The 69,676-nt window shown below is 40.1% G+C and overlaps 2 protein-coding genes across 3 annotated transcripts; both read right to left on the bottom strand.

Moving 5' to 3' along the window:
- Nucleotides 1-14,619: 14,619 nt before the first annotated feature.
- On the bottom strand, nt 14,620-26,623 carry lpcat2 (lysophosphatidylcholine acyltransferase 2). Of its 2 annotated transcripts, XM_079810460.1 has the most exons (14): nt 25,696-26,623; nt 24,680-24,822; nt 23,170-23,387; nt 22,782-22,894; nt 22,319-22,379; nt 19,713-19,771; nt 19,345-19,379; nt 18,867-18,921; nt 18,594-18,676; nt 18,360-18,485; nt 17,775-17,928; nt 17,469-17,567; nt 17,032-17,173; nt 14,620-15,663 (listed from the first exon to the last, which is right to left on the bottom strand). In XM_079810460.1, exons 1-14 carry the CDS (start codon nt 25,804-25,806, stop codon nt 15,476-15,478), a joined length of 1,587 nt encoding a protein of 528 aa, XP_079666586.1. In that variant the 5' UTR covers nt 25,807-26,623; the 3' UTR covers nt 14,620-15,475. The 2 variants fall into 2 exon arrangements, with proteins under 2 accessions (XP_079666586.1, XP_079666587.1); XM_079810461.1 differs by lacking the exon at nt 24,680-24,822 and having other exon boundaries at nt 25,696-25,864.
- A 4,729-nt stretch (nt 26,624-31,352) lies between these two features.
- mmp2 (matrix metallopeptidase 2) lies at nt 31,353-66,227 on the bottom strand. Its single transcript, XM_079810671.1, has 13 exons — nt 65,573-66,227; nt 64,859-65,085; nt 62,501-62,649; nt 61,674-61,802; nt 61,410-61,583; nt 61,061-61,234; nt 56,557-56,730; nt 56,150-56,305; nt 55,827-55,953; nt 52,243-52,379; nt 40,332-40,491; nt 34,943-35,052; nt 31,353-32,360 (listed from the first exon to the last, which is right to left on the bottom strand). The coding sequence occupies exons 1-13, from the start codon at nt 65,723-65,725 to the stop codon at nt 32,257-32,259; spliced, it is 1,974 nt and encodes a 657-aa protein (XP_079666797.1). The 5' UTR covers nt 65,726-66,227; the 3' UTR covers nt 31,353-32,256.
- Between the last annotated feature and the right edge of the window lie 3,449 nt (nt 66,228-69,676).

The following is a 69,676-nucleotide window of genomic DNA, read 5'->3' as shown; positions in this document are numbered from 1 at the left end:
GTTTCCCAACTCAGAGTAAGTCAACTCAGAGTTCAAGTTTAAACTCAGAGTTGGTTAAACCTCCTTATTGAAACAGGGCCCAGAAATTCGTTTTTTTTTATTTGATTTTTTTATTCATCAAGTTTTTCGCCAGGTGGCTTTTTTAATTATATGATGTCATTACGTTGCTGTCTTGCGCCAGCCAATCGCTGCATTGCTGATTGTGGTTTCAAGTATCAATGCATCTGTCCTCTTTAGGGAACACAGGAACACACAGTAATCTCAGTTAACTTAATCCAGATATTTTAATCCAATCCGCACATTTTTAAAGCACCAGTGGTGTTGAAATACTTCATTCATTTATTCATGCTGCACAAATGCTTTTCATACTGACTATTTTGTCTCACCCTATTGGCAGATAATTTGCAAAATAAGAATTAACTTAAATTAGGTTTTTTTTTTTTTTTGTCCCCCGGGAAAGAAGACTAAATACTTGTAGAAAATGCACATTGATTTAAGTAACTTTTGATATTTTGACTGGAAATTACAAGACAAAAGAAAATCTTTTTTTTTTGCAGTGCAAGTACATTCATTTACTGCAAATATTTTCATCAAGAGGACACTGTCAATGCGGTCGTACCCTGTCCCCTGCTGACGGTCACAATCGCTGTCTCACGTGTTCGGGCACACAGCCGTGAGGCGGCGTTTGTGGATAGTTCATGTTCCCACTGCGGGAACATGACTATCTCGGAGCTAAGATCGAGACTCTCCTACCTCCGGGCTGGGGGAGTCCCCTTACCCATCCCACGAACTAGGTCTGCCCCTAACCCGGGTGGACCTGCTTCTTTGGATGGCCAGGGTGATCTGAGGATCACGTTTAGGGCAAACCCGCCGAGTGAATCTCCGCAGGCCCCTATTCCCTCTGCTCCGCAGCCGGTAGAGCCTCCAAGGGAACCCGCTGGACCCTCCCACGGGAGACCAGTGGTGACTTTTGGAGCTCCAGCGGACGAACAGATGTTGATCGCTGCATCGGAGGGGGAGTTTCAGTCCTCGTGGGATGAAGGGTCAGTTGTACTGCCTCCCTCTGGGAGAGTGGCAACGGCTGCCCCGGACCCTGAGATGGCTGCTATGCTTGCCCGGGCCGCCGAAAGGGTTGGGCTCGAGTGGAACCCTCCACCGTGTCCCGAACCCTCTAGGTTGGACGATTGGTTCCTCGGGGTGGGTCGCGCTGGTTCTCAGCGTCCCGCCCCGACACCTTTCTTCCGGGAGGTGCATGAGGAGCTCACAAGGTCGTGGACGGCACCTTTTTCTGCCAGAAACCGGCCGAGTGACTCCTCCCCCCTCACTACCCTCGACGGCGGGCCAGCCAAGGGTTACGTGGGGATCCCGCCAGTGGAGCGCGCCATCGCGATGCAACTGTGTCCGGCGACCGCCTCTAACTGGCGCGGTGACCCACGTCTCCCGTCCCGGGCCTGTAAGTTCTCTTCCAGTCTGACCGGGAAGGCTTACAAGGCCTGCGGACAGGCTGCGTCCGCCTTGCATGGCATGGCGTTGCTTCAGGTCCACCAGGCCCAGGCACTCCTTGACATGCAAGAGGGTAGGCCTGACCCAGAGCTCCTCCGGGAGCTCCGGACGGCGACGGACCTCGTCCGGGTCCGGGTTCTACAGCCCGTACTTCATTGTACCCAAGAAAGGCGGCGGGTTACGACCGATCTTGGACCTGCGATTCCTGAACCGGTCCCTTCACAGGCTGCCGTTCACAATGTTAACGCAGAAGCGCATCTTCAAGTGCATCCGTCCCCGAGATTGGTTTGCAGCGATCGACCTGAAGGACGCGTACTTTCATGTCTCGATTCTCCCTCGACACCGGCCCTTTCTGCGCTTCGCGTTCGAGGGACGGGCATATCAGTACCGCGTCTTACCCTTCGGCCTGTCCCTGTCGCCCCACGTCTTTACGAAGGTTGCGGAGGCGGCCATTGCTCCCATGAGAGAGCATGGCGTTCGCATCCTCAACTACCTCGACGACTGGCTGATCCTTGCCCAGTCGCGGGAGCAGTTGTGCGAACACAGGGACAAGGTGCTCAGTCACCTCAGCCAGTTGGGACTTCGGGTCAACTGGGAGAAGAGCAAACTCTGTCCCACACAGAGGATCTCTTTTCTCGGTATGGAGATAGACTCGGTCGCCATGACAGCGCGCCTCACCGAGGAGCGCGTCCAGTCAGTGTTGAACTGCTTGAATTCGTTCAAAGGCAGGACAGCGGTACCACTGAAACATTTTCAGAGGCTCCTGGGGCATATGGCATCCGCAGCCGCAGTAATGCCGCTCGGATTGCTTCATATGAGACCGCTTCAACGCTGGCTACACGATCGAGTCCCGAGATGGGCGTGGCACAGCGGTTCCCTCCGTGTCCAAGTGACTCCGAGGTGCCGCCAAACCTTCGGCCCGTGGTCGGACCCTCTGTTTCTCCGGGCGGGAGTTCCCCTAGAACAAGTGTCCAGGCACTCCGTTGTCTCCACGGATGCCTCATCTACGGGTTGGGGTGCCACGTACAACGGGCTTGCAGCTTCGGGTCTGTGGACGGGGCCTCAGCTGCAATGGCATATAAATTGCCTCGAGTTGTAAGCAGTTCGTCTTGCACTCAGCCACTTCAAAGTGCCGCTCAGAGGCAAGCACGTTCTGGTCCGGATGGACAACACTGCGGCCGTAGCGTACATCAACAAACAGGGTGGTCTACGCTCCCGTCGCATGTCGCAACTCGCCCGCCATCTCCTCTTATGGAGTCAGAAGCATCTGAGGTCGCTTCGTGCTGTTCACATTCCGGGCCTGCTCAATCGTGCGGCCGACGAGCTGTCACGTCAGCAGGTACTTCCGGGAGAATGGCGACTCCATCCCCAGGCGGTCCAGCTAATCTGGAGTCGTTTCGGGGCCGCACCGGTACACCTGTTTGCCTCCCCAGAGACGACCCACTGTCAGTGGTTTTATTCCTTGACCGAGGGGACCCTCGGGTCGGATGCCCTGGCCCACAGCTGGTCCCGGGAAGAACGCAAGTATGCGTTTCCCCCAGTGAGCCTTCTTGCGCAGACACTCTGCAAAGTCAGGGAGGACGAGGAGCAGGTCCTGTTGGTCGCTCCGTATTGGCCCAACCGGACTTGGTTCCCGGAACTAGTGCTCCTTGCGACAGCAACTCCCTGGCCCATTCCTCTGAGGCAGGACCTCCTGACTCAGAGACGGGGCACCCTATGGCACCTGCGTCCAGACCTCTGGAAACTCCATGTCTGGTCCCTGGACGGGACGCGGAGGTTCTAGGTGTCCTACCGCAAGCGGTAGTTGACACCATCACTTACGCTAGAGCCCCCTCTACGAGGCGCCTCTATGCGTTGAAGTGGAACCTGTTCGTCGATTGGTGCTCTTCTCGCCGAGAAGACCCCCGAAGATGTTCGATCGCATCTGTGCTTACCTTTCTACAGGATGGGTTGGAGCGAAGGCTGTCTCCCTCCACCCTCAAGGTCTATGTCGCCGCTATCGCCGCTAATCATGAGCTCGTAGATGGAAAATCTCTAGGTAAGCACGATCTGATCGTCAGGTTCCTTAGGGGAGCGAGGAGATTAAATCCGCCTCGTCCTCCCTCCATACCCTCTTGGGACTTAACTCTGGTGCTAACTGCACTACAGAGAGAACCTTTTGAGCCTCTGCAGTCAGCTGAGTTGAAAGTTCTGTCGTTAAAGACAATACTCCTGACTGCGTTGGCCTCCATCAAGAGGGTAGGGGACCTGCAGGCATTTTCGGTCGACGAATCGTGCCTGGAATTCGGGCCCGGTAACTCTCATGTAATCATGAGACCCCGGCCTGGATATGTGCCCAAGGTTCCCACTACTCCCTTCCGGGACCAAGTGGTGAGCCTGCAAGCGCTGCCTTCGGAGGAGGCAGACCCAGCCCTAGCTTTTCTCTCTCCCGTCCGTGCTCTCCGGACTTACGTGGACAGAACGCAAAGCTTCAGGACCTCAGAGCAGCTCTTCGTCTGTTACGGAGGACAGCAGAAGGGAAAGGCTGTCTCCAAGCAGAGGATGGCCCACTGGATAGTGGATGCCATCGTCTTGGCTTATCAGTCCCAAGACGTTCCCTGCCCGCTCGGGTTAAGAGCCCACTCCACTAGGGGTGTTGCCTCTTCCTGGGCGCTGGCTCGTGGCGCCTCGCTGTCAGATATTTGTAGAGCTGCGGGCTGGGCGACACCTAACACGTTCGCTAGATTCTATAGCCTCCGTGTAGAGCCGGTTTCTTCCTGTGTGCTCACTTCCCATAGTCAGTAACACCGAAGTCCCCGTTCTAGTGTCGGCTTGCTGCGCCATTCCCTCCCCTATGGTAGACGGTGGCGTGCACTTATTTTGCTCCAGTCGAGTTCCCCGGATCGGCGAACCCTGTTGAGTCCTCCGCAACCCACGGCAGTCGGACGTGGCGGAGCGTTCGACGCCAGGTCTAACACTCGTATGCATTGGTGGAACTTATGTTAGGCTGGGTTCCATATGTAGTGACCCCCACGGCGGTCCCATGTGTGTATTCTTCCACGGTACGGCTCCCTAGGGTGAGCCCGTGTCTTTCCCTCGGCAGAGTGTCCTCTGCCGTCCCAGGTACGTGTTGTCCCCCTCCTCTAATTGGCCGGGGCCACCCCTGGGACTTCTGTATGTTGTGCTGCCCACGGCCAGCCCATACGTGTACTCTCCACATGTTAACTCCCTCTGGGCATGATGTGGCTTCCGCAGCTGCCAGCGTTATCCAATACAGTCAGCTGAATGGGTCTTGCGGAACAGCAGCTTGGACTCTCCCTGCGTGAACTTTCCCGCCCGCATCAGATCGGGGTCTGAGGGGCTCATCGCTGGGCGCTGGAAGTGGTAGTAACTATGCCGTTTTCCATAGGGGATTTTAATTCGTCGGTACGTCCGACGTACGTCGAACGTGACCGACTGAATGGGAACGTTTCGGTTACGTATGGTAACCCTCGTTCCCTGAAGGAGGGAACGGAGACGTACGTCCCGTCGCCACAGTTGCTGTACCATCACTGCAGGTTGAGCCATTACGTGTGGCTCCTCAGTGAAAAACAGTGTGCATTCGCTCTCGCTTCCTGTTTATACCCGCGGCGCGGGGCGGGGCGCGAGATGCAAATCTCGCACGCCAATTGTCCATTGGCCGGTTCTAGATAGCTCGAAGCTGATAGGGGCTCCCAGAAGTGATCCCAATTCGTCGGTACGTCCGACGTACGTCTCCGTTCCCTCCTTCAGGGAACGAGGGTTACCATACGTAACCGAGACGTTTTCTATATAATATCAGGGATGCAGAGCATATTAGTAAGGCTGTTGTATGTAGAGAGGTAAGGAAAGTTTGCCTCACTCTCATGTGAGCTCTTTCTGAATATGTTTGTGTTGTTTCCTGGGCACAAACCCATGAGAGCATCAAAGAGGAGTTTCATGGGATTGCAGATCAGTGGTGTAGAAATCAGGTTAAAACAGTCACTTGATATCTTGTTGCAACCTCTGGAAGTAACCTAATAATTTGAATTTCCTTTAGGATTTCCAATGTGGTTGGATTGTATATTCCCATCGGACCTTCTGAAAATGAAACAGATTACTATATGGAATGAAAGAATACCAGATGGAAGGGAAGTCTGAAATATATGCCAAACACCACAGGTGTTAAATAAACACATATTATTCACAATCTATTTGGTCATCTTTATAAATACAAAATCATTTTTTTCTTGTTGGATTTTAATATTCTTCCTCCATCTCTTTCTCAGTGGTGCAGGTCCTCCCATCATTTTGTGAGCCTCTGCCTTCTTGCTGTTGGCTGAGTGGGTCAAATGTTAATTTCATTATCCTAATTCAGAAATGTAACAGGTTGGATTAGAGAACATTATGTAAAAAGAGCATTAGACTATGAGGAAAAAGCTGCTGCACATTGAAAAAGACACTGAATTATATTTATTTAATATGTCAAATGTTTGTAAAGTCATGAAACCTACACCCATGAACCTTTTATGCTTAAAGATTGTCTTCATGTCTTTTTGTTGGGTTCTGTTGGCATGGTGAACCATAGGCCCTGTCCCAAAAGGCACACTTCATGTGCACTTCCGGTCTTGTGGACTTACAATGGCCGCTGCGTGTCCGTTAAGTCCACGAGACCGCAGGGTGTCCCATTTGTCATTTTATGTCTCAGAAGGGTGCTCGTGAGCGCCCCCTTTGAGGTCGATATGTGGCCTCAATGCGCACTTCTGCCGAGGCAGCACTGGTGCGGGTTACGCAGCGGACTTCTTCGCGACAGTCAAAGCGGCATTACGTCATGAAAGTGTGGACTCAGAGGAAGACTGTGAGGGTTTAGGGTGCCATTTGGGACAGGGCCATAATTTCGGAGCTCAATTGATCATGGCTTTTCGTTGGCCCTGTCCCAAATGGTACACTCCATGTGCACTTTCGGTCTTGTGGATTTACAATGGCCGCTGCATGCGTGTGTCCGTTAAGTCCACGAGACCGCTCGCGAGTGATCCGCACTTCTGCCGAGTCCGCACTGTTGCGGGTTACGCAGCGGACTTCTTCCCAGCAGTCAAAGCGGCATTACGTAGTGAAAGTGCGGACTCAGAGGAAGACCGTGAGTCAGTCTACTCAGAGTTGATTGAACTACCTCAATTCAGCTGTTCTGAAACCCAAAACTCAAGAGTTTCCCAACTCAGGGTAAGTCAACTCAGAGTTCAAGAGTTGGTTAAACCTCCTTATTGAAACAGGCCCTAGAAATTAGTTTTTTTGTTTTGTTTTTTTTTATTCATCAAGTTTTTCGCCAGGTGGCTTTTTTAATTATATGATGTCATTACGTTGCTGTCTTGCGCCAGCCAATTCGCTGCATTGCTGATTGTGGTTTCAAGTATCAATGCATCTGTCCTCTTTAGGGAACACAGGAACGTGCAGTAATCTCAGTTAACTTAATCCAGATATTTTAATCCAATCCGCACATTCATTTGAAGAACCAAATTAGCCAGAGATCAGTTATCATGATTAGAAGATCTGGGATCTGTCAAATCATCTCAGATGTATTAAGCGAGGTACGAAGAACGGACCCCAGAAAACCACCTCTCCATCACCTAATGTTGGCTAAATCTACCCTGACTCAACATCACTCTTGTGTGTATATCAGCATGAGATCAATGTTGTTTATCCCAGTGGCCTACAATTACACACACTTATCAGTTTCCAGACGTGTTGACAGTTGTTTGGAAACCTACTTTTCAGCATAACACTTAAGTTATGAGTAATCATTTTTTCAATAAGTTTTGGGCAGACGCCTACAAAACCCAGCAGCATGCAGCTTTCGATTTAACTAAACATCAATATTAATTGATCTATACTTCACAACTGTCATTTCATACAATTTTATAATCAACTTTCTTCTAATTTGCCTTCTCACCAAAAATGAATTGGAGTTAAATTTGTTGCATGCAGCAATAATGTTATTCCTGTCACTGTGTGACTCATAATGCAGTCGGAAATCTGTAACTAGTATGTCTATTAAATTTAATTAAGTGCTGTTCTTCTGAGCTTTCTGTTTAAAAAAAAACCCAGTAATATATATAATACACTACGACAATATACAATAAAATCACAATTTCTGTTTTTATTCTATAGGCCTACTTGTGATCAAATAAATGCAGCCTTGGTGAACATATTAAGACACTTCTTTTTTTTAACCTGAAACCAAACTTTGTAACAGTAGTAATTAATGACTCAGTGTTAACTAGTCAAAGCATTTACAGGAACTACATGACATCATCTTTTTCTGAATTAAAGAAAATAGTCCAAAGCCGTGGGACAACGAGCACACTCTGGCCCTTAAAACAGCAGGCAGAAAAATGGAGCGCAGCTGGAAGAAAACAAAACTGGAAGTTTTTCGCAATTCGTGGAAAGAGAGCATGATCGCATACAGAAAGGCCGTAAAAACTGCTAGATCGGCTTATTTCTGGACTCTCTTAGAAGAAAACAAACACAACCCTAGGTATTTTTTCGATACAGTGGCTAAATTAACCAAAAATAAAACTTCAACTTCTGATGTTTGTAAATAGCACAGCAGTAATGACTTTATGAACTTCTTTACGTGTAAGATTGACAATATTAGGAAGAAAATTATAACCATGCAGCCGTCTACTACAGTATCGCATTAGACAGAGCATTGTAGTGTCACTGAGGAAGAATTACACTCATTCACAGCTATAGGAGAAGAAGAATTGGCTAAACTCGTTAAATCATCAAAATCAACAACATGTATGCTCGACCCTATACCGACTAGGCTATTAAAAGAGATGCTACCAGAGGTCATAGATCCTCTTCTTAATATCATTAATTAATCTTTGTCATTAGGATATGTACCGAAAACTTTTAAGTTGGCTATTATTAAACCACTTATTAAAAAAAAACGCAACTTGATCCAACAGAATTAGTCAATTACAGGCCAATCTCAAATCTACCCTTTCTGTCAAAAATACTTGAAAAGTCAGTGTCCTCACAATTATGTTCCTTTTTTAGAAAGAAATGGTAACTGTGAGGATTTCCAGTCAGGATTTAGACCATATCATAGTACTGAGACTGCTCTCATCAGAGTTACAAATGATTTACTCTTATCATCCGATCGTGGTTGTATCTCTCTATTAGTGTTACTCGATCTTAGTGCTGCATTCGATACTATCGACCACAACATTCTTCTGAATAGACTCGAAAATTATGTTGGCATTAGTGGAATTGCATTAGCATGGTTTAAATCAGACTTATCTAAACGTTATCAGTTTTTAGCAATAAATGAAGAGATGTCACACCGATCACAAGTTCAGGAGTGACGCAGGGCTCAGTGCTAGGACCGTTGCTTTTCACCCTGTACATGCTACCACTGGGAGATATCATTAGGAAGCATGGCGTTAGTTTTCATTGTTATGCTGACGATACTCAGCTCTATATTTCTTCTCGCCCTGACGAAACTTATCAATTTACAAGATTAACTGAATGCATAGCTGATATAAAAAAATTGGATGACCAGTAATTAGAATTAGAATACTGTCTAACACTTGATGGCTGCTCTGTCAAGTCCTTGTCGTCAGTGAGGAACCTGGGTATGCTCTTTGATACCAATCTCTCATTTGAAAGCCACGTTTCTAGCATCTGTAAAAATGCATTCTACCATCTTAAAAATATATCTAAATTACGGCACATGCTCTCAATGCAAAATGCTGAACAGCTAGTTCATGCATTCATGACCTCAAGGCTAGACTATTGTAATGCTCTACTGGGTGGTTGCCCTGCTCGCTTAAAGGGTTAGTTCACCCAAAAATGAAAATTCTGTCATTAATTACTTACCCTCATGTCGTTCGACACCCGTAAGACCTCCGTTCATCTTCGGAACACAAATGAAGATATTTTAGTTGAAATCTGATGGCTCTGAAAGGCCTCAATTGGCACAATGCACGGTTCACTCTCAAGACCCTTAAAAGGTACTAAAGACGTCGTTACAAAGTCCATCTCACTACAGTGGTTCTACAATAACTTTATGAATCGGCGAGAATAGTTTTTGTGCGCAAAAAAACCCTAAATAACGACTTATATAGTGGTGACGATTTCAAAACACGGCCTCATGAAGCTTCGAAGCATTATGAATCAGTGAGTCGAATCATGATTCGGATCGCGTGTCAAACCGCCAAACTGCTGAAATGAACTCACTGATTCATAACGCTTCGAAGCTTCATGAGGCCGTGTTTTGAAATCGTCATCACTATATAAGTCGTTATTACTTATTCATAAAGTTATTTTAGAACCACTGAAGTGAGATGGACTTTGTAACGACGTCTCTAGTACCTTTTAAGGGTCTTGAGAGTGAACCGTGCATTGTGCCAATGGAGGCCTTTCAGAGCCATCAGATTTCAACTAAAATATCTTCATTTGTGTTCCGAAGACGAACAGAGGTCTTACGGGTGTCGAACGACATGAGGGTAAGTAATTAATGACAGAATTTTCTTTTTTGGGTGAACTAACCCTTTAATAAACAAACTCCAGCTGGTCCAAAACGCAGCAGCTCGAGTTCTTACTAGAACCAAGAAGTATGACCATATTAGCCCGGTTCTGTCAACACTACACTGGCTTCCTGTTAAACATTGCACACATTTTAAAATCTTGCTTATTACTTACAAAGCACTTAATGGTTTAGCTCCACAGTACTTGAGCGAGCTCCTAATACATTATACTCCATCACGTCCACTGCGGTCTCAAAATTCTGGCCAGTTAATAATACCTAGAATATCAAAATCAACTGCAGGCGGTCGATCCTTTTACCTATTTAGCACCTAAACTCTGGAACAGTCTTCCTAACATTGTTTGGGAAACACACACACTCTGTCAGTTTAAATCTAGGCTAAAAACACATCTCTTTACTGTGGCATACACATAAAACACTTTTTAAATTTAATGATTGTTAGGCTGCATTAACTAGGTTAGCCGGAACCGGGAACACTTCCCATAACACCTGATGTACTCGTTACATCATCAGAAAACTGGCATCTACGCTAATATTAGTCTCTCTGTTTTATCCAGAGGTTTACTACAGTCAGCCGGATCCGGGCCGTATCCAGATCAGATGGTGGACCTGCGCCCAGACATGACCAACGTATGACCCTGAAGTGTCTGCAGAGACCGTGTCAATTAGACTCCCCCTGAAATTGCCTCATCGACACGTCATCCTCAATAAACCCGTCTCCGGCGTGATGACTCCGAACGTTCGAATATTCCTATTTAATAATTGTTTAATCGATATGTCATCCTCAATAAACCCGTCTCCGGCCTGACGGCTCCGATCTTTCCAATATTGCAATTTATTAATTGTTTAATCAATACGGCATCCTCAATAAACCCGTCTCCGGCGTGATGAATCAGATTTTTTTTTTAATATTGCAATTTAATAATTGTTTAATCATAACAGCATCCTCAATAAACCCGTCTCTGCTGTGTTGCCTCCTATCTTTTGAATATTCCGATCTAATATGACCGATTAATCTAATATGAATCGATCAATTGATCATCCGATCTAATCTACACAGCCGAATAAAATTCTATTGCATTATTTTCCTGTTTAACACTGTGAAGCTGCTTTGAAACAATCTGCATTGTAAAAAGCGCTATATAAATAAAGTTGACTTGACTTGACTTGAATAACACTACAGCACATCATGCAAAATACAAGAACAGGTGTGGTAATGATATGCATGAAATGTAATGTTGTGCTTTGCTTGTCCTGATTGAGAGTTGAGTACATTAACATGAATTCATCCAGCGGTTTGCTTAAGGATAATGCAAGGTTTATAATATATGGTGCTCCCACTGAGAGGAACTTTAAGATGCATCTTGCCAAGGTTAAGTTGCTTTGTGGGCATGATTGCTTGAAATGAGAGAGAGAGAGCGAGAGAGAGAGAGAGAGACAGAGAGAGAGAGAGAGAGAGAGAGAGAGAGAGAGAGAGAGAGAGAGAGAGAGAGAGAGAGAGAGAGAGAGAGAGAGAGAGAGAGAGAGAGAGAGAGAGAGAGAGAGAGAGAGAGAGAGAGAGAGAGATTAAAACAATAAAACACAATGATTTAAAGCCATATTCTGACATTCTGACAAGGTAAACTATAAAGTGAAGGTCTAGGGGCGAGAGAAGAAAAGGAAAATTGAAGTATGCAAAACATTTCCTTCTAAGGGAAGATTATTTGCTGTATACATTGTCTACACATGCAATGGGAGTGAAGGGCTTGTGATTTGCAGCTATTTTGCAACCCATCAATGAGCAGTGTAGCCTGTCGGCACTGACCTTTTCAGACGAGCCCCCGATCAGCCCCCTCATCTGTTCCAGCACAGCCCTCCCAGCCAAAGCCCTAACAGCTAACTCTTGTTTGGTGTTGTGCAAATAAAAGCCGATTACTTGGGCTGATTGCCCGCAATTTGACTAGGCAGACTCACCTCAGGCTGAAATAAAAATGAATGCTGCAATATTGTGGGCAAAATAAGGGAGAAAGGGAGAGCGTGAAAGAGAAAGCGAGAGAAAGAAACAGTAACAACAACGTGACTTAATTGATTCAATGCAATCTCATCAATTGTGATTAAAATGAAATGCTCCCCTCATGTTTGAAAAGGTTAAAACAAATTGACGTAGGAAATCACAGCTGGTTATCACAGCATGTGGAGCAGCAGGACTTTAATGAAGTGAGTGCAATTCCATCCTTCATCCTGCTGTATCAGACAAGAGAGAGAGAAAGAGAGAGAGAGAGAACATTAGCTTCTCATAAGACATTATTGTCCCTGATCTGCCCTCTGATGATATTATATTGACAAAAGCACTCTGTAAGTCACTCGCTGAGTACGTTTACTGACTGACTTGGTTTTGATATACTGCAGCTCAGCACAACAGAGGTACATTATAGAAACCACTTAACTTAACGTTCTCCTTTAACAGCCTTCTTTATAATATTCAAAAAGGACTGACATTTTATCCTATCTGGACGAGAAGGCATTGCAGGCGTTATGTTTGATATGTTTTGCATTAGGATGAACCAATGTACTCCCTCAGGCCTTGTCCCAAACGGCGGTCTGATGAACTTGCAATGGCCGCCACATAGATGTGCCCATGAAATCCAAGAGTATATGGTCACTCTTATATGTGTATGATCCGTCCTGCCAGCTAAGGTCACTGAATGAGCAACACCTTGTTCTTCCTCCACAACAAGGCACAAAGTCACAGTCCAAAACTTACACCATCTCTGGCAGAATGAGATTCCAATTTTGACTCAAACACCAGAGACGATCATTATTTTTTAAGAAGCAGCTGAAGGCACACCCCACACCCTTAAACAAACGCACTTACAAAAAAAAAAAAAAAACTTTTCTTCTCTGTATTTCTCCTCTTCTCTAGCTTACTTCCTTATCTAATCTAGTCAAATAAACCTTGTAATTTGTGAATATTATTAGCTCCTTTGACAAATTGCTTTTGTTGCTTTCTTATAAGTCACTTTGGATGAACGTGTCTGCTAAATGCATAAATGTAAATATGGGTTGTGTACAAAAGCTGAAAAATGCAGGCAGTTATGAGTTAGGAAGGCAACAATGCATGAACAAATTCTATGCTTGTGTGACATTCTGTCCACCGAGATACCTTCATCTGATCGATGTATTCTCCGCTGCCTATGATATACCTCTATGTGCGTTCAACTCCATTACAGTTGAGCTAAAAAAAATAAAATGGTGCCTGAAAGTTGTGGTTGGTGATCACTTAAAAAGCTCTCTCTATTTTGTCGTAGATCATTATACTGTTATGCTGCCTCAGAAGCCTTTCTGAAATCAGTTTCATGAGGTACCTTCATGAGCAAACACTGCCTGTGAAGTCAATGGCCAATAGGTCAGAGAGGCAACAAGTCAGCTTCCAGGTGCAGCCAGCGTGTCTCGCTTGTCATTTAGATGAAAATTCAAAATGGCAAATAAGCCCTTTACGGCAAATATGCCAAACTCAGCTCCAGGAGGGCCAAAGTCCTGCAGAGTTTAGTTCCAACCCTGCTCCAACTCACATACCTGTAGTTCTCAAATAATCCTAAAGGACTTGATTTGCTGGATCAGTTAGACTGTGCCTTCCAGGAACTGAGTTTAGTAGCTAGCCCTCATTACGGCCACTATGTGCCCTAAATATGGGTAATTCGCAACAAAATTCTGTATTCTGCAAAACAGGTTGCGTAGCTTCTAGTCCAGGTCTTTTGTATGTGCTCTTTACTCTCAATATACCTTCAAAGGAGCTACTAAAGATGAACCTTATCCAATATCCATGACATATACAGATTGAAATCTAAAGGTTTTTTATTTTTCATATCCTAATAAAAATCTGGATATTAAAATTGAATAAAACGTCAACAATTAAAGTAACTTGTTTGTTTAGCTGATTAATTTAAATGTCCATAAATATTGCTATTAGTTCATTCTGCTGTTAACACTTTCTCAGACAAGTAGATGTGATGAAACCTGTTTTCCTAATTTTTGTTTGTTCATGTGACGTTCGACATAAAGCCTATACACACTTTTGCTGAGCCTGCACGGATTCTGACTCCACATGGGCCTTCTATCTGACAGTATATGTGGCATTACGTCATCAAAATGTGGATCCAGCCTGCAGGGCCTTATGCCACTATTCGGAATAGGGTCAACTAAGAGCACAGGAAGTGAAACAGGATTTTTTACCTCAAAGTTAAGAGATATTTTAGAATCACTTGTAACCACAGTAAAGTGACAAAGGGAATTTTGTATTTTGCACACATGTACCACTAGTATCCACTCTCATTTGGATAAAAGCAGGATTATATTCACTATTATGGGTGCACATTTACAGTGTTTGCACATCCGCTGAAGACTTGTATTGATTTCTTTTGAAACAAGGACCGGTTTGTGCAGCAGATCTGCTTATATACTGGGATTTACTGTCACCTAGTGGATATATTCAGTATAAAAAGTATTAGCTAATCAGCAGTTTTTCCTTCCATATCTCCTGATAATTCACAAGAGTGAACAAACTCTTTGAACAAGTGTTCATGCACTCAAACATAAAAGGGACAACAAATACTAGTTAAAATTCAAAGGATTTTTTAATGGCAAAAAAGCTAACTTTGCTGTGTTAACAAAATCATAATTGCAACCTGCATTGCTAAATAAATACCACTGCAGTGGGATAATTTGGAACCAAGCCCTCTGGTGAGCGCTACTGTGGGCGTGTTGTGTTGCCTGTTTGCTCACAAATTGGCCTATTTTCAGTGGATGCAACAGAGTATTAGTCTGAACAAGCAGCAGGGACAGAACGCTAACTCAGCAACATTTCCTCTCAATGGGAATGCAAATAAAAACAAGATGCAAAGCAAAACCTTTGATTAAAACTCACTTTCTGTACCAAATTCCCTGAGCGGAGAGAAAAAAGAAAATTAAAAGAAAAGAAAAGAAAGTTTGTATTTGTATAAGAATCTCTTCTGTAATATATTAATTCTAAAGAAATATCCATTCACCATAAAGGGAGATGTGTATAAGTACACAATCTCCATGAATTTAATCAGAAAATCACCTTTTCCCCTCAAATAGATTTAAGCAAATAATATTTTAGACTTCATAAAATTAACGACTGAAACATTGTGTTGGGACTACAAGCTTCATGTCTAAAAGCTGAGGGGTGTGGACTAAAAATCAGCTGCAACAGAATGTGTTTTAGCATGCTTATACGTGTTGACATTTTGTTAACATTGTTCTGAATGCCTTTTTAACAAATCATTCAAGTATTTATGAAATACTTGGTGGTGTAAACTGAAAACAAATTTGCTGATTTGCATATCCTTGTGTACAAAACCCCTCCGCACAAGCTTAAGGCAAGTGTTCAAATGGCATGGCAAGGCATAAACCTCATGGCTGCATGCTTCATCTTCTTCAACTGTGTCAATCATCTTTCTTATCAGAGGTACTGTCCTCTTGGTGGTCATCATGAGAAGCAGTACAGAAGTAAGGCAAAGTGGCGTCAAAGTCTGGCTCCTCCCCCTGGAGACCCTGGTAACGCTGTAGCTCGATGTAGGTGGTGAAGAGCTTGGCATACTCCGGGTGTGTGAGAGCGAAGGAACAAAATTCATCTGAAAGAGGAAACGAGATGGGAAAGTTACTACAAATGTGTTTACTCAAAAGGAAACCAAACTAATCAAGTGGTGACTGATGGGCAGTAATGCAATTATGTAAATATAGCACATGTACATTAGGCGCTGTGTTAAAAACAAGCCTTAAAGACTAAATACTTTTATTTTGGACACTCAAGTAGGCTACTATCCAATATATGCAGCTGATGGCCTAAAATCAACTCAAAATTCATGACAACTTCCTGCAAGTGGTACAAAATTGACATTTCAATAGGCAACAAGTCATCATACATAAAAACGTATTTCAACCTTGACTGATAGAGCACACAAATAACCACAAGCCTTCACTTGAAAGTGTTCATGATTGCTCACACAGATATGTTCTAAGGCATTTACATAAAAAGCATGAAATCACGTGCTGCTGACCGTGATGCTTTCATGTGCAGAAAAAAGCCTGGGCCTCTGGGTGATGCTCTTTAATTATCTTAAATTACTGTGGAAACTTTAGTTGGACTATTAAAGGGACAGTTCACCAAAAAATTTAAATTCTGTCATCAGAATTCAGAATTATTTGTTTCTTTGTTCTGCTGAACACAAAGGAAGATATTTGGAAGAATGTTTGCCCCTACTATGGTAGTCAATGGCTGCCGAGATCTGATTGGTTACAAACATTCTTTCTTTGTGTTCAGCCGAAGAAAGAAATTCATACAGGTTTGGTACAACTTGAGGATGAGTAAATGATGACAGCATTTTCATTTTTGGGTGAACTATCCCTACATTTACTGCAATAACACAGCATTCGATAATCTGCTAGTTTTTCTTGCTGAATGCATGAAACCACAGTCAACGTTCACTTTAGACAAGTTAAATCAAGAACCTTGACATGAAAAGATCTCTAGATTGTGATGAACTTTGGATTGGTATGGTATAGTTAGAAGCAGCTTCATGGGAAAATATTACTCTAATAATGTCTTGCATTTTGTGAGGTACTCATTGATCAGTTGTATTTAAATGTCCATTAGAAGAATTATGACTCAATATGTTTTCAAATAAATAAGATCAAGTGCAATAAAGACGATGTTAATACAATGCATTTCTGTATTTATCTTTCACCCCTAAAGTGGCACCTTAAGTTAATGCTCAGTTCAGTCTTACAAGCACAGAAGTGGTTTCACAACTTTTCATGAAAATACTAAATGGCAATGTTGAAAAATATTTGACCATAGAATATATAACCACAAATGTAATTAGCTCGACAGCCCATATAACCCTACGATACAATTCATATTTGAAAAAAAAAACAAAAACATTTCTAATATGCCCAACAGTCTTCTCTCACTGTGGCTGCTATATAGTTGGTAAACAGACCATAAGTTATGTGTCCTGATCCATCTGCATCAATTTCTGTGAAGAGGCTGTTGACGTCAAGATCACACACTCCAAGAGCACAACGTATCAAACTGCTAAACTCATCTTGGGTGATACAGTTGTCCTCATCAATGTCAAACATCTGCAGAAAGACCAATTTTGACAAGAAATCACACAAGAGTAATCCATCCATATGATCTACTGTTGACTTTTTGTCAAGTAGTAGGAGATTTTTGAATGCCACCTCGAGGTGCCAACAACCACTGACACATCAGTGCTTGTTTGGTTTACCTTCATAACCACATCACGACATCATCTTTAACTCTTTACCAGATTAAATCTTCATTTTATCTTTGCCGATCATACAGTAGTTTGAAAATTTATGGACTGCAATTGTCTTCTCATAATAGCATTAGTGCAATCTGTGATCTCATTACCTTAAAAGCAGTCTGAATGACTTCCTCATTATTAGCTGGTCGGCACAGAACTGTGACACCAATGACATACTCCCTGAAATCAATGGTGCCATCCCCATCCTACAAAGAGACACAGAAAACATATGCTTTAAATAGGTCACACTGTGAAAAAAATAGAATGCTGTTTGAGTCATCCAGTCACAGAGATTTATATTGGTTGTGGACTGAAAATAAAGTATATTTTAAAGCAGATATCTTAAGAGTATTTATACATTTAACTTATTTTCTGGCTCTTTTCCATTTCTTATTAGTTATGGACACACTCACCCTGTCAAACAGAGCGAAGAGCTCCTTTAGAACTGGGCTGAGGGGTAGTTTGAGGAAGCTGGCAAACTCCTCAACTGTGATCCTCCCACCTTTGCAAGAACAGGCTATGTTGGCAAAACTCTCCAATTCCTTCTTCACATTGTCCCATTTTAATCTGGATTTACAACAGAGAAACAGAGATTTCAAGCTTGAAGTTGGCAATAGTTGCGACAGTCATTTCTTCCCTATTGTGATGTATATCCAAGTGAAATAGCTTCTTGAACAAGAATGTAGGACAGGATTGGATGGTTGGATCATTGTGGTTCGCTATTGCTGTAATCTCATGCGAGTGACAGGTTGTCCAGCTCTCGCACCAGTAAACACGTCATCAGATTAGAAGACATGTCATTGCAAGAGGGAGGGAAGTTCTTTTGATAAAAGATTATAATGATATGTGATTCATTTATAATAAATACTTCAATATTTCATGAAAGAACACGAATTTCATGGTAACTTTAAACTACTATAACTTTTTTTTTTTTTGGTGTATTCACATTTTTAATGATAAAAAGTTTTTAAAAAATATTTTTATAATGATAGTCATACTCCAATTTCCTGCTGATCTTTGTAAACTCCACGAGACCCGTCTCCATGGGCAGGGTCAGTTCTCCAGCTGCAATCATCAGACGACAATCTTCGTAAGTGTGGTCCGTGACCGGAAGGGCCAGAGACCTAGTAAGATACAATTCTTAAGATCAAAATATTGTATTGTGCACACATTGTAAATTTCCACTAAATAGAATATTATAAAGACATGTAAGAATAAATAGCAATGCTTACACAGCCATGACAGATCTCACTGACTGAGCAAACTTGATAGGACATTTTTTCTCCATCTCAGTAGGAACTTGAGGGGGCAGAAACTGAAACACAGACACAATACATACATATTCACCGACATGATTTGCAACTATATAAGATTTTTGAAGATTAGATCATGTTTGATTCAGTTGTTTTAGCATTACAGCTTCTTGATGCTCTTCTGACATGTTTCTACATCAAAGCTGCAAAAAGCACATATTAGCATGAATTATGCAAATATTTCTTACAGACCTCAACCTCAACTGTAGTATGGAGCTGACAGAGTGTGAGCAGCAGTAGTCTGGCCCTAAAACAGGAACTGGTGGTGAGGTTCCAAACAGCATTTCAGAAAGCATTGCGCTCTATACTGTTTATGACTGTGCAAAAAGGGTCTTGAGACCAAGCTTATCTAAGAAAGCGATCGACAAGACTGCACATGCAGAGAGGAGGAAGATGACAATTTAGTCAGACTGCAGGCTATTATACTTTATTATATGATTATAAAATGTAGTAGCTCTATTATTCTTATATTAAATACCAATAAACCAATGAAACATCGTTTGTGGCTCACCAGAGTGCTTCTTGCTGCATTATATACATAATCCTGGCATTTAAATCTGAATTTTGATTACTTTTTTGTTGTAGCAGTGATTGTAAAAGGCCTAATTGAAGAAGCATTTTGTCAGTTATGTAAATGCTTTTGGCTTTGTTTTAGTTTAATATTACTTACGATTTTGGACCCTGCCATGTCCACGTGACTGTGTCCTGTAATAATAATAAAAAACAAAAAGTTTTGTAAAAATTCTTCTCTTTTAATATAAAACTTTCAAAAAGAGCTATTCACAGCTCAAGCTCGACTGACAGACATGGAGAGCTCTTAGCCAATGTGTGTAATTTTGCCAGGTGGCCTAATGAAATTGCTTTTTTATGGTTGGTCTACTACAGTCCTCTCTACTTGGTTACTATAGTTATTTATGGGTTTGTATTTTACATATTTTCAAATTTCTTGTGCTACTCCATTGTTTGTCAGATAAGTTTATCACCAGAAACTGAGACATCATGAAAATAATATAAGATTTCTGTTGAATTTATACTGACCAGCTTATTTGGGTATCTGATAAGAACAGGCTGTACTGGGAGCCCTGGGATAAAGGCACCTATGGACGTAAAAAGAGTAGCAAATAAGCACCTTTCATTCATCCTCTTTGTTCTTTTTGTCCTTTTAGCTACATTCATACCCAGTAAACATTTGGACGTTTAATGACCGTTGAAAAGACATCTCTCCAACAACCGCCATGGTTGAAAAATAGTTCCAAACCGAAAGTTGAATGGATATCTTTGAATGCATTTTTAGGAAATGTCCTGTGTTACATATTTTTACAGATTTATGCCGTCCTACCACGACATGCCGTCGGACCAATGTTTGCTGGGTGCCTCCTAAAAACTGCTCAGTACCACGGTCCCATTGGTTTTCAAAATTAAGTTAAATCCCTGTCTGACACTCCATTGATCACGCCATGCCCCACATATCAGGTCACAGCTATTTGACTGGTTCTCAATTGGACAATCAATGACAATCAACGAAGCAAACACTGTCCAAATGATATGACTTGAATGTAGAAAAAAAATAGGTCTTACATAATACAACAATAAATATCACTGATAAGCTAAATGAATGAAGCCTACTGCAAAAAGATTTTTGAAATATATTTAAATTAATGTCATAGACTCAAAGGGATAAAGTCTTAGTGGTGTGTGGATAATACGTATTCATAGACACAACGCTCACTCTCTTTTATGTGCTACTTACTCAGCAGACCTCATTCTAATTTCTTTAGCACACCACAACACACTGTCGAAACCCCTAATTCCGTGATAGTTTATCTTCCCCTTAACTTGTATACATTTGCATTAGGGAAATTAGTTATCTGATAATAGGCAAAAATATTTTCCTATGGTGCAGTTCATACACCAAGGTTATTATAGTTTTGGAATTTTTAAATTAGCTTTTATTTTATTATCGTTTTCGATTTTGCAACAAATTTCAGTTTAGTTTTAGTTAGTTTTATAAATTATGTAGCTAGTTTTAGTTTAGTTTTATTTTGTAAACACATTTCTATTTAGTTTTTATATATTTCGTTTCAGTTTTAGTTTTAGTAATTATAGTTTAGCAGAGTTACCAGAACGAAGTGTAGAGACCAAATCAAGATTTTTAATTTCAGCAAAGTTGAATGTTTGCACCGATTAGAGTTTACTCTTATGCAGACATCTTAATAATATAAATAAAATAATGGAATACAGATTGTTTTATTTAATGCCATGTCAGCAGCTAAGGCTATATTCATGGCAAAAATTAAATTACAAAAATACAAATATCATATAAATACAATAAAACCAAGCAAACAAACACGTCATATACAAGATTTTTTTAAATCAACTTATGATAAAAAAAAATCAAAACCTTTTCATGCATAATCTTACTAAATAAGTTTTAAGTGAAATAACTTGATAAAAGAGAATTCTTGTTTTAACCAAGGACAGTCCAACAAAACATGTTTAACGGAGAGGGGAATCTTACAAAACTTGCATAAAGTTGGGTCTTTACCTTTAAGCAAAAAAGCTTGAGTCAAACTATGACCTATACGACAAAAAAATGGTCTGAGATTGAACAAAGAACCAAATAAATGCAACGTAAAAATATGAAAGTAAAAATGATAAACTCATTCATATTAAAGAAGAAATATTGTTAAACAATTAAAAGCTTATTTATTTAAAGATTATTTCTTCAATAGTACAATGTAGGCTAGCAGTGTGTCCACAGCTAAAGTCATCTGACTACAGCCAACACAAACTATTGTGATTAAATAATGAAGTGTATGCTGTCTGCATGTTTGTGTGTGTGTGTGTGTCCTGGTATTCACTACTTTGTGGGGAAATGTCTCCACACGAATGATAATATTATTAGTAGTAAATGATTTGTAAAAACAATGATAACACCTTTGAGCCTGTCAATATTATGCGAACATGAAATCTCAAACACACAGTAGCACTTGCTACTATAGTTTCTGTTGCACCTGCGTCTCTCGCGTATTCTAAAAGCAGTGAGCTTAAGTTCAACGTGCGTCTCATTACCTTGTGTCATTTCCCATTTCACTACCACGAACGCATTCTTTGTGAACAGCTGTTGAACAGAACTAGCGATGTGTGTTTCTCTGCACGCGTCGTGTCACAGGACAGTGGTTAATCTCCTCAGCTCATCACTTCACGCGCTGTAGCTCCATATACAGACACTCCCTCAACCGCCACAGGGCAGATTTTCCGCCACAGTAAAGAGAGCTTATTAAATACGAAAACGAAAATTTATTTTTGCTAATTATTATTTTATTTCAGTTAGTTTTTCAGTAAGAGTTGTTAGTTTCGTTTAGTTTTAGTTTTTCATTTATTATGATTTTTTAACTTTATTTCAGTTTACGAAAATGTTTTTTGACCAATAGTTTTAGTCTTAGATTCAGTTTTCGTTTACGAAAATAACCTTGTCATACACAACTTTCATTATCTACCGAGTTATGGACTTTTGCTACGGTATAATGTATCTGTAGCATCTTAACTGGATCTTAATATTTAATCTGCATTATTATGTTGTCCAATATTATAATTAACCTTTCTATATTACAAACAAACAGAAATAAACACAATCTGCTAACCTTGTTTGAAGGTAATGAGACATGATCTGTTTGTACATGTTCCTTCAGGAAAAAGTAGCACCTAAAAAAGAAAATAAAACCAGTATTATTTTCAGTGGTACCATAGTTATCATGGTGGCTCAATTTGGATGCAAATACTATTAATACTAAATAGATATTAACGGACATACAGTTTCAAATATAGCTCACAGTTTGTTAGATAAAAAACAACTTCTCAATAATAAAATAAAACTTAAGTAAAACTAATTAAACATCCACAATGTCGACACTGGACATTGTTTAGGAACAGGACATCCTGTATTCAAGCAGAGGAAGTACAGGTCTAAGAGTAATTTCCTGCTTTCAAAAGCTGGATCACACTTAATTTTTTTTCACACTGTGAAATTCAAGATTACATTTTTGACCATTCTAAAGTCACACGTGATAAACTAAACTAAACTAAACTAGAAGTGGAGGTGCTCACCTGTGGCCAGTGTCCTCCTGACTTTGCTCTCCGCTCAATCTCAAGTATAGTGTTTTTACGAGAGTCTGGATCTGTGCGTGAAACAAGCACTGGCTGCACACAGCGCAAAATCCCTGGGAAACATAAAATATTAAGTAATAATAATAACAACAACACATGCAAAACTGACATCAATAATGGATATTTAACAAGTTTTTTTGGGGGGGCTGAGAAACTCCACATTAAGTAGAAGTGTTGGCCACTCAATAACACATTTACATCTGCTTTTCTGATTTGTTTCTTTGTGTTGACTGGGGTATTTGCAGTCATTCACAAATTTGCAGTAATACCACTTTTTGTGTTCCTTTTTGTATAGACCAATATTGATGTAAATAACCACAATGCTTACTGCCAAAGATTGGTGCTTCCAGGGACTCTGAGCGGGATACGGTAGAGGGCAGACCAGCTTCAATACAGGCGATGGCATCAAAGAAAGAAGAGTGAGGGGCCACAACTAGAATGGGGGCCTCTACACTGCTGGCCTGCTTCCCCTTCACCACCACCCTGAAACCCATCCCGAAGAAATACACCCGGCCTAGAAACGTCATCACTCTTTTGTGCAAGAACCTGCCCACAAACATACAAGCACACAAAACATGAGGAATCATAGTGGGTGATTACTTTAGTCAAACATACTAACACATGCACAGATAAGCACATAAAGCTTGCGTTAACACGGTGTCATCGGGTGTCAGATCAGTATGTTGCTGCATCAGTTAAGAGAATAACCACATCCCTCCAACAGCCATGCTGCCTCCTACGCTAAGACTTAATTAATCTGATCAGTGTGGTCAGTCCTAAGAGAAATGAGATGCAGCAAAATGAGCCATTTCTCAAGAAACCACGTGGCCTGTTTGACAGAGAAGCATAAATTAAACAGACTGGAAGGGCTCTGTATAATGCACAACATATTTGCAATGGCTGATATGCAAACCACAAGTTTCACATCACCAGCTCACACTGCTATTGTTAAAGGGGTGGTTGATTATGATTTCAGTTTTTAAATTTTAGTTAGTGTGTAACGTTGCTGTTATATCTGCAAAGTTATGACGCTCAAAGTTCTTGAAGATCCGCCCCATGAGCAGCATCTCATTTGCATTTAAAGGGACACACAAAAACTGCATGTTTTTGCTCACCCTCAAAACGCGACAATTTTGAAGTCCCAGTGAACCGGGAGTTGCAACTCATTTTATTTGAGTGCTGTGACGTATTTCCAAGTGAAACAAAATGTTGAATAGAGGGCAGGGTTTTACTTCAGCGCTCCTCCTCTCCATCTGTCGCTCATAGCAGACTAACGGTTGGAGGGGAGTGGTTAAGGATATTCAAACCCAGAAAGTCAAACTGACATAATCTGAGAAGAAACGCCATTCCAGACCTGAAGTTACTTTACAGATTTTGCTTAAAGATTACCACGGCAAACACATTTTTTTCCTGTGTATTAACTTTTGCACTGATTAATTGTTCACCCTAAGACCTGTAACGTGTGCTAACAAAGTAAATACGGTTGTGGGGTATTTTGAGCTAAAACTTCACACTCTGGGTACATCAGAAACTTATTTGACATCTTGTAAAAATCAACCACCCCTTTAATGCAGGGGAAGTAAAAGCACATAACAATACACATACTCCAATGCACACAATACCTACCACATCACTATTAGCTTACAATGGATAACTACATATTCATATCAGGAACTAAGACAAAATTTAGTTAGCAGCCCAGGAGTGTTTTATTATGGTTTGAACAAGCTGTAATCTAAAATAATAATAATAATAATAAAGGGCATTTTAATCTTGTGCTGAAATGTAGAAGGTGGTGTATCTGTGTGTAACATGAGTGTACAAGGAGTGGTATTTACTTTCTCCAGCCAGTCATGGGCTCCACTGCTCCTTTCAGAGACTGTCTGAATGTTATCATGACAGACAACGGCCACATGACCATTAGAACAAGAAGCAAGAAAATGGCACGGAGCGGGACAAGAATGATTCCTAGAAGAAAACACTATACACAGACATAAGAGAAAAAATAGACACAATCACACAATAAATGTCAAGGAAATCTACACAACGCAAATAACTTTCTATGTTTCTATTCAAGGCATCTGCAGTAACGTGGAAGTAGTGATTCAACCTCTCAGATGTTTCTATGGGGACTTTTTGTAAGACTGTGATGCAATCGGTTTGGGGGGAAAAAATCATTCATGTATAAAATAAACTCTAACATAAATTAAAATGCTAAATAAAACACTATTAGAGTTCTACAGAACTATAGTTCTTTAAAAGTATGGAAACAAAAAATCAATCTCGAGTAATAATTTAAAATTTAAAATATCAATACTGATAATTTCTGTTTCTAAAATACGTTTGACATCTTTCTCATAATTACAGCAGAAATACCAAAAATATCTTATCATTTAAGGGGGGTGGGTGCTTTGTTTATTGTGTTGGACAACAGAGGGCCTTCGGTCAAAAAGTTTGAGAACTGACTCAGCATGTAAACTAGCTAGTTTTAAGTTTCATTTAGATTGTATTTAGGTTGAGGGTGACTATATAAAACAATACAATACCACACTAACAATCTATTGGATTTATATTTAAATTAGGCCTAATTGCAGTAAAAATAATAGTTTGCATTTATTTAGACCAGTAATTAATCATTTTCTCAATTTTCACACAAATTGTTTACAACATTTGCCAACCCTGTCCCCAAAGTTATTGTAAGACTTTAAATAAGAGAGCTCATCCAATACGTATCTTAGAGGGAAGCATATTAAGGAAATGAAATAAGATGACGACACGCTAATACGATGCATAACTGAATGACTTCAGTGAAGGATAGTGACAGACAAGAAATAAATTGAGAGCATGGACTCACTTTGATTTTATCGGCTTTGGTTAACGTAAGGTCGTGCACGAACGGGTTGATGACGGCGGGCAGCAGCAGGGAATGCTGTCTGGGCAGCGCGAACACTCTCTGCGCAGGCATATTCTTCTCTCATCACAGCCCACAGCAGAGTCTTCATGTGTCAAACCTCTGAACGACTGCTTCCTCGTTACCACACGCGCCACATTATGACATGAGCCCTAGCGGTCAGCGGATGTGTTTCACAATCAAATGAGATACATCCTAACTAGAAATCTTGTCTTTTGTATTCCTAGACGCACGCGGCAAGTTTGTGCATCCCAGACGGGTTTGGAGTCAGAGCACAGTATCTGTGCGTGCACTAGCTGACACAAAATATGCGCATAATGTCCTAAATGTTAAATGTAAGTAACGTTAGGCAGTTCAGTTGGATTTTAGACAACCCCCACCTCTTACGAACATAATCCTATTTAGCCCTGTAGTAGCCACTGGGGCTAAAGGTGCCCTCGCTGTTTATCTCTACAGGTTCACCGTTTGAACAAGTGCCGTCGCTATAGACTCTTTTTACCGGGACAGACACACGCCCTGATACAATCTTCCTGCTAAATAATTGTCTAAAGAGGGAGCGCATCGAGTTGAGAAATATTTTCTCTGAACATATTTCAGCAAATTCGTGTGTCCAGTATTTCTGCCGGCGGTCTAGAATCGGAAGCGGTGATGCTCGACTCGAGAAAGAATCCCTCGTTCCCAGATAGCAATGAGTCGGCGGACCACCGGCGGTGATCCGGCGGCTGTAGAAGCGTCAGAATTGCGTAATCGCAAACACGTTTGACGGCGCACCGCCGGCGGCAGCCGCTTTTTAAAAGCGGCAGCCGGCTTCCTACCGCCTTCGTACCGCCGCCGGCCCGCAGGCAAACCGCCGTTCCGCCGCCTTTATACCAAAAGGCGGCCCGTCGGAGGCAAACGCTATTTCCGAGCGATCTGCCTCCGCTTATTGTGTAATAAATAATATATATATTTATTTATTATTCATATATTTGTAACATGCAGTTTATGATGGATAATAATTGAACAAACCAGATAAATTCCCATTTGGCATTTTTATTCTACATTTCAAAGTACATTGACTGTCAATGATACAAGATAATATAAATGAAATATAACAGACAATAAATAAGCTTAAATAGGCCTATAAATAACAAAACATTTTTACTAAATAACCTGCATGTTTCCAATTAAATTTTGGTTAAAAAAAAAAAAAAAAACAGCCTTACAAGCAAATTATAACACTTACAATATTTGTTAATAACAAATAGGTCAGCTCTGGGATGAAAAGAATTACCATTAAATATTATATCAAATAATGAGGATATTTGGTACCAAAGAATGTGCAGGATACCAAATAAATCGAGGTATAACATCACATTTAACAAGCCATTTCTAACAATAGGATAAATGGTAATAATTTAGAGTAAAGCTCTGGAGAAGAATAGAACAGTAGTAGAACAGAACATTATAACAAGCCTGACTATGGGTTCTCCGGTTTTCCCCGACCTCCAGAATGAGGCAGCGCAAATTGGCTTATCTTCAGTGATTTCTTGTGCGCCTATATAAAGGACAAACAACCTCGCCATCCCATATCTATCCAAGGAGCTGCCTTCAAGGCAGGGTCACAGGGAATAAAAAAAAAAGTAATTTCCACAGTGAACAGTGTGGATTGGGTGAGTGTAGCCTGAAACTTCTGGCTTCTTTAGGGGTCTTGATGTTACTGACTGCAGGATAAAGAAAGGGTTCCAGGTGTCAGTAGTCAGCCTAGGTGTAAGAGGGCGGCTGTGGGTCCCTCTCAGCTGTGCGGCGTCTTTTTCCGCCTTCACGATCAGATGCTCCTTTCAGGTAACGCATAACGTTAACCTGGACCGCCTCATCAGTGGCATCCTGGGTCGCCGGGTTCTTCCGGATGGCTCCTGTAGAAAATACAGATCTGTCATTCCATTTGAATGGCATAAGGCCACACACATCTACTTAAATATATAACAAATTTATATATTTATATATATTACTTTGAACAATGGTCTTCAGGAACATGTCTCTAAAACATGCTTTATCCCCTACACCCGTCCAGGTTGTATTAATGGAAAGGTGATTAGAGAAGATACTCTAAAGCATTCGCCACACGGTTGTCTTTAGGTCCCTCCCACATTTGATTGCCAAAAACCGAAGCTGAAAATACAAAAAAGTGTTACAAATTACATATCTCTGAAGCTTCTCATACATAAATATAAAAATGTGACAGGCTGTGGATTCAGACTGTAGAATATGCAGTGTACAATCTTAAATTTTACTTTTTAGATTACCCTACAGCATTATAAACAAAATCAGCACACTTACTGGAGCTCTTTATCCTGCCTCAAACTGTTGTCAAGCAACGCCAAATGGGTTGTCTAGGGGGAGTAACAGACCCCCTGGCAGGGATAACTCCCCAAAAGACACATTGGCACTGAAATGTTGCCGCATAGTGTCCATTTTGTTGTCCATGCTACGCACAACATCGCCAAACTCTCCAAGACGTCGCAGCATTAGGGTCTGATCTGCACCTACAGGGGTTCACAGAATAAAAGAATAAAGCAGTCAGTCCTGGTCCCTCAACTACTAAACTATGACATTTACAACTAGGTCTACTACATGTACAGGTGGCCCCAGTGGGAATTAAACCAACAACCACAGGTGTTGTTTGCAAGTTGTACCTGATTGCCCAGTACGAGCAAACGTCGTCAACATTGTCCCAACTTGCTTCACCTGCTCATGAAGTGAGCCGCTGTCATCCTAAGATACAAAATAAAAGGCATTTGGTAATTTTGGACCTACATCACAGTCAAAAAAGTAAAATTTAAGAAAGAGTGCATGTTCTCACCTGCTTGTGCATTGCTTTCCCTCAGGGCTTGGTTCTCATTCTGGAAATCTACATAAAAAATATTTTATTTTAATTATATATATATATATATATATATATATATATATATATATATATATATATATATATATATATATATATATATATATATATATATACATACAATTTTCCATACTGTTAAAGTTTCCAACATCTGCAATTTCCTGTTTGTCCATCTCAACTCCTTTCAATATTCTTCTCCTTATAGCCCAGTAACTAGACATTGTGACTAACAATTTATTTACCTTGAAAGCCGAAACGATTGTCCAACAGTAGGTCTCTTGGATGAAGATAACCGATTGTGCTCTGGTCAAGGTATCTGCAAGAAAATGTGAACAAAACCGCATTGTTAACGTTATATACAGAATATACAGTAGCTATGCTGTGGGGGGAAAACTGGTCAGCCAAATGTGGAACAGTAAAATGTATTCATTCAGTGTAGTGATTCAAGTAAACTGCATTGTCCTCAAACATAAAAAGTACAGCAGTTCAGAGAAATAACTCATAAATGACCTTTAATGCTAGAAGAACAGTAGCAACACAGCACATGTTAGCTAACACTTGCTAAAACTGACCTAGCAGCATGCTTGTTCGGACTAACAAAATAATTTAAATAACCTATATACATCATTCTGTTTTGTTAGAAAACACCAAAAGTTAAACTTAAGTCTTTCTAGATGTAAAGCTTTGGCTAACTTACCTACAGTAGCTAGATACATTTTAACATGTAGAACATGCTTGAACTCAGTGTGTAAAAAAGGCGAAACAGCACGTGTTAGCTAACACTGTGTATTGTGCACTATATCAGCGTGCGTGTCTGAACAAACTAATTAAAACAACCTACCGGTATATACATCAAAAATGAACATAATATTGTGTGACACAAAAAGGAAACATGTACTTACTTAAACGCTCGTAGTCGAGGATATTTTCTGATCTCCTCTCTTCAAATACTAAAACCATGTGATGAGCGGCCGCTGTTGGTAAATCTGTATGTTTTACCGGTTTGTCTTACGCCTTTTTTACGTATACTGCCCCTCTCGGCCGGTGGAGGTACTTCTCTGTTTTTTTTATTTTTTTTTTATTTAAATTAGTACATGTATAGACAAGTACAATACAAAAAGTACAATGAGAGAAAATAAAAATAATAAAGCATTGTGGTACAGTTCCGAATATGTAGAACAAAGAATAACAACAAATGTAACACTGTATATAAAATAAATAATAAAAATAAGAATTCTGAGATAGAAAATACTTTATAATATTAAGGCAGTCACATGAAATTGAAAAGCTTTCAGGTTTCTGTTTTTGTAAGCTTTTTGTTTTGCGACCTCATGTTTGAGAGGGTTTCAAATATTGTAAAAATCAGCTTTATAAAAGGTAATATTAGAGGGCTTCTTTTGAGTTATTCTTGTCTTATGAATGTAGAATTTTTCCTAAATAATTAATAATATATTTTTGTTTTTCAGAAAAATATGGGTTTTGAAAACAAAGTAAAATGTCATGAAGTTAGTTCTAATTTTTTGTCATGTCTATTTTAAAGTCAGTCCAAAAAGAAATAGAAAAAAGGGCAATACAAAAATAAGTGTTATCCTAAAATGAACTTTCAAACTTTCTTAACCCTCCTATTATGCTAAAAAAAAAAAAAAGTATTACATCCATTATGGGTCAAATTGACCAACACTGTTTAAACACACTCGACATGCAAATAATCAAGTGAAAATTTAAATGTAATTTCCTAAACCTAACCTTATCATGGAATCAAGAGTCAAGAATCTGTTATAAACCCTAATGGCTTTGGAGCAAAAAAAAACTAATATTTGATATAATTCACATATAGGCTATTATGATTTTATAATCGCTTCAAATGTGAGAACTAGCTAAAATGCTGTCGGTTCCACTCTATTTCCCAACAAGCCAAACATAGCCAACGTGGCTGGTCGAATTTGAGAGTAGAAATCCTTGTATTTCACAGCGGCTTGCCGCCAGCCGGCCGCGGTCCATTAGGCGGAGGCAACCGCCAGAGAAAATGAAGCCGGCGGCCCGCCGGCTAGTCGGCCGCGGCATCTCGCAAGAAATGGGAGTGACGTATTCGGCGGCAAACGCTTCATCACCGCCAGCGGGACGCACCTATAGCCGACAGCTTAGGGCCGGCGGCAAAAAGAAGCCGTGCCGATATTTTTTGCTATCTGGGTTTGAGTCGATTCTTTTAAATGGGCTGAAGACACGGGTGACGAACGTTGTGAAAAGTTCGGACATGCACTGAATCGACTGAAGCGGTTCTTCACTCACCACAACAGTATATTTATTTACATACTCGATTGAAAACAAAACGGCATCCTATATTTTTCTTGAGTTCAACCCGTGCAGCTTTTGACACATGACATTTTCCAACCAAAAGAGTAGCAAAACACTAACAAAAAAGCATTTAAAGTACTAAAGAAGTATTACATTACTATGCTTTACATTAAGAGTAAAATACATGGCACAAAAACAAACATATAGAGAACAGCGCTATTATACAATGAACTGCTAGATGTCGCTGTTTGTCTAGACACTGTGTGCCATCTTGAGTAATTTTGTAAACTAGCCTAGAGTAATAATGTGAAACACCAATTGTTATCTTGGTGTGAAAATCAAAGAATCTTCACTAGGATGCAGTGCAATACTTTCCAAAAACTATAATGTTAAAATTGAAAAGTTGAATGACATGATTCCATTTAAAGGATACTTAATATTTATTTTGAGACAGTGACAAAGTGCACAAAGCATATAGAAAATAATAAAAATAAAACATTACAAATATAAACAGATTGCATACGTCAATTCAAAAACTACGAAAAAAAAAAAAAAATTAAAGAGTACAAATGATTATTAATCAGTATTCTCATGATACTTGCTTGACATGAGTCCATCATGCAACAAACCCTATACAGTCTTCAGGCAACCCGTGCCGTGAATCTCTCTCTGTACCATGAGACAAAAGAAACAAGACTAACAAAAAATGATGTGCTTTGACAGTTGTTTGGTCTCTGTGTTTGTACACAATTATCATGTATAGAATGTGTCCTCTTATTAAATGTAGACATTTTATTGGATAGTATTTACTACAAAATAAAACATGAATTAAGTCCTTGATCTTTGCATATCAGTACTAGCAAAATATTACATTTGTGCTTTTTACATACTGCCTGGATGGATTTTTTCTGTGCAAATTAAAAATTTTTTTTTTCGAGATGCATCTCACTGACACCACTGCCACATTTACATGCAAATGGGAAATGTCAGAAGTCTTTTTAAAACTGATGATATACATGTAGGTTATATTAAGGGGTAGGAGCTGCATTAAACCCTTTCATAATTAAAAATAAACAAGAAATATCACACGTTATGACAAAACAGCAAAAACTGCGGTCTTGTTTGCCTGTCTGGCATGCAAAAATGGTCCAGGCAGTGAAGTTTACCAGGCCTCTCTGGTTAGCTAAGGATGGGTTATAATCTAAGAGGCTCCGACTAACCAAGAGGGGCAGGAGTGCTGTCATTTGGCACGATAACTCTGGCCTTGTTTATCTAGTGATGAAGGTCATCACACGAGTGCCAGGGGCTGAATGTTCTGCTGATGTTCAGCAGCGTAGCCAGTCCTTTTTGATCTCCCCAACTTTGACAATTTTCAGAGTGCTGTCATCCATTTTGAGATAGTGGGAGTCTTTGAAGAAGTAGCTGTGACCTGAAAACATTTAATAAGTGTAAATAACAAATGAAAATAAATTAAGGGATAAAGTTAAATGCAAATGTACTAATTTCTCTACAATAAACAAACAAACAAACCGTTCAAAAGTTTGGGGCTGGTAATATTTTTAAATATATATTTAAAAGATCCATCTTATGCTCCATCAAGGCTGCATTTATTTGATCAAAAATACAGTAAAACCATAATATTGTGAAATATTCCAATTTAAAATACATTTAAATTTGAATATTTTTATGTAAATTATATGTGGTGGCAAAGCTGAATTTTCAGCAGCATATTTTCCTGTCTTCAGTGTCACATGATGGTTCGGGAATCATTCTAATATGCTGATTTACTGCTTCTTAAAGAGCACCTATCATGGAATTTTGAAATTTACCTTTCATGTAGTGTGTAACATAGATCTAAGTGAACAAAAACATCCTGCAAAGTTTGAAATATGACAGTGCACCATATATATAGTTATTTTCTTTCAAAAGTAAGAGTCGACTCTGAGTCATTTTTAAGAATCGTTAGAAGACCGAAGCTTTTTCTCTGACTAGATGACGTCAACTTGTCAAGTTATTTGAATACGATACGCCCACTTATTGCGCTCCAAGACGCCAGTGAAAACTAGAAAACATCATGGCGACGAGACACTGTGTTCTGAAGTGCGACTCAAAAGCAAACTTTTTTCATCTGCCCAAGGATGAGCATTTGAAGACTAAGTGGCTTGAAGACAAACCATACATCGTCGCGATTGTGTGTTTATTAGTCTTCAAATGTCTCTATTTGCATGTTTCGCGATCTCAGGAAGCTTTTATTATGGACTTCTATTATGGCACATGGTATCTTCTTCGTCTGTCTGTACCATATATGGACTACATGTGCACAGAGCGCCCTCCGGCTGCCAGTGTGAATTGAAAACAACACATAAGAGACTCAATCGCTCATGATTAGGCTACATCTGCGCATTTTGAGGAAGTATTGAATAAAAAAATACTCCTCTGTTTAGAAATTTGACATAGACATATGAGAATCTATCAATATGTCTCCTCATCTGCACACTTTTGAACTAAAAGCCCTGAGGGATGTTGATTTGTCGCGAGTCATCATGAGGAGAATAGAGGAGTTTTTTTTATGAATGAGATCAGCTGAGGCTTATATTACAATCAAACGGTACCGACGCGGTTTTCATATTCATAACTCCTGACACATATTAACAAATTACTGTCACTATAAGACTTTGATGGGCGTTCCGTTTCTGAAAATATCTGCACAGACTATACCAATCACAACTGACTGGGTCATTGGACCAATCACCGCAGATTAGCGTCACGTAAAGGCGGGGTTTTGAAAAGTGAATCACTAAAGGAATCATTTTAGAATCGCTGTCAAAACAGGTAAAAATAAATGCATATTATAAGAAAACTAAAGTCTTTTTTGTCATTGCATGCATGCACAACTCTTGTTGGGGACTTCTAAAACAATATTTGGAACATTTTAAATGCCATAATAGGTGCTCTTTAAAATTTATTTTTGTGGAAGCCATGATGCTATTTTTTTGTTCAGGATTTGTTGATGAATAGAAAGGTCAAAAGAACAGCATTTATTTGAAATATTTATAGTTTTTTGTTTTTTGTTTACAACATAAATTATTTTACAGTCACTTTTGATCAATTGAATGGGTCCTTGCTGAATAAAAGTATTAATTTCTTAAAAAAAAAAAAAAAGAAAATCTTATTTAATTCAAATTCTTCAACCTTATTGATTCCAAACTTTTTAAAGGTATTGTAAATAATAATAATAAAAAACATAAGACATCATAACTGGTGTAAATTAAATTGTGTCTATTTAATACAGCTTGGTTAACCATGCAAGTGATCCATTTATCTCAAAAATTTGGAGTGTTTCACAACCTAGAGAAGTTGTTTTGCTTGCTCCGCTCCAAACAGCCTAATTACAAGCACACACAGAGGACCTTTCAGACACCACACAGGCTTGCTCTATGAAGTGTGTACATGTGTGTGTGCGTGTATACTTGTATGAGTGCAAATGTGTGTTAGTGACAGCGGAGGAAAGAGTTGGGTGGTTGAAAAAGCATGCATGTTAAGTAAATTCCAGTAAATCTAAACGAAACCAGAGCACCTTGTGTAAAACCGTTATAAATCCTTTACTCCTCTCTTTTTTAAGCTTTTCTCTCATTTAGAGTTTTATGTGCTTTTCAGACAGTGGATGTTACTGGAAAAAACTCCTCATCTTAAGCAGGGGGAACAATATAGCTAGGTTTTGTTGTTGTTGAAGGCCCAATGCCAGCAGTAATTGGTTGGAGTTAACCGCCAAGAATTTTCTACCAGGCTCCACACATACACACACACATATACTGATTTGTTTTAATAACTACAAACAGTTATTAAAACAAATCAGATGTATATGTGAGGGCTAACAGAATGTAGGTGAGGGAGATGATTGGTGAATTGAGATGAAAGGTTAATTCAGGTTAGAGGTTAAGTTTTACTTCTATGCAGAGGAATACCACAGAAAAAGATGTATCTGAAACAAAGCAAATTTTAGTCTCTTACCATCACTATTAATGCTGAGGGCGGCATCTAGATCATCGGGAACAGCACTCCAAGAATCCGCAATAACTTTAGGGAAGCCTGGATCCATCTTTTTCTTGGCTTCATTGTATCTGAGAAGTCATGGAAACAAGTGAGCATCTACACTCCTCAAAAACATTTATACCCTTTTTAACTTTGAAATTCTCTAACACCCCTTCAGTATGTGTGTAGTTTTAAAAGCAGGTATACATTCCAGTAAATCTCAAGGATATAACAGTGTGTTCCCTTTCGAAAGGGAACTCTCGCTGCGTCTAGCTGACGCTAAGTCTTTGACCAACGTCAGCCCATGACGTCATCAACGTGCGACCCGGAAGTATAAAAGGGCGCCGTGCCAACACATACACATCTTATTCGTCTTCAGGGACTGTCTGTTTGAACTGCTATACGAGTTAAGGTAAAACAAATTCAATTATTAAATACACACGAGTGTGTATTTACTGCCTGGGATCAAGAGCATGCACAGTCAAGTTCATTTAAAGTTGTTTGTGTGTGAGTGTGAGCGGTTTTCAATCTGAGATCGCTCCACTCTAGTCTGGCTTTTTTCCTGAGGGAAGAGAGTTTGGCATCTGGGACTGGATGATGCTGTCCCGCTCAAGCTGAGGCTGAGCGTTGGCATACATCATGGGTTCTCAGATGCAGCTCGCCGATCGTCGCGACGATCTGGCGGCTAACAAGACTAAACAGCAAGTGCTCTTAGGGATGGCTGGTGAGAGTGGTATGAATCCTCTCAGCCACCTTGACCGTGTGTGATGAGCTGATGAATGTTATGGAACGTACTGCAGGCAGGCTGCGGCTGCCATGTTGGCGCGTTAGAGGAGAGATCGCTTGTGATAGATTGCACGATCGATTTCTCCTTGGCCATAAACCATCAGCTCAGATGAGCCTTCCATTCCTTCTTGATCTTCTTACAGAGATCGAGGGGGCATGGAAGAATCCATATTCAACCCAATGTTCATCAGCATCAGCGTTTCAACTTCGCTGATGTCGTGGGGATGGGGGAATATGGATATGTGTTGGGGCTACCGACTGGCGAGGAAGGTTTGCAAACTTTTCTCGCGTTTCGTGGGCATCAACACTGAAGAGCTCAAACTCTGCCTCTCTAAATCACGTTGTGCTTTAATGGCAGGGGCATACACGGCAGCGGGTCAGGCTGGTGCTGCTTTTCACACCATGGCGGTGTTTCAGGCGTACCAGGCGGACCTGCTGGAGGATCTCGACCAGGGGGCCGGGCTGTCCCCTGAGGCGGTTGCTGAGCTGCGCCGCACCACAGATCTTTTTCTCCGGGCCACCAAGCAGACTGCTGCTGCTATCGGCCGCTCTAGGGCGGCTATGGTGGTCACGGAGAGGCATCTGTGGCTGAGCCTGGCTGATATCGGGGAGAAAGAGTAGGGAAACTTTCTCCTCGATTCGCCGGTTTCGCCTACTGAACTTTTCGGCACCTCCGTTGAGGCGGTGGTTGGAAAGTTCAGGGAGGCGAAGGCGCGCTCAGCGGCATTTAAGAGCATGCATACCGCTGAGATGCGCGCCCCCACCCAGGCAGGCGGGACCTGGTCCTTCACGGTCTGAGGACCGAAGGCAGGACCAGAGGGCAGCGTCTCCTCTCGTGCCCCCCCCCCCCCCCATGGAGGGGCGGGGCACAGAGGAGACGGGATTCCCGCGGGGGAAAAAGGATCTGAGGGAGGTGATCCAGGACAAACGCTCTCAAAGAGGGCGTTGGTGGTGGATCACTTCCCTTGAGGGCGGTTACATCCTAGCCCTCTCCTTTTTCTTTTTTAAATGTCTTTTTATGATTTTTTACCCAGGCGCTTCTTACATCAGGCCTGAGGCGGGCCCATGATAGTAGAACTATGTTCTGATGGCCCGCCCGGAATTGCTCAGTGAGAACGCCCCTTTCAGGCATTCAAGGGCGGTAGAACATGGTGGTGAGAACTGCACAATGAGTCTTCGCTCAGCATGCCGCAGGTGAGAGTGGTCATTTTTGTGTGTTATACTAAAAATATGTATTTCTTACAGACCCCGGGTTCCTGTATAGAGTTGGGTATTCATCAGAGAGAACTGTCTTTCCCCTGCTTAGTTAGGCTTTAACACAGCACCATTATCTGGGCTGTGTATGTGAGCGTGTGTTGGCTTTCCCTGGTTGGTCAAGATGGCGCCATATAGGCCACCGCTTATGGTTATCAGAAGATGGGCCTCCTCTCATTTTGAGAGTAGTGTTTAGGCCGCCGCTCTTTCTTTGAAATGTTTGCGGATTACTAGGCGGTAGCACACTTTTCTGATAGAATGTAGTGTTTGTCTACCGCTTAGGGTTACTATGTGTCTTCGGTTCCCTAAGCCACTGCAGGTTGGATTAGTTTGTCTCTGTTACGACTGATCGCTACGGCGTCAGTTGGTATGTGGATGAAGGAGGCGCGTTGCTGAGGCACTGTCACCTTTTGTTGTACACCACTTAGATCGGAGGCCTCCTCTCATTGAGAGTCGTTGGTTTTAATAGCAGTCAGTTTGTTTGTCTGGCAGTTATTTCTCGTTTTTGCGAAACTCGTACAGCTTGTAGGCTTTTACAAGCCTCCCTGGAACGGGTCCCCATAGTAATGGGTAGCTATCATGTGTTAGGCCTCAGCAGGCCTCCATGAAAACGAGCCGTAGAGTCTAATATTGCAGGGCAGCAACAGTAAGGCAGGTGACAATGCTTAAGCATCAAGGTACTACTAGCCTAGCTGGCTATCAGGTTAAAAAGGGGTAAATGCGCTCTCCTGAAGGTCGGCTGTCAATTGTAGGCCTCAGTAGGCCTCTTGAACAAGGCGCATTATCAGTTGGAAGGCCTCAACCAGGTCTCACTGGAGGTATGTACCGATGTGCGCATCAGGACAGCTAGCCTGGAGGCTATCAGGTTGTAGGCCTCATCAGGCCTCCCCGAAGGCCCGCTGGTAGTTGTAAGGCCTTACTAGGCCTCCCTGAGGGTGAGCTCTAAGGTTGTGATCACTACCAGAGGCACGTTGTAGGCCTCATCAGGCCTCCCTGAAGGCCTGCTGTCAACCCTAAGACCTTACTAGGCTTTCCTGAGGGTGAGTTCCCAGATTGTGGTCACTCTCAGAGGCAGGTTGTAGGCCTCATCAGGCCTCCCTGAAAGCCTGCTGTTAATTCTAGGCCTTAATAGGCCTCCCTGCATTGCAAACAGGTAGCAGGCCTCTCCAGGCCTCCCTAAAGGCTGGTTATCAGATAGTAGGCCTTAATAGGCCTCCCTTGAGGGCGAGTTCCTTAAACAGGATGCTCGAAAAGCCTGCGTAGCTTGACTGTCGAGTCCCAGATTGTGGTCACTCGAACGAGGTAGTAGGGCCCATCAGGCCTCCCTAAGATGTTCCTGGGACCCAGTCATCTGAAACAGTTAGCACGCATTGCAAACAGGTAGCAGGCCTCTCCAGGCCTCCCTAAAGGCTGGTTATAAGGTAGTAGGCCTTAATAGGCCTCCCTTGAGGGCGAGTTCCTTAATCAGGATGCTCGAAAAGCCTACGTAGCTTGACTGTCGAGTCCCAGATTGTGGTCAATCGAACGAGGTAGTAGGCCCCATCAGGCCTCCCTAAGGTGTTCCTGGGACCCAGTCATTTGAAACAGTTAGCACGTATTGCAAACAGGTAGTAGGCCTCTCCAGGCCTCCCTAAAGGCTGGTTATCAGGTAGTAGGCCTTATTAGGCCTCCCTTGAGGACGGGTTCCTTAAACAGGATGCCCGACTAGCCTGCGTAGCTTGACTGTCAAGTAGTAGGCCTCCATTAGGCCTCCTTGAGAAAACAAGGGTAACCTCAGCAGGCGGTATTGCTGTCAGGTAGTAGGCCTCACTAGGCCTCCCTGAGGACGAAGTCCCGAGCCAGGATGCTTGGGTTTCCAGCATGGCTTGCGGTTAGGTAGTAGGCCTCTATAGGCCTCCCTGGAATACCCGCTATCAAGTAGTAGGCCCACAGGGCCTCCTTGAAGGTGAAGTTCCTGAGCTAGGCACTTTGATTACCAGTTCTCTGTGAGAACTTGTGGTAGTTGGGCCTACAGCTGGAGGTTACTCGCCAGGCAGGCTCAGCTGCTCCCCTCAATGAGGGTCGTCTATGAGTGCTCAGCCGCCTGAGCCTGGTCAGACGGTCGTAGGCCTCTCATGAGGCCTCCCTGTTAGATCAGTCATTAGGCCCTTTCGGCCTCCCTACTGCTTTGAATCATAAGCACCTGGTAGATCCTTGATTTGAGCAGGCAGACTCCCCTCGATAGCAAGGGTTGAAAAGCACTACGCTGAGTATTGCTCTCTTGGATAACCCGTCTCTGAGTTCCGGGCTAAATAGGACTGCCAGTGTTTCAGTCCCTTAGCTTGGACGCCCCTTGGGCACCATCCAGAGGCTCTGTTTTGAACAGACAGGGTTGGCTAAACCGAAGTGTCCATAACACTTAGGGCACCAGGTCAGGCCTCCCTGGTAGCACTCGGGAGAACTTTTTTCCCCGAGTAGTGACTGGCTGGGGTTCCTTCGGGTCCGCTGGCCACATTCCCTTGAAGGGACCCCTTCAGTGGAAGTAGTGGTCCCGGGCCTTCGAACTGTCTGGATGGAACCCCACGCAGTGCGTTAGGGTTCCGTTTAGTTGTATAGCTTGGGCTATGACCGTAGGGAGTGCTGTCACTGTCAGCCCAGGGACCTGAGGGGGAATCGCTCAGGTTTTTCGATGAATTACTTGTGTTGACAGTTGTCACTGCCAATGGGCAGACACTCCCCTCAGCATGGCGGCGTTGGTATATCGTTCCCCATAGCGTCAGCTAGACGCAGCGAGAGTTCCCTTTCGAAAGGGAACGTCTAAGGTTACGTATGTAACCTCTGTTCCCTGAGAACAGGGAACGAGCGCTGCGTCGCTTTGCCATGCTTCAGGGCCTATCTGCCATACAGTCCCTTCAGACGAGAAGATGTGTATGTGTTGGCACGGCGCCCTTTTATACTTCCGGGTCGCACGTTGATGACGTCATGGGCTGACGTCGGTCAAAGACTTTGCCGTGATTCGATAGTAGCTTCAGACACCAGTCACGCCGAGGGCGTTCCCCATAGCGTCAGCTAGACGCAGTGCTCGTTCCCTGTTCTCAGGGAACAGAGGTTACATACGTAACCTTAGACGATTTATATATAACCTTCTCCTTATTCTAGCCAGTATCATCTGACTATACTATGGTGGGGAAACAAAGGCTTCAAAAGAACTTTAATATGAGGACTATTCACTGAAACTTTGGGAATATTACTCCATAGTCTACTTTTCCCCCCAAATGTCTATTAAATCACACTGAACATATACTTTATTAAGCCCACATATATTCAGAAATATTTAAAAAAGGATTACCTCCAGTACTTGTTGCCAGCAAATAAGTAGGTCTTCTTGCTCTTGTAGAAAGAGTAGGCAGCATCAATTCTATGCAAATCTGAAGGAAAACCCATGCTGGAGATCTTCTTAGGATATTCTCTTTCCAGAGTACTGGCAGAATATACCCACATCTCATCACCTAGAGAAACAATTCACATGTACAATTTCTGTTTGGAGGATACACAAACAATGAAAAATGCACATGTACAATATTTTTACACCAATAAAAAAATAAACAAAAAAAAAACACTTTTCAACGGTATAATGTCAGGAAGCTAGAAAAAAATACAGTAAAAACTGTAATATTGTTAAATATTAACATTTGAAATAACTTTTCTATTTGAATATATTTTGTAATATTAATATGTTATTCCTTCCTTTGATGTCAAATAATTTTTCAGCATCTTTACTCCAGTCTTCAGTGTCACATGATTCTTCAGAAATCTATTTTAATATGCTGATTTGGTGCTCAACAAACTAATCTAATTACTGGGATTATCAATGTTGAAAACATTTGTGATGTATTTTTGTGGAAACAGGGATGCATTGCCAGTCTTTACTTTAACTTTTGATCAAGTTAATGCATCATTGTTAAATAAGTGTATTAAACCCTTTAAACCCTGTGTCCACTGGAATGGACATCTAACAGTTTTTGGCTAACTTTAAACCAATACAATTTTATGACCGGCATGGCTAACCGACTAGATAGGAGGAGCAGTACGCCTCCTTTGTCTTTTTAACTAATTTAACTAATTTATGGTCATGGTAGCCTCATCAACCTCATCAATACACATTCTCAGGTGTATCTTGTTAGTCATTAATCATAAAGTGAGTTTGACTTAATGGTGCTGTATGTAAGTTTTTCACTTTACTAAAGCATAAAAATACCATAATATGCTTGCAGATATGTAGGATACAACTAAATGTACCTACTTGTTTCTCTGAAAAGCAATGCTACAGACAGTTATTTTATTTTGAAATGTGCGTTCCTGTGTCGGAATGTCTGTTTTTGTCGATAACGCACGCCGGCAGTTTACCCAATAGTATTTAGACACCCCAGGTTGCCAGTTGGTGGAAAACACATTGTATTACTGCCATGAAAGCCAGCGAACAAACCGTGTCAGAGATTGCAGATTTTACCCAACCTAAAAAGCCTCAGCATCTGTCATGATATATTGAGCAGACAACTTAATGAACTCAGTCTCTTAGCTTTATTGAACATACTTCTGTGTCTGTCTCTATAACCTCGCCCCTGTTGCGCAGCAACCCTGAACCCCACAGTTGCAGCCAATCATTAACCTGTATAAACATATCACCAAAGCATCTATCTAAAAATCTCAATGAACGAGAGCATATTAAAACGTGAATAAATCAACATCAACTTATGAGAAACAACACTCTCCATTATTTTGAATTTGGACTGTAGTACCCATCAATCCTGCATACCGCACCTTTAATGAGCAAAACGGCAACTCTTTTTGTGTAATATTAATTAGGGATATACCGATACCAGTATAATTAATCGGGCCCGATACTGCGTTCATGAACTCGTACTCATTCAAATGCTTCAATACCAACAACCGATAGCACACAGTATGACAAAGAAACACAGACAACATTGCAAACTGAGAGCAGAATGGATAAATCAGAAGGATGTCTATGAAGTAAATGTTTCGAAATAATAGAATGTTAAACAAATAAAATATTTATGACTATAATTAGCTGCTGTGCGCAAGCTGATAATCGAAAGGCAAAGTAGATAGCGCACGCAAGGGTACAGATGCGTGAGCTTTTTGAGCGCACATCCCTTTTCACCGACGTCGCTGGAAAGTTTGTAGTTCAGTCGGATATGTCAATAGCAAATAAAGTAAATCAAGGCACATTTTACTAACTTTTACAGGAAGGCAGTACAGTAATCAAATGACAATTTCAAGAAGTTTTCTGTGTGCAAACATCCGAAGCATGCGCCCAGAAAAGCTGCCTCTCAGAAAACGCGCAAATATTTTCTTTCTCTTTAATAAGAGTTCTCTTTCATGTGTTCTTTCTCTTAAAGGTGAACTATGTAGGATTTTTGCAGTAAAATATCCAGAAACCACTAGGCCAGTGTTATATATTTTGTTCAGTTGAGTACTTAGAATATCCCAAATGTTTTAAACTATTTGTAAATCGTGAGAAAATTGCTATTTTAACCAAGGAGCCGGGACGTGTGAGCTATGGGTGTGAGGGAGTCGCCTGTCGATTGCGTCATATCTGCGTCACCCTCGGTCTCCGGTTTTATTCAGTGAAACACTTTACTCTCACTGCAGTGTGAACAAGTGTCATAGCAGCCGCCGAGCGAACGTCATAACTTCCTTTTCAACACACTCAGATATATCTAATACGATAAACAGAGTTGGGTTACCTCAGACTCATGACTGGAAAAGAGGAAGTAGCGCCGGCAACCGTGTCATAATAAAAGTCCCGCCAGCGACTATGCCATAATAACAGTCCCGCTCTTCAATCGCTCCTGCAGCCTTGCTCAGCTCCACAACACTCGCTCCTGCTCTGCTTCAGACTACAGTAATGTTAATAATCGCATCCATGAACATGATTTCTGCCCGAGTCCTGTCCTGACTGTTTTCCACCGGCTGTGAGGTGAAGACCACATGTCCCGAGATTCTGCGCTCAAACGTGGCGTCATCAAACTACGCCTTTGTTTTGAACAGGCGACCTCTAGTGGACGGAAAAGTTACATAGTGTAGCTTTAAATGGACAAATTCACACAGAATTATGTCAAAATGTCTGTATAGTCATATATCCTTGAGAAACATTATCGGTTATTATCGGTTATAGTGAACGTAAACTAGGGGTGGGAATCTTAAGGCACTTAATGATTCGATCCGATTCTGATAGTAACAATCCGATTCCCAAAACGATTATTAACATACATTTTTGGTAACTAATTATCCTGCTGTGCAAATACATGAACTTTACATTTTAACCAAATTTGGATCTAATACGTGTTTTGTTTATAATTAAAATATCTGTTTAACAGTATTGCCATATTAAAAATGATTATGAAGATTTCTTTCAATCCTTTTATTTTATTAACAAAGTTATATTCAAGATTAACAAGCTCTAATGAAACATAGTAAGCCATACAATTTGCAAAGAACAATCATTAAGAATAAACAGTTCTCAATTTACAACTAAGTGTGACAATTTTTCAGTTTCTTTAGAACATTTTAACAAAAAATGTCTTTAAAGCAAAAATTAGTTTACTTTGGTTAGAACCACAAAAAAATCTTTAAAACATAGGCTAATGCAGAAGAAAAAAAACTTTAGCGCTCGCAGAGAAGCCGAATTCATTTACTTATGATGGTGGGTGTGGCTATTGGAGCCATTTGGTCTTGTTGATTCAATTTAAATTCCCTTTGTTTTCACGTATTTCCATTTGAAACAGTTTGAGGTCTGGTCTGAGTTATTTAAAGCGATGTAGTAATGAGATCAGGGCACATACTGTAATGGAGTTGGCCCGTAACGTGGAGTGTCTCGACACTCTGCGTTGCGTAATATTCAGTCAGGTATCGATATCTTATTCCTTGCTACAGGGTATTTGATGTTATGTACGAATTATCTTTGAATTGATTATGGAATTAGCATTATACATTTACCTGACTGTTAATAAAATTGTTAAATTTTTTATCCTTTCTGAATTAATCTGTACTTATTAACTATCTCCAATACGGAACGGTATAATTGCAACAAAGGGTTAAAACAGAATGATTAAATGTATGATTAACTATCAAATATAAATGACCAAACAACCAGTTGGCATTCTCTTCTAAATGCAACAATTATGATAAATGGAGTCAGATAAAGAATATTATAATCAAATCCATTTTTCCAGCTGAAACACTGAACACGCGTGCGGCCTTCACCGCGCTTCACTACCGATCCTTGGAGCGAATTCATGCGGTCTTACAGTGCAGTAGTTCAGCAATATTCGATAAGTCATTCCAAAAATTATGCCACAGATGTTGGTAGGTTTATGTGCCGGCCACCTCATCGGAGACATAGGAGTGTTATTAATCATTAATGGCAAGGAAAGCACCTTATAGTGTACAAAAGGCAATAAATACTCAAATATAATTTCCATCTTAAGTTTAAGAGACGGGTGCAATGCAGCGCTAAGGCTATTGTCTGTTATATTGACTTCTTATAAAATAAGAAGCAACTATATTAGGCCAAATACATTTTGTCTAAACAGTCTTATGTCATGTTGCATCAGGATTTATATTTTTTTGCCTTTTTGCATTTAATATTCACAGATGCTAACTGGGCCTTTTAAACTTAGCCTACCTTACAATGAACTCTCAATCAGCTTTCCATGAGGAGAATTATTCCAGGATTATTACTCAGAGCGATGTATCTGACCCATAGCTTCACTAGTTGTTTGCATGAGTTGATGTGTGTGTGGGCGTCGACGCATGGATCGCCTGTATTTGAATCTGAATGAGTGCGCGTCCGTGGACGTGGCCGCATTAGCGGGTAATGAGGCAGTAATGAGTCGACTGATATCTCCCACTTTTAACACAGATTACATAAACACAGAATATTTGTTTTCGTTTTGATTTACATGATTTACAACCTGACATTTCAACGTTTCTTTAGACATTTATCTCATGTTTGTGTGTCAAGTTCTCACTAAGCTAGAGGTCATTTTCTGAAGAGAATCAGATTAGACATCATCGAGAGAGAGGCTGAAGATCGCGAATCATGTTTGTTTCCCTTATTTTGCAAAAAGCACAACAATTTGTTTTTATTGTGACTGTACACAAAAAAAATAGAAACTTAACAGATTATAATGATGTATAACACTTGCCTGAATGATAAAAAACGAGAGAGTTATTTGAGTCTCTTTGGCACTGATAAGAAAAAAAGCAAGCCAATCACGCCGGCGCGACGGCTGACTCGAGAGGTTTAATAGGCAAAATAAATTTTTGAAATGGGGAGGCAGCCGCAGCGAGCGCAGACACAGAGCGACCAGAGAAATGGTGGAGCGACTGCTGTAAGGCGTTTGTGCAAAACTGCGGAAAAACTGCATAAAACGTGCGGATGTTGAACCCTCTCACCGGGAAAAGTGTCCCCACGGGTGTGACGCCCCTGAGCAGGTCGTAGTTTGTCCATTTTATCTTAAGCGAAGCCAATTCATCAGCATACGACCGTTCGCCTATCAACAGGTTTTTTAAGTGGCCGTTTGAATTGAACACAGAATCGATTCTGAATTTTTGAGAATCGATTCTGAATCATTGGATAACGAATCGCTATACATCAACCTTTTCTCCCACCCCTGACGTAAACAGTTGAAAAGAAAACATATGTGTAACAGTATGTTGGCAGCTCTTAAAGTGACAGCAGGCTAATAAACCTACTGCAGTTTTTGTATTCAATGTTGATCTAAAAATTACTCACTAGACACTTGGCTCTTGACTGGTTGAACCCATCTCTAAATTTTCACTGTGCTATTAAAATAAAGATAATATATTCAATCTGAAAAAAAAAAAAACTGAAGGAAATATCTATTTGCTAAACCAACTAATTTAATTCAAAGTCTTTTGCTTTCTCTGCCCAATATAAAAAAAAATGCACTGAAAATACAGTTACTCTGTATCGGCAAGTACTAAAAATAAAAGTATTGTATTGGACTCATTCTTGAAAAAGTGGTATCGGTGCATCCCTAATCTTAATGATGTGGCACTTATTTTTCGATTGGGTTTGAGCGATCCCATTTGTTCTGGGATGCCGATACATAGCTCAATACATAGACTATGCCTTCTTGTTATTGAACGGTTTCTCATTTACAGTGGTAAATGCGGATGAGAGACCCAGCATTCCTGCAGCACCTGCCACACCACAGTCTCGCCAAATCATGGCCGCCTAGGGATGCTGCGATTAACCGATTTCTCGATTAACCGTGCTTAAAAACGTCATGGTTAATTAACCATAAAGGCTCTGCTACACCAAGTGTTTCTTTCGCAGGGAATGGAACTGTTGCAACTTGCACAAAACGAAAGCAAAGGCTATTTCCGAAATCACCCCCTAAACCCTCATTCACTATTCCCCATGTTAGTCCGCTAATACAGTTCACTTGAAGGAGTGAATGAAAATGAGTGAGTGGAGTCTGACAGCCGTTGTGTGTACATCGGCTGTACACTCGTTATTGCGGTGCAATGTGGGATTGAATGAGTACCCTCAATTACATCCACTATGGTTTCGGACACCACTACAAATGGCTGTCCCCTCAAATAATGCCCTATTTCCCGATTTCGGATTCAGCCAAAGTTACACCAGCAGTGTACTAGCTTAAAGTGCCGTGCTTATCAGAGACATGGAGGCTACTACTGTACACACTGGATTAACTATGGCAGAGAGACCAAACAGCGCTGATTTATTTCCACCAAAGAAACACCTGAAGTCGGCAGTCTATAGCTGAGCCCACAGCGTGAGGTTTTGTTTTAAAGCGACCGTTATTTTAGAATGTATTATTTCCTTGCCGACGCATCATGCAGTCACAATAGCTACAGATAAGTATCGTGTTTACATTTACAAACTTGTTAACTATATAATGAATTATGATATATTCTGATTGTCAAATATGTGGAAGTGAATGTGTTTTGTCATTTAAACCGGTTTATAATGATCATGTTAGATGATATAACGCGTAATGAGTTTGCAATTCAGAGGATCTGTTTACATCACGTAAACTCATCAATTTTCCCCGAAATACATAGATGTGGCCAGTGAACATGGGAGAAGAACAAACTTTGTTTAATGCACAATGTGTATCTGATATGAATAAAACATTTATTCAAAATATAATTGAAAGCATTATTATTGCAGCTTCCATAGATATCAGTGTATGGAATTTTATTTAAAGGGGTGATGAACTGAGAAATCAACTTTCCCTTGAGCCTTTGATATATAAAAGTTCATTGTGATATAAGAATATCCTGTAAGTTTCAGAGCTGAAAACTTCCTTGTTAGTCAAAGAAAAGCTTTTATTGACACCAGGCCCAGAAAACGCTCAATCTCAGAATATGTTGACCATTGACTTCATAGAATGCAGAAACGCCGCCTCAACAGATAAATATGTACGCCTGCTTCTGTAGCCCCGCCCACTGACTCGTGGAGCTAAACGGATCGCGCTACCGAGCAATAAACATGCCGGTTCCAGCTCACGTGTGTAAGACATTGCATGTTTGTTCGCTTCATTTCACTGCAGAATTGTTTGTAAACAAGATACAGGTCGAGACTGGATTTGCAGACATATTGAGATTAAAACACAATGCTGTGCCTTCTATATTGGATCCGACAGGAATGGTGCAACACACTTATGTGAGTAAAATATGTTTTTTATATGTGATAGTATTGCATTGTTACAGATGGTATAGATTATGTGTAACATCCCTTAGCACACTGTCACAGGCTGGAGAATACTTTATTTGAGGTGTCATTGGTTCATTCGTGATCAGACTCGGACTTGTAACATTATGGGCCAGGGCTCGCAAAGCCCAACGTCTCGGGTCTATGTGTTTTTCAGACAGGCTACCAAAACCTAAGCCTGGCCTGCCGACGGACTATCTTAAATAGTGAAATAACATTCCTTTCTTGCACACGTGTGCGTGTGTGTGTATGGGTCGCGGTTATTCACTGATCGGGCCGGCCAAGTAATAAAAAAACAACATTCCAATCAATCAATCGTGGGTGGATGAGAGAGGAATCATTGTGTTTGTTTGATAAAGGCATTTTGAAAGCCCTGTGAGCGTTTCTCCACACGCTTCAAAACAATTCCCACAAGTACTGAGGGGAGCTGAAGCTCATTAAATATGCAAATCTTATCCAATCCTAGCCGTGGGCGTTTACTTCCAAGTCTTCAGTGTGTGTCTTAAGAGAGCCTCAAAACCAGGGTAGAAAATAGCCTATTACTTATTCATTATGATGTTTTTGAATGTAAAAACCACGCAAACGTCATAAGTTGACCTCAGACAACAGTATAAAAAAATAATGCCAGTTCATGACACCTTTAAGAAACTAAACATGTCCTTTTTATATAGGCTAATAATTCATTTAAATGTCTATTTAAATCTCTGAAACCTAAAATAAACATTATGTGGTTGAATAGTGATATATGAATAGTGATATATGAAAAGCACTGAGCGCGTTGTCTCTGGCTCAGCACCAGCCAAACGGAAGCACGTTTGAATTTATCAGTGACACAAACAAACCAAAATAATAGACATGACTTTCTCAGGCCACATGTAAAATCAGATAAATTATTAAAAAGATTATTAAAATGAATAGGTATGGCTGACAGTTGGTGACACTAACAGTTTGGTTTATTCCCCCCATATTGACATAGATTTTTACAGAGCATCTTTCTTTAATTCCAAAGGGAGAGATGGACTTTTGTCTTTATTATTATTTTGTGCTGTATTATTTGGTTACGGTGTTATTTCTGGTTCAAAAGGTAGCAAAAAATAACACTTTCAAATCTAAAGAGTGTTCATGTAATTTTATGCATAATAATGCCTAATAATCGTGAAACCGTGATTATTTCTCAGACTATAATAGTACCAACAAAATCTATAATCGTAGCATCCCTATGGCCGCTATGCTAGAATCTCGTCATTTCATGGCTGCTCAAGATTCCACTTAAGGCACACTTCCCCAGAGGCGGCGGCATCCACCACAGCTCCTACTGAGGTGGTGCCTTCTGTCACAGCTCCCTCTGAGCCATCTACTTGCCATGTCATGGCCACGGAGACCAACCATGAACTCTCTTTGCTCCATGTCACAGCCACAGAAGCTGTCCATGAACTCTCTTTGCTCCATGTCACGGCCACGGAGGCTGTCCATAAACTCTCTGTTCACCCTGTCATGACCACAGAGGCCGACCATGCCTACTTTGTCATGGCCATGAAAGCTGTCAATGTATGCACTGTCATAGCCAGGAGGGCCGTCCACGTCTCTGCTCTGTTCTTCTGAGGAGTTCCTCTCCTCTGCCGGCTCTTCCTTGGTGCTCACCATATCCATTGGCTCCACCATGTCCACCTGATCCTCCATGGTCTCATCCACTGTTCCACGGTCAAGGTCCACCTGATACTTCTTGGTCTCGGCCTCTGCTCTAGGGTCTGGTCTCAGCCTCTGCTCCAGGCCCACCACCAATCCATGGTCCAGGCCAAAATCCAAGCCTGCTTCCATTCCAGTTCCACCACCCCTCTATGATCCACAATCCAGGTCCTCTTCACAGGCCTGGCCCGCTATCCCTCCCCCTGGATCTCCTCCACTCCACCACCCTCTTGGATTTTTTGTGTGTTTTTATGTGTTTTCTGTTACCGCGTCCGGAGGTGGATATGTCAAGTCTGTTTTTAGTAATATTTCACATTCATGTTTCCATGTCTTTTATTTCGTAATTTGTTATAGTCATGTTTCCTGTCATGTCATGTGATCTTGTTTTCATTTGTTTTTATTGTCTTATCAGGTGATTTTCAGTTCTGTCTTCTTATTGTTTTATTGTCCTGATCATTCTAAGGTGTATATCAGGGGTCTCAAACTCAATTTACTGGAGGTAGACTCTGGGTCCAGTACCTTCATGAAAGAAGGACATTTTGGGAATTTTTTGGGAATACTTGAAACACTTTTTTTTGTGGAATACTTGATGAGGATCAAGTATTCCACAAAAAAAAGTGTTTCAAGTATTCCAAAAAAATTCCCAAAATGTCCTTCTTTCATGAAGTTCTTCAACATGAATGTTTCTTCTGAACATGAACTGTTCCTCTGAATTTGAACTTTCCTTCTGAACATGAACGGTTCTTCAGAACATAGGCTTCTCTTGCCTACTCTATTTTTTTAAATATAGCCTATAGAAATTAAATCATTATGTAACAATGAAATAATTAATGATTTTAATTTTATTTAAAATAATAGACTAATTCAAAGCAAGGCCGTAACCAGGTCAAACAGAACAGTGAACCAAATTCTAGTCGGGAAATAATCTTTTTAGGACTATTTGCAAACAATATTTGCAGTAATTTGCGTCAAATATATTATTAGTCCCGAGATTCTTCGCATGAGTGAATACATAGATCCGCAATGAACATTTGAATTCCCTAGTGGTAGAATTTTAGTAAACCGTGCCAAAGGTTCCGGGTTCTAATCCACTCTCATATAGTCTTCTTCATTAAAATCAAAGATGTTAATCAATGATTGTATATTAAGAGCATGGACACGTTTGTGTGACTTTTGTTTTGTGATTTCACCGGAAAGAATAGATTCTCTCTCCGCAACGGCATTAAGCGATAGATTGACATGCTCGTCTGTGTGAAGACTGTGCCAAAAGAGAATGTAAACCCCATATACTTTGATTTGATTGGCCATCTCAATCATTTTGACATTGACAAGGGCTGTTAGACCACATTCTGTTCCTGTCAACCACGTGGTGTCAACCAATTATACTGCAAGCGTGGCAAGTGCGGCACACGCAGCGACTCAGCAAAAAGGTGCTTTTCAGAACAATGCGTGGGCCGCACTAACACTAAACTTTGATGTCAAGTAGGGGGCCACAAAATATCATCCCGCAGGCCGCGAGTTTGAGACCCCTGGTGTATATTGTTAGTCATTAGTCCTTGTTTATATATAGCACTCATGTATCAAGGTACACATGGTCCAAGCAATCACCATCAGTATTTCAAGACATTTATCAGGTTTTTGGAACTGTAATGCATTTAAGACCTGCCTGGAACTACTTCAGCCATGCATTTCCTAGAAGATAAACCTTTGAACATCCGTCAACCAATTAGATTCAAGCATTCAACTGCCCCATAGTATAAATTAGGGCTGCACGATTTGGGAAAAATATCTTATTGTGATTATTCTGGTTAAAATTGCGAATGAAATTTAAAATTCGATTATTATTATTATTTTACAAATGAAAAGTGTGTATATAACATTTTGTGTTTATATATTAATATGACTAATAATAATAATTATGATTATTATTATTGCAAAAGAAAATATTACTATTACAATAATATTTTCATTACAAATTTAAAATGGAGCATTTAAGAATAAATATAACAATATACTAATAATATTTATATTTTACAGAAAACTTATTTTACAAAAAAATTATGTGTTACCTGTTAATATGCAGACAGCCTTTGACTAAATATAATTAGAAAGGTATATAAAAATATTATATTATAAAAATCTATGCTTTTTATCTGTGATATCAATTTCTTAAAGTCTATGTCTTTAATATGAAATATGAGCCTCTTATGCATCCACTGTGAGAATTAAAACTCCTGTACATTGAAGAAAAACATATGGATTGTCATATAAATTTATTTAGAAGTATCATCTTTCTTATTTTCTACCCAAAAGTTTCATTCATACTGGAAGCCAGAGGGCTCGACTGATGATATGAAGTGAGTTAAAACATGTTATTAAACATTGTATTTTGTTGGACAACAGGTTTATGAATGCTTCACATTACTAGTTTGTGAAGATGTTTGACGCGTGTTGCTTTTTCAAACGCACGTTATAAGCGACTCAAACTCGCAGTGCTTTCAGACGTAGCAGCATTTACTACTGATCAGAGCCGCTCTTCACTGACATGCTGGGCATAATTTATTTAATTAAAATCACAGCATTTGCGCTTTCATAATCGCACCTAACCCAAATAGCAATTGTGGTTCGATTTCGATTAATCGTGCACCCCTAGTATAAATATATATAAATGTCAGTGAATGTTAGATTTGGAGGATTCTGTGCTAACTTGAATCAACATAAGTGTCACCTGGTTCTTTTATTCTGCCCTTAGAAAACAAATGGGCATATTCTGCTTTACCTGCAAAGAAGACAGTCTTCTCCTCCAGAGGATTCTCGTAAGCTGCATCAATCTTCTCCGGAAGTTCACTCCAGAATGTAGCCACCAGCATGGGGCCTGTCGGCTTCCTTCTTACATCAGAAGACCTGAAGATGAATCTGTAACAGGAGAGTTTAGAGTTAGACAAAGTAAAGAAAAATGGCAACACTATATTTGTGCCCATAAAAAGATAAAAAGAGAAGGAGCAAATGAGGGAGAGAAGGGAGAAGAGATGAGAAGGCGATAAGCAAGTAAGATGGAAAGAAGAGCCTGTGCCGCACTCTAGCTACAATGAGGTGATTCACTGAGCAGATGTTTCTTATTATGGTTGAAGAGTTAAGAGGCAGTTGGACATGTCCAAACTTGCCTGCTGCCCCAGAATAAACCACAAAAACAATACCAACCACCCCAGAACTCTTTCCACTGACCTCATTTTCAAAAGGCCAAAACATTTCAGCCTCAGAGGAGAAGACCGAGAACTCAGGACTTTCAAGTGACTACAGCTCACTCGAGTGAAGTTAAGCTTCTGTGAGAAGCACACAGCCTGTCAGCAATTGTTTTACAGCATGTAAAACTTAAAGGTACTCCATGTAACTTTTGGCCCTCTAGCGGTTAAAAAACAAGACTAAGAAAATAACGATTCTACTGCTCATAAAACATTCACTATTAGGCTTAAGAGTTTAGATGTAAAGGATCTCAGGCTGACTAGCTGGAGACATTACTGTAGCTACAGTATACCCATTAATCAACATACACAGTACTTCCTTGAAAATAAATTCCAGCAGAGCGCTAAAACAACCATATTGAAATGTCCCTTCACAATAGATAACGCTTTACAATTAACTTTGTTAGAGAGCTACATATGGCAATTTATTTGTTCAATAAAATACCTTCCTCACCTGTTGAGTAATAAAAAACACCATCTCTGCGTCGCTTTTACAACATTTCAAATTCCTCAGTTCTTGCCATCTCCGAAAGGCCAAGCCACTGTTGATTCTCATTTTATTACAAGCTCTGTCGCCTTCTCTTTTTGCCAGCAGACTCTCCTCTGTACACCATTTTTTTAAGACGGGTATTCCCAGGGATTCGAGATTTAGCAGTTTCCTGTCAACCTTTCGCACTTGTTATGACAACTTACCTATGACACTCCCACATGCGTCAAAGTAGCCAGAGCAACTTTTCTCTATTTACGGATATGACGAGACACACAGACGAGTGACGCAAGTGTGCAATTTTGCGTGAAACGCATCCAGCTCAGTATAAAATATACACAAAATAATGTTTTGGAAGAAGGATTGATTGTGTATTGACTTAAAAATTGACTTAAATTGTGTTAATTTTACACACAAAAAAGTTACATACTGTAGTGCACCTTTAAGATCACAGCACTAGGTTAAACTGTAATCAAACATTTTGCCCCAAAGCTTCAATTCTGAACATCCCTCCCTTCTCTGTCTATGCAATTAAACATGCTATAACAGAACACTCTTGTAGTTAAAACACTAGTTGAGTTCAGTTCTTATTTGCAGCTGTCTTATGAACGAAACGATACGAGACAGACAAAGAATTCATTTTATAAAATGCCTCAGATGTGGCTTATAAATCTGAGCCAAAGATTAGATAAAATAAAAGACTTTCTGGTGCAGCTGAATAAACAAAACATTAGTGAACCTTTTGAGGGTGTGCTCTCTGGCCTTACTCTCTTTTCCTCACTCTTTCTCTGTGGAATGGCTTTAACAGCTGTCACATTTATCCAGCTGGGTGAATATCTAAGATCTCAAGTCATCTTGCCCACACAGTAAAGTGAAACTTTCAGCTCCAGGGATCCTCAGATTCACAGAATTACGCTGTAATTTGATCATAACTCTATAATAATGACATTTCCACTGCTTAACTGTTTGACTCCTAGCTTGCACAGACAAACATTCATCAGCGAAAATATGGAGAGAGGTTGACACTTTGGAAAGATTGATTTTTAGGTCAAACTCCCATAATCAGGAACTGCCAGAAATCCCCAAAATACAATATTATATAAAAAAAAATGGATTGTGTATTTTACTAGTTATAAATACAGAAGACTTGAAATTCAAATAATAAATTTATATTACAATAAACTCTAACATTTAGATATTTATTTGAAATAAATAAACAAACAAATAAACAAAATACTTCTGGAAAAAAAGCATTTGGTAAAATTTATAAATGTAAATATTGAGAAATGAAGAAAAGAAAAATCGAGATTATTACATTTCCCCTCATCTCCAATTAGAGAGAAACAGGACTGTAAAGATAACGGAAACTCATTTATATATATTGTATTACATGTTGTTTTATGCATAGAAGATACATTAAGGGTTCTATAATGCATTACAATAATCAAATGAAACTACTTTATTTCGATTTATGGGATGACAATGATCTGGATTCGTTGTTTAGGATCTTGCTTAGAGGCTATAAGAGCCCACTGATTTCTATACAGACATACACTCATTCCCAGCATACACTCTGTGTGTGTGGTCCTGTGATCTCTGTGACTGCATAGCAGTCAGCTGTGTGTAGGAGAGTGGGTGGCTCTTTTTCGTTCCAGAGCTCCTGATCCATGAGCATGTTGGTGAAAATCTGACAGCACTCTTTATATTCTCATTATATTTGCTTTGGACACCCCTCCAAAAGGTTACAATTTATGATGTTTAACTCTGATTATCTGAGTAGTAAGGGTAGAGCATGAAATGCAAAAGTTATCAATGAGCTTTTAAGCAAATCTAACAGTAAATTATATTTAATTGCATGCAATACATGTGTGTGGATTCATTTTGGTTGTTTCTTAGGCACTCAAAAAATAAGAGGGTTAACCCAAACAACCCAACTAAATCTTTCTAGTAAAATTCAGTCAGACAATAACAATGTGCTCAAAAGAATAAAACTGTCCCCTGATATGGTAATGCTTGTGCTGAGGTATTTTGATTTTGGGATGTGGGTTCAGATTTGTGGACTTTCCCTTCTCTACCCAGTCTCGCCACCACCACACTTACTTTGTTTGAATTTACTTGTATTCTGGACTAAAAATGTGGCTAAAGCATCAGCATGATTCATCTTCTGTTTAAATCGTCATCCTGTTATTCCAACCACTATAAATCAATTACTCCTATCCATAATGATTTTAAAAAGATATGCTGAAGTTTTTTAATAGCAGATAAACTGGGTCATGAAGTTTTCTCCAGATGGCTATGGGGCCATTTCCTGTGCACACAAGTAGAAAGATTTTAAAACCACTGAAAACAGATGAATTGAGCATTCCCTGCCAAATGAAACGCTCAAATGAAATAACTGCTACCCACTGTTGTGTGCCTGGTATTTGCTGCTGTGAATCATGGTGTTCTCTTTGACCGGTCAAATTATTGCTTAGCTTTATTGCTGACAAAAGTCAAAAGGAAGCAGTATTGTGATCCTGCCTGAATACCTCCAAAAGGTGCTTTCCCTGTTATTTTCTATTCAGCTCGGGAATAAGGTTAATGTGAAAATTTAATTCAAGAGTTTCTTTAAATTGGGTGTCCTTAATGAATTACCTGTCTGTAAAGAAGAAGATCTCTCCTCTGATTTGGGCTACAGCATCAAATATGATGTTTTCATTACATACATCCATTGGCGTGACCGGTGGAGCGTCAGGGGACAATGGTTTGTCTGTTGGCACACCTGTACAGAGAATAGTTGAATGAAGATGAATAAAGAAGACAAAGATAAATAGTTTAAACTTTATTATAACTATCACAAAATCAGAGGAAAAAAAATAATATTATGAACATTATGCAAATACTAAGATAAGATACATTAAACAAATAATTAGTTGAAGCTAATCATTTGTATAACATCTTCGACACTTGACACTCACCATAGAGCTCCTGGATGCCTTTAATGTCATCATCAGACAAGCTTAAGGTTTTGGTGAATGTGTACATAGGAGCCATGAGAGCACCAGGGTCCTCTGAGTGCTCCAAACCCAGGGCATGACCAAACTCATGGGCCGCCACCAGGAATAAACTATAGCCTGAGAAAAAAAAGAAAAAAAAAAAGAGACAAATGTCGATTTATTAACCTGACCATTAAAAGTATAGCATCAAAACACGACTCAGTAAGCCATAGAAAAAAAGGGAAAAAAAACAGAGGCAGGAAGTGACTGGGTGTGAGAGCAAAAAATAAAGTTTTTCTTTGTGCCATCACAAGAACAAAATATTTTTGGGGAGCTAGATATTATACAAACAATGACACACAAAGGATAAAAAAATATCTCTATGTCACCTTGGTCAGGACAGAAACCCCACTTGCGGTCGTCATCAAAGCTTTTGGTAACGGCGCACCACATCTTCCCATCACTGCGTCCAGACGTGGTGCAGGCGTCGTATGAGTTGCCCAGAAATTTAAAGGGGAAGACACAGGGTGCACCCTCTGAATTTCCTCCGACCGTTGACATTGCTGCGACATTAAAAAAACAACAAAACAAATTGGAGGGTTTAAAAAGTTTGATTTAAAGCATTCTCAACATTTAAAAAGGGCTAAATGAAATAACAGTGCTTAACAACAACTGAGATAATAAGAGAGGCAAAATAAGAAAAGATATGGATCTGTTGCCATTAAGTGTGTATTTGTTTTTCAAATATGATGTCACAAGCTACAACAAAAGCTGCAATTAGTGGTAAACCCACATATTAGATCATAGCTTTTGAACCTAAAGAAAAAACTACGGAACTGGAGCAAAGAGAAGCATTAAAGGAGGAGTCCTCAATTACACAGACTCAACAGTCTAAATCACACTGACTCAACAGTCACAATCAAAATCAAGGTCACACCAGTTACATGGCATAAACAGAGACGTGTTTTGTTAAAGTTTAGCTAAAGTATGGGACTGTGGTCCAAATCTCCAATTTAAAGTGATGGCTTGCATCACACTGTGAACTTGTTTTTCTTACTCTTTTATTCAGCGCACACAAATAGGAAGAAAGGGCTGCATTCCCAGGGAATTACAACCAGATGAGGATTTCTGTGCTTCTGGCTTGCTTATGCCAGATCAGTAACCCAATGGAAAATATCCCGTAACAAGAAGAGAAACTTTTAGCCTGCTGGAAACTGAGGAGGCTGACCTTAAAAACCAAATACATAAACAGATACATCACTGATAGGAAGTCTCTGCAATGAATCCAACAATGAATCTAGTGATTGTGTCATTGTGTGTTCACTTGAATGAATGGTGAAACATCTTGAGCAACATCTTAACATCTGTTGTTTTACATCAGTGTTTTCCTTGCCACGGTTCCCTTTGGCTTACTTTGTAAAGCTGGTTTGAAGAGTATCCATTATGAAATGTAATTGTACAATAAAAATTTAATTTAACATAAACAAACAACCTGACCAGAACATATGACATGGCAACTATAAATCATCACACATGTACAGTGTCACCTACTTTACTGACATAACATACACTACCGTTCAGTTAGATTTTTAAAAATGTTTTTGAACCAAGTTTGTATTTATTTGATCATTCATACAGTAAAAACAATAAATGTAATTTATTCCTGTGATGGAAAAGCTACATTTTCAGCAGCCTTCCTTTAATCTTTTTCTTCAGTGTCACATGATCCTTCAAAAATTATTCTAATATGCTGATTTCATTTTTAAGAAACGGAGCCCAAGCCCCGGGGCCACCACCACCACGGTGGCTTTGGGGAAACTGTGCATGACAGGTAATATGCATTTAAAGTGGGTAATGTAAAAAGACTATGTCAAAGTCATTTGAATACGCCACATTTACTGCCACTATGACCCTGAACCACAACAGCCACATCCATGAGTTATTGAGAAATGTAGATAAACTGCATGTGGCAGGATGTCATAGGTCAGTTTCAAGTGATTGTAAATTTATCATTTGCATCTCAGAAATGTTGTACTTCCAGAAGTATTTATGTTAAGGTCATTTTTTTTATTTTATTAACCTAATAAATAAATAGTATATAAACTACAATTAACTGGTTTTTTATATATATATTATATATATATATATATATATATTATAATATAATATAATATAATATAATATAATATAATATAATATAATATAATATAATATAATATAATATAATATAATATAATATAATATATATATATATATATATATATTATAAATACAGTGAGGAAAATAAGTATTTGAACACCCTTTTATTTTGCAAGTTCTCCCACTTAGAAATCATGGAGGGGTCTGAAATTGTCATTGTAGGTGCATGTCCACTGTGAGAGACATAATCCAAAAAAAATTCCAGAAATCACAATGTATGGTTTTTTAACTATTTTTTTTTGTATGATACAGCTGCAAATAAATATTTGAACACCTGAGAAAATCAATGTTAATATTTGGTACAGTAGCCTTTGTTTGCAATTACAGAGGTCAAACGTTTCCTGTAGTTTTTCACCAGGTTTGCACACACTGCAGAAGGGATTTTGGCCCACTCCTCCACACAGATCTTCTCTAGATCAGTCAGGTTTCTGGCCTGTCGCTGAGAAACACAGAGTTTGAGCTCCCTCCAAAGATTCTCTATTGGGTTTAGGTCTGGAGACTGGCTAGGCCATGCCAGAACCTTGATATGCTTCTTACAGAGCCACTCCTTGGTTATCCTGGCTGTGTGCTTCGGGTCATTGTCATGTTGGAAGACCCAGCCTCGACCCATCTTCAATGCTCTAACTGAGGGAAGGAGGTTGTTCCCCAAAATCTCGCAATACATGGCCCCTGTCATCCTCTCCTTAATACAGTGCAGTCGCCCTGTCCAATGTGCAAAAAAAAACACCCCCAAAGCATGATGCTACCACCCCCATGCTTCACAGTAGGGATGGTGTTCTTGGGATGGTACTCATCATTCTTCTTCCTCTAAACACGTTTAGTGTTTAGTGGAATTATGACCAAAAAGTTATATTTTGGTCTCATCTGACCACATGACTTTCTCCCATGACTCCTCTGGATCATCCAAATGGTCATCGGCAAACTTAAGACGGGCCTGGACATGTGCTGGTTTAAGCAGGGGAACCTTCTGTGCCATGCATGATTTCAAACCATGACGTCTTAGTGTATTACCAACAGTAACCTTGGAAATGGTGGTCACAGCTCTTTTCAGGTCGTTGACCCTCCCGTGTAGTTCTGGGCTGATTTCTCACCTTTCTTAGGATCATTGAGACCCCACGCGGTGAGATATTGCATGGAGCCCCAGTCCGAGGGAGACTGACAGTCATGTTTAGCTTCTTCCATTTTCTAATGATTGCTCCAACAGTGGACCTTTTTTCACCAAGCTGCTTGGCAATTTCCCCGTAGCCCTTTCCAGCCTTGTGGAGGAGTACAATTTTGTCTCTAGTGTCTTTGGACAGCTCTTTGGTCTTGGCCATGTTAGTAGTTGGATTCTTACTGATTTGTATGGTGTGGACAAGTGTCTTTATGCAGCTAACAACCTCAAACAGGTGCATCTAATTTAGGATAATAAATGGAGTGGAGGTGGACATTTTAAAGGCAGACTAACAGGTCTTTGAGGGTCAGAATTCTAGCTGATAGAAAGTGGTTCAAATACTTATTTGCAGCTGTATCATACAAATAAATAGTTAAAAAATCATACATTGTGATTTCTGGATTTTTTTTTTTTAGATTATGTCTCTCACAGTGGACATGCACCTACGATGACAATTTCAGACCCCTCCATGATTTCTAAGTGGGAGAACTTGCAAAATAGCAGGGTGTTCAAATACTTATTTTCCTCACTGTATGTGGCGGGCATAGATTCATTTTTTTTATCTAGAATAATCTCACTGTTATCTTGGAATTAATCTAGATTAATCTAGATTAAAATGGCTCATTTGAATTCTGCCGAAGGCATTCAGAATATGTGTGCTCGTAAGTGATCGTTTGTCTTTTTGTAGTTTGAATAATAAATAACTTCTGTCCCTTTAAGACCTGATGCACGCATGGATCCCAAACACTGTTCCTGTGAGTTGGTTACGACTGTGTTTATGTTAAAACTCACCAAAATGGGCATTGAGACATTTTTGAGTGTATTTGACCATTAATAAGATGGAAAAAGGAGCTCATTTTTGCACTTGTATGTCAGAGGCGGCTTTATTACGGTATGTGTGTGTGTGCGCTTCAGATGCGAGCGCAAAATCTGCGGGAATTAGTAGAATTAACGTTATGTGCAACCCTGGGCGAAATTCAGACCGGTCACACCAATACTAACACGCTGTCATATCGATACTGTAGAAAATGAGTATCGTTTCAAATATTTCAGTATCGATGCATACCGAAATATGGATATTTTTGACAACACTAGTAGGCATACACACAGGTTCGAAGACTCGTTCTCTCGCCCCTACAGTGCAATTCGGCTTGGTATACATCCGCGCTAAACTATCAAGGTGAAAGTCATCATAGCTTGCGTAGTATAGACCCAGCTCCCAACACAACTTTGAGAATAGATTAACGGCGATATATTTTTTAATTGCCCGATAAGAGTCTCACGTTAACGCAGCACGTTAACGCCGATAACGGCCCACCACTAATTATATATATATATTCTTTGATGGATAAATTTATGTAAAATAAAATGTATGTAACAATGTAATAAGATCAATTTAATGCACCCTGGGTGATTAAAAGTATTAATTTCTTTAAAAATAAAGAAAGGAGAAGAAGAAAAACTTACAGACCCCAAAAATCTTGAACGGTAGTGTAAGTTAGATTTTTTCATTGGAGACTTACAGAAACTTTTAGACTGACCTGTCTCAGGACAGAATCCATAAGTCTTGTCACGGTCATAATCTTCAGTGGTGGCACACCAACGGTACCCATCATCCCTGCCTGAGGTGGTGCAACCATCATATTTATCTCCCTGGAATGTGAAGGGGAACTTACAAGGCGCTCCATCTGCATTTCCACCCAATGTGAAGAGAACTGCAACACAGGAAGGAACACAAAACTCAGCGAGTTAGTGATTATGACATACAGTATTACAGTCATGATGTGTGTCATTTCTTATTAGCAGTAACTGCTTGAACTTTGCATCACTTTGGATGGCAACAGTCTCAAATGTTACTGTACTGTAAAACTGAGCACAAAAGGTACTCACGCTCATGAGGACAGAAGCCGTATTTTCCATCTTCATCAAAGTTGTATGTGGTAGAGCACCAAAGGAACCCATCATCTCGACCCTGAGAGGTACAGCTGGTGTACTCTTTACCCATGAACAAGAATGGAAACTTACAAAACTCCCCCTCAGCATTTCCGTACTTCACCTTTACCACTACATCAAGAGGGGGAGAGAGAGAAAAGAGCTCATTATACTTATGACATTTGATAAAAGTATTGAATTTGTTCCATTCAATTGAGATACCTTGTCCTTCTCCTAAGGTCCATAGCTCATCATCATCAAAGTGAGAATCTCCTCCAACGCCAGGTCCAGGGGCAAAGGCATGAGCCAGCAGACCATCCTTCCCATCAAATGGGTAACCATCACCATGTTCTACAGAACATACAACATATTTAAAAGGTTAGTTAACCCCCTCCCACCAAAAAAAACAAAACACTAAATTAAATCTGTTCATCATATACAATGAGTGTCTCTTCAGAGAATTTGGCCATTCATATGGATTAGTTTCACTATCTCTATGAACGTTTTGAAGCAACAAAGTGGTAGTTGCGTAACTGTCAATGGAGGGACAGACATTCTGTTTCGAAGATGAACGAAAGCCTTACAGGTCTGAAACAACATGAGGGTGAGTAAATGATGACAAAATGTCCACTTTGGGTGAACTAACCCTTTAACTCAAATATCTGTTTAAATCCAATGCAGTTAGTGTTTTGGGTTGATAATTGCAGTTTTAATAGTGGTCTCAAGAAGTTTAATTTTCATCCACAATGTGTAATTTACAGCCTGCTCAGAAAACATTTACATTGTGACAATTTTCATATTTCTTTTTTGTAATAAATTTCCCTGTGCAGTCATGACAGCATTTAAAAAAGTCCACAATGTAAATCAATCTCTGGTCTAAGAAACTTTACACTAAATATTTTCCAGAGGGACTGTGGTTAGTATGTGACTTAGCATTTAAAACATTTAAGAACTTTCAATCCTGGGTGATTAAGGAAAAAAAAAATGAAAATGAAACTGAGGTTTGTACATTCACACCACAGTACTGTAACAGAAACTTTCTGGAATACCATTTCGGCCAAAGTTAATCATGATGTCAGCTTCTCCATCCATGATCCTTGTGAAGTTCAGAGGTGTGACATCACTCCAGACTTTAAATGCACGATAGAAAGCATCATCAATTGTTTCTTCATCCAGATCCGGGGTGTGCCCCAAGATCCTGTGGAAGAAGAAAAAAATATTGTCTTCATTTTTTTAACTATACTCCCAATTGATTATTCCATATCCTTTGGAAATACAGATATATGTATTAATCTATATGTATTCATCATTGTCCATTTATGCAATATTTTAATATCTCCAAGTAATTAATTTACAGAACTAGTTATAATATTATTATTATAGTAGGTACTGCATTCGCAATTTGTCCTCAGAGTGGCTAAATAATGCATCAGTTTAGGATTATAAGACCAGATAAAAACCAGATCAAAGAAACTGGCATGTCCACAATGGCATTGTCAAGCTCAAGTAAGTATTATATGCGAAAACCTTTGTATGTACAGAGATTAATGTTTCCTACCCCCATTATAAAATAGACAAAAATTATCTGCCACCAACTCTTTCTTCATCACAAAGAGACATGAGGATGCCGAGGGTCCAACCATTAAGGCCAGCTCAATCCAATAATCATCAAGCTATTATGAATCCCTCACACACAGCAAAAGGAGGACAGCCAGTTACACTGATAACCCGCTGGTTTGCAGCATGGCCTGGTTTCTTTCTCTTAAGGAGGGAGCTCCGCTTCAAAACAAAACCAGGACTTTCAAATCCAAACCTGTACTGGCATTACAAGGCTTGAAATGGCCCCTACTGAAAAATGGAGCAAGTGCAAAATACTAAAAATGCTACCTTCTAAAAATCAGTAAGAGAGTTTTCAAAGATCTCCAATAGTCCCAGAACAGCATGGGGCGAAACACTGTTATGCTGACCAACCTGGAAGACACCGGTACTAACAGACAGAAAGCCATTTATGTTGTACAATGACAACAAGGAACCTTCCACGCAGCCTTTATCAAAAAAATAGATAAAAATTAAATGAACAAGAACACAAGATTGAATGATCAACAGAATTATTGCCATAGTTTGGCAGCCCAGGTTGTATTTATAAAGGAAAGAATTTCATGAAACAATTCATTTTCTTTGGAGGTACTCACTTATCAAAGCAACCAGCAAACGCTAACTGTGTTCATGGCGTATCTCAAACATATTTAGTACTAAAGCTATGCTATTTTCTAGTGCCAAACCACAGCACAATCTACAAGGACACTACACCAACTGGCAAAATAGTGCAGCTACGGACCAGAGTAGAGTAAGAGTCAGAGTAGGCCTTATTTAACATGAATGAAAAAGAAAGCTGTGAGGGATAGAAGTAAAATCTGCTGATATGGTTTCCCCCCCAGAAATTCTAGTGGACGAGAAAAAACCCTCTGGAAAACTTGAGATGTGAAGGTTAGACATGAACTTAATACAGCACAACATGTTGAACACTGACATACTGAAGTTTTGAAACTGAAAACCAACTGTGATGGAATCAGAGTTTGTTACTCTTTCACAAGTAGGTTGTAAGTTGTAACACTTCACATAATGTATGCAACAGCACGCCATTTAGCAATGATGTAATGTTTGTGATGCAATTTATATTACAATTATTATTGACATTAATTATGCCGCTTAATATTAATTATTGTCTATATTAAGCCTAGCCCCTACATATATTTCTCTAAGATGGTGATTAAGGCTCAAAATATTAAATCTAAATATCTGTTAAATTAGCTAAGCTGATGCTGGTAGAAATCTGAGCTATTTCTTCCATAAATCTGCATACGGGGCCAGCACACTTTTTTTATTGGTAAAACAGCATAGTTGTGGTCATGACTCATCAAACAAAAACACTGTCAGGACATGTAGGCCAGCAAATATCCTCAAGATCCAAATTAAGTCCTTCCTTTTGTTACAATGGACTATTAACCTCTTGTATTATGTCTGATTACTAGCCAATACGATAGCAAGTATTCAAGCAAAGGCAAAACTTTTCTTGCATTTCCTGTAGTCAGCACAACTTTATAACCAAATAAATTTAGATTTGTTGTTCCACTTCCAACATAGCCACAAAGGTCCCGCTGGGAACATTCTCGAAAGATATGTTGATTTTTCTCTCTGTATTTTTGCCTGGCTTACTGACACACACAAAAATTTCCCAACTGTACAAAAATGGTTTATTTAAAAAAAATATTTTTAGCACTCTCACGGTGATAAAATATCATGTTTTTTTTTTTAATTGAATAACTGGTCTTGAAAGAAGTGTGAAATATGTTTAAAAGGGTTAGAGTGACTGAGCATTCGCTCAGCACTGTCTGAAGTAAACACACCTGTAAGTAACATTTTTCTGTCCCCACTTGGGCTTCCTGTGAAAGAAATTGTAATTGGCCACATCAGGAACTCCACATCGTGGTTTCTTCATGATCTCTACTGTCTTCTGATCAATATCCCCTGTCTCTGGTAAAGCAAAAAATTTCTGCATCTTCTTCAGTGTGTCCTTCAACACCATCAGATTACACCTGTCTTTTGGGCAGCCATAGAACTTATTTAAGTAGTGCTGTGAAAAAGATGAAGGATACAAGGATACAAGAGAGAGAGAGAGAGAGAGAGAGAGAGAGAGAGAGAGAGAGAGAGAGAGAGAGAGAGAGAGAGAGAGAGAGAGAGAGAGAGAGAGAGAGAGCTTAACTTAACTGACACTGTTTACCACATTCCACATTTTCCAACTAGTACCATATCAACATCATATGTTGTTGTTTTAAATTTTACTCCAACAACAGTAAAAAGGCAAAAAGTTAAATACTGCACAAATAGGCCTACTTCACATAATACAATTTAAGTTAACATTAGATAAGTTCTTAGGGACCCTAAACATAAAAAATACAAACAAAAATATATTTCAAATGTAATTGAAAAATGTCTTAAGTGTTTATTATGTTAAGGAAAATAATTGTCATAGGCCTATACGAAACCAATAATAAACTTCAGTCACTGCTAACGAAATTCTAACTGCTTTAATTCTTGCAATGAAATGAAAGTACACTCACCAGGGCCACTTCTTTGTCTGTGTGAGTAGTATCATCGCCTGGGAACTTTATGATGGGTGAGGGCGCAGCAAAAGTTTGCAGGGAAGCAAAAAAATGCACGAGGAAAACTTTAAGGACAAAATGCCTACAGCTGAAAAACTTAAAGCACGTCATTTTGGTCCGGTTCCTTGATGTCCTTGTGTTGAAAATAAGGCGGCGAACAGGCCTTTACGACGTGTTCTCCAAGCTCCAAGTTTCTCCGACTGCACTGCAAATTTTCTTTCTTTTCCTCAGCGACACATCCTGCTTTCGTGGTCTGTGGAATAGGTTCTGCTTGCACACGCACTTTTCTGATGCTGGGGCTTGAGCAGGGACTGCGCAGCCTCCAGATCCAAGAATTTGGGAGAGCAGTGAAATAGGAGACGCCAGCGGGAACGAGCGAGCAGAGAGACTTGTGTGCGCGTGCCATGGAAACTCACAGAGAAGCTTGAAGTTGAAGATTTAAGTTTGAGCTAAAGTTAAGTTTAAACACTTTAACTTGGTTATTAAACCTGAAGTACACTGTTCACATGTTGCACGGGTTAATAATTAACCCTTGGTTATTCTCAGGAGCCTACATGTAGGCCTAAACTTACCGTTCTTATCTGGTCATGACATTGAACGATGGGCACGCGAGCTGTTTAATGACAAAGAGTTAATATTTTATTTAAATAGTAATAAACTATTTAATATTAATAATAACCTGTAATTATAAAATGTATTGGTGCAAAGGGGTTCATACCGAAAGTGATTTATGACGGCCCATCATTCATTTCTGTAAAGCCGCCTTGGGACACGACTGTCGGAATTCGCCCCCTAGTGGCAGTCGTAATGAACTTTCATTATGAGCTTGCGCGGCAGTGTAAAAAACCACTTTTTTTTTTTTTTTTTTAAAGGTTTTTAAATATGTCAGTGTCTCTGATAAAGTTAATCAAAACGTATTAGGCTAATTCTTACACCAATCTGATTGGAACACATTGCAACACATCCCATCCGGTCGGGTCGGCGTCAGGTCGCATGGTAGGCTAGCTCGATCAAGGTAAAAACATTTGAATGCAAAACTCCACATTCGCAGATGGTCGGCACCCCAAGCAGCCCTTCGTCGTGGATGTGACAAAACTGTTCAATGCTAAATGAGCAAGTGACGACGACCAATGGGAATACAAAAAGTGATTTACCGTGTACAGTAACCAAATAAATAATGGGTCTAACGCCTTCCAGTCAACGCGTTTTTTGTTTCCTTTCTGTTAGATACTAAAACTAAACAGCGCGTAAAAGTGATTGTACAAAGCAGAATGAAGTTTAATGAGGTAAGATTTTTTTTTGTTTATGGGTGTCTGTTGCTCAACAACTGGGCATTGCATCAAAGCGTTTGTTTGAGAGACCATGCTCTGGCCTAAGCATGGGCTTAAAGGGTTATTTCACCCAAAAATTAAAATTCTGTCAATACTTACTCGTTCCAAAGCCGTAAGACTTTCTTTCATCTTCAGAACACGAATGAACACGATTTTTTTAATGAAGTCTGAGAGCTTTCTGTTCCTCCATTGACAGCCTACGCAACTACTCGAGGGAAATGGCCTGTGGGAAGAAACTGTTCCTATGCCTAGATGTTCCTGTGGCCAGTGATCGGAGTCGCCGTCCTGATGGTAACAGTTCAAACAGGAGGTGTCCAGGGTGAGTGGAGTCTGATGATTTTACCTGCTTCCTTCCTTACTCTGGAAGAGTACAGGTAAAGACATAAAGTAATCATGTGACTCCAGTGGGTTAACCTCAATTTTTTAAAGCAATGCCAGTGCTTTGTTTGCCTCCTTAATATTATATTCTTCGTTAACATAATTTTCAACACACTCATATGTATTTTTAGTAGGCCTATGATTGTTCTGCATTACCCCATCATTTTAATTAGTCAAATAAATTGATCTGAGTAGTAATTCAGCACTTGTTTCATTAGAATAAAATAAAATGTGAATTTAAGTGATCCAACTTAACCGTAACCCAGCTCACGTTCAGGGAACTTTTTGAGGACTTTTCAAACCCTTCCCACAGAACAAAACAGTCAACAGGCATGGTTGATGTTTATCTATAACCGCGACAATTTAAAGGCATAGTTCACCCAAAAATTAAAATTCTGTCATCATTTACTCACCCTCAAATTGTTCCAAACCTGTATAACTAAGCAGGTAGAGCAACTATTGACTACCATAGTAGGGAAAAAATACTATGGTAGTCAATAGTTGCTCTATCTGCTTAGTTACAAACATTCTTCAAAATATCATATTTTGTGTTCAGGAGAACAAAGAAACTCATACAGGTTTGGAACAACTTGAGGGTGAGTAAATTATGACAGAATTTTCATTTTTGGGTGAACCATCCCTTTAATTCAAAGTTGTTCGTTTGCCCGGCCCATTTCACCACGGACAGTTTTTCTAACCTGGCTGGGACAATATCAAACAGGCTTCACTCATCGTCTGATACTGGAGAAGCGGCAATTCAAACTATATTCCCGCTAGCAGTAAGTAGTGATTTTATCCACTTATTGACTGCTTAAACAATTTCTTATTAAATTGAAAGTTTCTTAGTGAGACAACATTAACGATAACATCCCCCGTGTTGTCTAGATCCAACGCAAGATGCTAGTACAGTAGGAAACTCCAAATAGCATACATAACAGTATGTCAAATGACAAAGGTTAATATTATTTCCTGCCAGTTTTGTCATATAAATCTACAAAATACAACCGTAGATGCATATGGCAATCCCTTCTGTCTGATAGAATGATAATTTAGCCTATATTTCATCAACAACACAACTCAGGAGCTAACTACGTTAGTTTAGATGCAGCTCATTCTTCTTTCAGACGAATAAAATCTGAGGTATATTACAAAAGTCCAGGCTAATCCAAGCATCAGAACTGGATTCATAGTTGCTCTGCTTTTGAAGTCCATAAAAAGCACATCTGCCCATTAAATAACGTGCTCCATGCGGCTCTGGGGTGTTAATAAAGGCCTTCTGAAGCGAATCGATACGTTTGTGTAAGAAAAATATCCATATTTAAGACTTTATTGAGTAAAGTTTCGGCAGACCGCCTTCCCTGTTCAATTTATGGAAAAATTGATGTAAGTTCCCCTGCCGATCAAAAGACTAACGCGACCAGGTCCGCTCGTCATGACGTCACGTACGCATCTTGAGTTTCACTGTCAACATTCAACACTTTTCCAAGGAAATCCATTGGCTGGAACTCTACTTGATAAAGTTTTAAATATGGTTATTTTTCTTACACAAACGCGTCGATTCGCTTCAGAAGGCCTTTACTAACACCCCGGAGCCACGTGGAGCACGCTATTTGACGGACAGATGCACTTTTTATGGACTTCAAAAACAGAGCAACTATGAATCCAATTCTAATGCTTGGATTAGCCTGGACTTTTGTAATATACCCCAGATTTTATTCGTCTGAAAGAAGAATGTCATATACTCCTAGGATGACTTGAGGGTGAGTAAATTATGGGCTAATTTTCATTTTTGGGTGAACTATCCCTTTAAGACACAGTCTTAACATAATGGCTATGCTTATGCAACTGGCCCTAGGGCTAAGCTACCTGTGGGTTAAAACATTCAGCGAAAAGATTGCTTCAAGGACATCCTGCATTATTAGACTCTTACCCCCGGTTTCACAGACAAGTCTTAAGCTAGTCTCAGACTAAAATGCATGTTTGAGCTGTTTTAATTAAAAGCAACTTCCACTGACATATCTTAAATTAATTCAGTGCCATTGTTTTGTCTCAAGATGCACATAAGTGATGTTTTTTTCTAAGGTATGTTTATAAAAGCTACTTAAATGCCCTAATTGAACTAAGGCCTAATCCTGGTTTAAGCCCTGTCTGTGAAACCAGGCGTTAGTGTGTGTTACACAGCACTTTAGAGCTTCCGCAAGAACCAATGAGGTTTGTTCTTGCACATCAAGCAAGTACATTTGAACTTCTGTTTATGTTCGCTGATCAATGTTTATATGTGAATAAAAGCCTAAATTAAATCTGTTCATCATAAATCTGGACTAAACTGTTAAATTAATATGGATTAGTTTTA

The sequence above is a fragment of the Gobio gobio genome, assembly GCF_949357685.1.
Source record: "Gobio gobio genome assembly, chromosome: 2".
Classification (NCBI taxonomy): Eukaryota; Metazoa; Chordata; class Actinopteri; order Cypriniformes; family Gobionidae; genus Gobio; species Gobio gobio.
Note: the sequence above shows the minus strand (reverse complement) of the source record. Positions and strands in the feature narration are given on the sequence as shown.

Bases quoted from the DNA above. Each gene is read 5' to 3' on its own strand.
- lpcat2 (XM_079810460.1), bottom strand. From the start codon at position 25,806: ATGCCTGCGCAGAGAGTGTTCGCGCTGCCCAGACAGCATTCCCTGCTG. The intron at 19,772-22,318 runs GTTAGCAGATTG...TTACGTCCATAG, and splicing joins TCTCATTACCTTCAAACAAG to GTGCCTTTATCCCAGGGCTC. The intron at 18,922-19,344 runs GTAAGTAATATT...TTCCTGTTTTAG, and splicing joins ACATGGCAGGGTCCAAAATC to GGCCAGACTACTGCTGCTCA.
- mmp2 (XM_079810671.1), bottom strand. From the start codon at position 65,725: ATGACGTGCTTTAAGTTTTTCAGCTGTAGGCATTTTGTCCTTAAAGTT. The intron at 61,584-61,673 runs GTATCTCAATTG...CTCTTGATGTAG, and splicing joins GACCTTAGGAGAAGGACAAG to TGGTAAAGGTGAAGTACGGA. The intron at 40,492-52,242 runs GTAAAGCAGAAT...TTGTTTCTCTAG, and splicing joins GAAGACTGTCTTCTTTGCAG to GTGATGAGATGTGGGTATAT.